Source organism: Crocuta crocuta, unplaced genomic scaffold (assembly GCF_008692635.1).
Source record: "Crocuta crocuta isolate KB4526 unplaced genomic scaffold, BGI_CrCroc_1.0 scaffold133, whole genome shotgun sequence".
In the NCBI taxonomy this organism is placed as follows: domain Eukaryota; kingdom Metazoa; phylum Chordata; class Mammalia; order Carnivora; family Hyaenidae; genus Crocuta; species Crocuta crocuta.
Window position 1 is genome coordinate 2,725,600 of NW_027529438.1, and position 71,845 is coordinate 2,797,444.

The 71,845-nt window shown below is 45.5% G+C and overlaps 2 protein-coding genes across 2 annotated transcripts in view; both read right to left on the reverse strand.

The window, feature by feature from the left end:
- Nucleotides 1-7,276: 7,276 nt before the first annotated feature.
- HSD17B7 (hydroxysteroid 17-beta dehydrogenase 7) lies at nt 7,277-33,919 on the reverse strand. Its single transcript, XM_077760048.1, has 9 exons — nt 33,850-33,919; nt 31,884-32,087; nt 28,814-28,906; nt 27,501-27,615; nt 23,273-23,467; nt 19,320-19,424; nt 18,532-18,588; nt 14,894-15,004; nt 7,277-12,300 (listed from the first exon to the last, which is right to left on the reverse strand). Exons 1-9 carry the CDS (start codon nt 33,882-33,884, stop codon nt 12,199-12,201), a joined length of 1,017 nt encoding a protein of 338 aa, XP_077616174.1. The 5' UTR covers nt 33,885-33,919; the 3' UTR covers nt 7,277-12,198.
- An 8,464-nt stretch (nt 33,920-42,383) lies between these two features.
- DDR2 (discoidin domain receptor tyrosine kinase 2) overlaps nt 42,384-71,845 on the reverse strand; it is a 128,748-nt gene continuing 99,286 nt past the window's right edge. Inside the window, exons 4-17 of the mRNA XM_077760008.1 lie at nt 71,372-71,603; nt 70,928-71,075; nt 70,451-70,556; nt 66,428-66,611; nt 61,698-61,941; nt 59,928-59,990; nt 58,953-59,083; nt 56,317-56,527; nt 54,480-54,703; nt 53,164-53,291; nt 50,538-50,729; nt 50,010-50,244; nt 47,136-47,294; nt 42,384-44,869 (exon numbers count right to left, since the gene is read on the reverse strand). Coding sequence (XP_077616134.1) covers nt 44,735-44,869; nt 47,136-47,294; nt 50,010-50,244; nt 50,538-50,729; nt 53,164-53,291; nt 54,480-54,703; nt 56,317-56,527; nt 58,953-59,083; nt 59,928-59,990; nt 61,698-61,941; nt 66,428-66,611; nt 70,451-70,556; nt 70,928-71,075; nt 71,372-71,603 — 2,392 coding nt within the window. The 3' untranslated portion in view covers nt 42,384-44,734. The remainder of the gene's footprint in view (nt 44,870-47,135; nt 47,295-50,009; nt 50,245-50,537; nt 50,730-53,163; nt 53,292-54,479; nt 54,704-56,316; nt 56,528-58,952; nt 59,084-59,927; nt 59,991-61,697; nt 61,942-66,427; nt 66,612-70,450; nt 70,557-70,927; nt 71,076-71,371; nt 71,604-71,845) is intronic.

The following is a 71,845-nucleotide window of genomic DNA, read 5'->3' on the forward strand; positions in this document are numbered from 1 at the left end:
CTCCTCCTTCCAATGGCTAAAACCACCTGGAAGCCAGATGGTGGTGAAACTGGTAGATCTTTTATAATGACAGCACGTCCAGCCACACAGCAGAGCGGATCAAGGTGCAGTGTGGGTCTGGAGGTGCATACAAAGAATGAGGACGAAGAACTGCACCCCAGAGAACCCCAACATTTAGACGTCAAGGGGAAGAGGAACTTGAGAAGGAATAAACAGCAAGATAGAAAGACCGTCAGGAAAACACCGCGTCCTGGAAGCTAAGTGGGAAAGTATTTCACGCGGGTGGAAGCGATCCACTGCGTCAAATGCTACAGATGGCTCCCGAACGCCAAGAAGCAGTGAAGGTCATCGATGAGGTGGTTAAGAGCTGTTTTGGTGGAGGGGTGAGAGAGCACGTCTGAAGTGGATTTAAGAGAGGAAGGGAGGAGAGGCATTGAAGACAGACCTTCAAGACAGGTCTTCTGAATTTGGCTACAGAGAAGGTCAAACACTGGAGTTGTAAGTCGCTTGGGGCAATGGAGTATAAAGAGTTTTTTGTTTGATTTTCATAAAGAAGGAAGACGCTGACACATTCATTCATTCATTCCAAGCATCCCTAAATGCCTGTTACATCCTGAAAAACAATCCAGTTTTTGTAGTGTTGCCAAGACTTTGAATCCTATTAAAACATCCGTGCCCAGACGCATTTCTCATCATAGAATGTTCCTCTCATAATACACAATACCCGTTCCTCCCTATCTGCCCAATTCCACATCCCTTCGTGCTTTGCCACCACTATTTCATACTTCAAGGACAACAGTAGGTAGAAAAGTGAAGACTTTCGCTCCAATGATACATCTAGAATATAGAAGTTACCTCGAAAAGAGGCCAGAGAAAAATGCTTTCCTGTTGGGCGGAGGATTAAGCAGGATTCCAGCATTTAGCTGTGCGTAGTGTAATCTCCGAGTTGTAAACGGAACACAAGCACGGTATTGTCGGCAGCCACGAATAAGACAAGACTATGCCCTTCCTCCCAAACGAGGGAAACACACTATTGTCTTAGAAGGAAGAGAAGATAGAGAGGGTGCTGTCCAGTACCCCAGGTTCAATGGTCCAGCTTCTATGCAGAAACATTTCCTGTATCTTGTGCAAGGGACCTCCGCTGAAGGGAAATTGCACCTAGTGCGCTGTCCTGAAAGAAGATTTAATGCAGAACTTGAAAGTACAGAATCCGGAACTGGCCAGGCTGTGTTCGAACCCTGACTCTATTTTTTACTAGCTCTGTACCTTGGGCAAATTACTCTTTGTCTCATGTGTCATATGTGAATAATGATGGTGCCTACCCCGTAGCATTAAAATCACCAGAAAAATGTGTATCACATACTTAGAGCAGTGCCCAGTACCTGGTTAGTGTTATTTAATTGTTTAACATAGATTTATCCAAGACTCTCTCTGAGCTTATGGGCACCATTTAGGGACCGCTGGGTGGAAGTTGGGGTGCCCAGAAGGGTAAGGATTCACTGGCCAAGGTGTTGCCAAGCACTAAAGAGCTGTTCCAGCTAATACAGAGTGTAGGTTAATACAGTCAGTGCTGTGCAATTTTTTTAAAAAAAATTCATGTTTGTTTTTAAGAGAGAGAGACAGAGCATGAGCGGGAGAAGGGCAGAGAAAGTGGGAGACAGAGAACCTGAAGAAGCAGGCTCCAGCCTCTGAGCTGTCAGCACAGACCCTGACGTGAACTCATGAACCCTGAGGCCTTGACCTGAGCCAAAGTCAGACTGTTCAATCGGCTAAGCCACCCAGGTAAGACCCCCCCAGTTAAGCCCGTTAAATCTAGCACCAGCATAGGCTGTAAGTGCCGGCTTCCAAAAGTAACAAAATGTATCGGTTAACGTCCAAAGCCACGGCTCTTCGCCACCTGCGCTGGAAAGGCAGGCGAGTGAAACATCCAGAAACGGAGTCAACAGGACGCGGCCCTGGAGTTCCGCAGGTCTTTGATCCTGTCCATATTCAAAAGGTAAATAATTCTTCCCTCCAGTCGTTAGAATTGACACCGAACGAGAACGGACAGATGCCAGTCGGGGCTGTGCATCAGCTCCCTGCCCCCAGTTGCCTAACCCGCTTGACTCTTCGATCTAAATGGAAGATCATCGCAGCTTCTCTCCGCGGAGACAGTCGTACACAGCACACAGCTGGGAAGCATCCCCCATCCCCGGGGTCAGGACCCCCGGCTCCCGCTCTGAGCGGCGTCAGAGAGGGTGACTGGTCGTGACCATCACGCCTGGATCGCTGCTTAGATCTGCGTGGCTGCGGGACTCCGATTGCTCCTGAATCGGGTTGATTGAACCACGCGCCCCCTGAGGCCCCGGCGGGGCGCCGTTGGAGGCCCAGCGGGTGGGGGGCGGGGGGAGTCGGGTCGCCACCGCCCGGGTGGAGCCTGGAGGTGCCTCCGGTGGGATCCGCCGGGGGGCGTTCACCGCTCGCCCCTTGAGCACGACCACCCTCCTCCTCCGCGCGGCGGACACGAAGAGCGAGCACGCGGCGGGGGGACCACAGAGCGCATTTTCCCAGAGTTGACTTCCACCCGCGAGGACTCCTGCGGCTCGGAACCCCGCGCAGCCCGGGGACCCCCGCATCTCGGGGTCCCCCGCACCCTTGCCCACAGCGCTCCGCGCCACTCCCGGCGGGAGGGCGCCCCCTGCTGGCCGAGACGCGCGGCGGGGCCCCTTCGGCCACCTGACGCCCGGGCTGCACCTGCGCGTCCCCGGAGCTGTTCCAGACCTTTTCCCCCCACGAGCTAACGTTTTGAATCATTGTTTCATTTGCTCTTTCGCTTCCTTTTGAATGTAAAAATCGAGCCAGTGTGTCGTTTTCGAGTTCACGTTCCAATCCGGCATCGCCTCTCCTTTCCCTCCATTGCCACGACACTCCTAACTGCAGTCACCTTCCAGAAAACTCTCCATTTGCCTTGATTTCTTTGTTTCCAGGCTGAAGGGACAAGTGTTCTGGGTTTTGGTAAAGAATCGTGTGTCCTCTGACAGGATCTGTAATTTCATGATGTAGAAGAGAAGATCCACGTCAACTGCCTGCAGTTAAAACTGAACCTATAAAATATTTCCATTTCTTCCTGTCACTTTTTTTCTCTGCTATTCAGGGCTGTCTTCCCAAATATCCACCCTCAGAGAGGTGGCAAGGTCCGTGCCAGATATCTGGAGACAGAGAGATCTGAGCCAAGCATTTAATATCGTAGAGAATTATTTTTCTTTTTGAGTAATACACGCTGGCAATTAAAAATAAAATAAAATATATCAGCTCCAAAGTCAGTGCAAGAGAAAAGCAGAGCAAAGCCCCTGCCTAGTTCATCTTCCCAGAATAGCCAGTCACTGTCACGAAACCTGGTTTCTTTTCGTCTTTCAGGATTCTGTATGTGTGTGTGTGTGTGTCTGTGTGTGTGTGCGCATGTACGTGCATGTGTGTGTAACACAAATGGAAGCAAAATATACACACTTCACAGCATCTTTGTATTCACTTAATAACACCAACCCATATATACCTCTTAATGGTCTTCTTTTTACCTAATGACTTTTAATACTTTTATTACTTTAAATATTTTTATTACAGTTTTATGGCTATGACATCACTCTGTGCCCAGTTCCCTCATGGCTAGATAAAGATGTTTAGGTTCTTTCTCCTATTTTGCTGTTACAGGACCCCCCCCCCCGCAAAAGAAAATATGCTGCAATGAATGTTCTTGTCTAAAACCCTTGTCTGCAATTCCAAAGCCCAAACAGCTTTAAAAAATGAAAGTCTTTTCAAAGTTTTGGCTCACTCATCAGGCAACTAAACTATAGCTTGAACCAATGGGAGGCTATTTATAGTCTTTATACTACTTAATGTGAATTCATATATCTTTTCGCTGACATGTTACAGGGTTTCATTACACGTTGTTATCCCAAATCCCATTGGAATTGTTGCAAAAAAAAAAAAAATACTGTGTTGTGTGCACAGACTTATCTTTCTAAAATGCAAGCAATTTTAAGTTCTAAAGTACATTCAGCACTAACAGCTTTAGAGCAGGGAAGGTAGCCCTGTATAGATCACTTTGTACATATTTATGAGTTTGTATCTTTAGGATGCATTTGCAAAAGTAGAGTTGCTAACGAATGCGCATTTGAAATTTTGACAGATACTGTCAAATGGTTCTTCAAAGGCGTAAACGATTTACATCACAAACAGGATTAAATTAACATGCCTCTTCATTCACTCCCCTCCCATACAAAAACTTTTTGATTTACCTTGATTGATGGACATTCTTTAAGTATTAGGTTAATTACACCATTGACTCTCAACATGTGTTCCAAATATTTTTTTCCCAGTTTGTTTGTGTTTTGTTTTGGTTTTATGATAATTTATACAGATATACATTCATTTTGTAATTCTATTTATTCTTTTGTAACTCTATTTATTCATCATTTCTCCGTCAGGAATTTAATTTAATGTAAGGAATTGTTTGCATGCATTAACAAATTGTCACAAAGCTAGCAGTTTAAAACAATACAAAATATGCCTTTCTCAATTGGGTAGACCAGAAGTTCAGCAGAGCCTGATTCCAATTGGCACAGAGCCTCACTGGGCTAAAATCAAGGCACTGGCCAGGCAGTATTCCAGTTCCTTCCAAGGGAGATCTGAAGTCCCTATTGTCTTGCTGTTCGTCAGGTAGGGGACGAACCTTGGCTTCTAGAGGATGTCTATCCTCTCTGGTCACATGGTCCTTTCCACAATATGGTGGTTTGTTTCTTGACAAGCACAGGATCCCATCTACTACAGCTTCAGTCTCTCTGATTTGAGCTCTATTTCTCTTCTGTGTATAAAGGCTCATGTGTTTACACTGGGCCTACTTCAAAACTCTGGGAAAATCTCCCTCTCTGAAGGTCAACTGTGTCCAAAGACAACACAACCATGAGCGTCACTCAGGGCGAAGATCATGGGGCACATTTTGAGTTCTGCCTGCCACAAACAATGACGAACTCCAAAAGAACTCCAACTTCTTTTGATTGTTAGGCAGCTGTCCCCAAATTATTTTGGATAAACCACTGATACCAATTTGTCTGGGTGTTTGAAATTCGCAGGTCTGGACAATTTGGGAATCCGATGATCTGAGTGGAGCTCAGCTCGTACCTTTCTGCCCCTTCACCTCCTCTAGGGATGAGAGATCAGTATTTGCTTAGTCTAAATCTCCCAGAAATCAGAAGAGTCCCATTCTGGGGCCAGTCCCATGGACTCCATCCAGATGAAAGGTCCAGGGCTCAGTGGTGCCATGTGAGGGAAGAACGAGTGGAAATTCAGGTGTGTGGCTGCCCCATGAAGAGCTCACCCCTGTAGAGACGAGAGAAGGGTCTGGATGTTATAGGTACAGTGCTCATGAGACTCTGGGAGTGACAGCCAGAGAAAACTTAAGCCTGGGGGCTCCATGGCACTGGAGCCCCTCCCTCCCAGCACTCTCCCACCCGCACCCTGCAGGAAAGACCTCTTTGCTTGTATTTCCAGAGACTTGGCTTCAACTTCAACTTGACTTCTGCTGAAGAAGTGGCCTTCAAGCAGGTGCAGACTTTGAACATCTGGCTCAAGGGTTAAACAGGACAGAGGAGCCAGGACAGAATTTGGGATGATCGCAATGTCATCTACTGAAGCCGTTAAATTGTTGTATTTTGTAAAGGCCGGTTGTCATCATGTCATCCTGTTGTCCACGTTTCTGTGGGTGCTTCCGAGAACTCCAGCATTCTATCTTGACTTTTGTTTTGTTGGTGTGGAGAGTTTCGTTTCTGGACACTCAGAAGAACAGCCTGGTTGTGATAACCCTATTCTGTATGATCTTTGATCCAGTCCCTTACTGATCATCTGACAGCCCTCTCTCTAGCTGCTTATTTGCTCTTCTCCCCCATCCATTTCTCCTCTGAACTTTAAAATCTAGCTCTGATACCCTTCGTGTGCCTGAACTGTCATGGCCAAGAATGAAATGACTTATCCTTAGCTCTTTGTAACAGATTTATCTGTAAATGTCTCTGGAATGAGCTTGCCTCCAATTGTAAGCAGGGGAAGAAAGAAGTGCTGTTTTGAAGTCAAATACTCCCTCCTTTCCTTTCCTTCCCTCTGACTCCTCGGGTCTATTCTTCTCAAATCCCCATGCGTCCAGCCTGGCTCAGAACTAATGCATGTGATAGGATTTTTTGTATTGTTTTTTTATTTATTGGTTTTTCAAAACTATTTTATAGTTTTACTCATAGGCCACAAATAAAAAACCATTTTTCCTTTCTAAAAGTCTCAGAAGTGAGAAAATACGTCCTTGTGAATATGCTTTCTTTTCCATCACAGAATGTAAATGTTAGTTATAAATGGAAATCACTTTGTAATCAAAGACATAGAATATAGCATCAATTCAGTTGTTACATAGAATGGGATAGAGTTACTTCCCAGCCTAAGGAAGAAAGAAATCTATGCATAGCCTATATCTAAAGTTGTACCTAGGATACCTCTCCACAGTTAAACTCATTTGTGAATCAATAACAACAACAAATGTGTTTCTTAAACATCAGGAGTCTCCGGGACTTTTCTTTCCCACCACAAACCCTCCATAACCCCCCCCCCCCCCCGCACCCCNGTGAGATGGGCCCTTTCTAATCCAGTATTTTACGTCCATCATCAACAGACCCTTGTCCATATTTCATAGCGATAAAAAAACATATGATTTATCAGATAATAGAAATAACTCATGTTTTCAGGTGCCAGATAAGAAACACGGATTTGTGTGTGTGTGTTTGTGTGTGGAGTTTCATTACCAGGAGTAAAGCTCATTGTGCACTCAGGTCATTCTTAGTACTTTTTAATTATTTTCCACAAGAAGAAATCGTATCCCATAAGGCGATTTTGAAGATGGCAGTAACAGCAGCTAGAACCTCAGTAAACTCTGGCTTCGTACTCCCCCACCATTCCACATTAAGAGAGTAAAACCGTGGGGCGCCTGGGTGGCTCACTCAGCTAAACGTCTGATTCTTGATTTTGACTCAGGTCATGATCTTGCAGTTGGTGGATTCAAGCCCATGCTGACAGCACTGGGCCCACTTGGGATTCTCTCCTCTCTCTGCCCCTCACCCACTTACACTCTTTCTCTCTCTCTCTCAAAATAAATAAAAAACATCTTAAAAATCTTTAAAGAAAGAAAGGTGTGAAATCATATAGTTGTTTTCTTTTTTAATATGGCTACAGTAAAACAGTTAATTAAGGCTATAAAACAGAAATATCAAGGAGCAGGATATTTTTATTGAAATACATGTTTAATCAATTGTTTATATATTTATTTATGCAACAAGTGTTTATCAAGAGCCTACTATGTGCCAGGCACTGATTTAGTGCTGGGGATACAACAATGAATAGGAACAAAAAGTCCCCCAATGTCCCAACCGTCCCGGAGCTTATACTTTGATGGGGTCAAAGGCACAAACAAGACAAATACATAAAATACGTAAGATCGATAGTACTGAGTGGTAAAGAAGAAAGAAAGGGAAGATGAGGAAACTTGACAGGCATGGTGAGATTTCAGATGAGGAGCTCCGAAAGAAGCCCACTGAGAACCAGGGCAGGAAACAAAATGAGAAGCGAAACACACGGACTAAGAACCCTAATTACCTCCTTCCCTCCCACAACCACAAGGAAACAACTGCAGGAGAGGAGCACACACAACACACAACCTTGAATTGTATACATGTGCACACAATGCAGCTTAGGAAACATACAGATACCTAGGAAACATACAGATACCGATGCAAAACCCATGCTGCTCATTCACTGTTTTCCCTTAAAAAGTAACAAGTATCCTTAACTGGGTGTAACTTTCACTTTCTACATATGAATGTATTCCTAAACTATGAGTGGAACCAAACCGTACACATCCTTCTGAAGTTTGTCTTTATTCAATATTACATACTTGTAGATGTATCCCTATTGTCACAGAGATCTCCAGGTCATTAGTTGTAAATTGCTCTCCAGAATTTTATCTAACTATCTACTCTTGTCTAACTATCTACTCTCTTGTTAAAGGTCACATAACTGTTTCTTTCTGACTGGCAGGAAACGGTTTCTTTCTGATTGGCGGGAATGCAAATGACTTTTTTAAAAAATTAATTTGTATCTCCCTTTTGTTGATCCTTTTGATTTCTAGGTCATCTGCAAAGAGTAGCTGTTGACTTCTTGCTTTCTGATCCTTACAGGTTATTTCTGTCTTGTTATTTATCCTCTGGCTCAAACTTCCAGTACGATGTTGAAAAGAAATGGGGAGAGTAGACATAGGTACTTTGCTCCTGTCTTTTAAAAAATGCTCTCAATTATTTCATTGAATGTGATATTATGGGTATTTGCTAGCTATGTCTGGCTATAGAAGTTCCCTTCTATTACTGACCACTTCAGATGTTTTTATTACACATCAGTGTTGAATTTTATTAAATCTATTTCTGCATCTGCTGAGAGAAGGGTATTACTTTTCCTCCTCATTCTTTTAACATCATGAATTATATCATTAACTCTTCTGGTGCTGAGCTATCCTGTGTTCCTAGTATAAATACAACTTGGTCATGTTTAGTTTTATTAATATATTCCTATATTCAATTACAACATCTTTGTATCTATATTAGATGAATTCAGCCTCCAATTCTCCTTTAAAGTATTATGCTTGTCTGGTTCTAGTAAAGGTGTCATGCTGGCTTTATAAGATGATCTTGGAAACAAGATCTAAAGTAAACCACAACCTCTTTCTTCTGAATGGTATCTTGAATATCTGTAATCAACTCTTTCAGCTTGCATCTTGCTTGCTTGCCTTCTTTCCTTCTGAAACTAGCCATTTTTATTATTGTTTGATAATGTCAGTGTTTAAGGTTTTATCTGCATGTTTGCAAATATCTTCACTCATTCTTCCTTTTTGCAGCTCACTTCTCCCTTGCGGGATTCAATTTTCTTCTTCAAATACAACCTTCTAGGAATCTTTTCCAAAAAAGGAATGGTAGAGGTAAAGGCTCTCATGAAGTGTCAGAGATAACTCACAACGTTCAACTCAAAATATTTCAGCTCACTCTGAAGTTATAGTTCAGATGGGTTTAACTTCACTCGGCGCTTACTATTTTCCTATCTTCTCAATGGTAACACTGGAAGAAATCTGCTGTCAGTCTCATGAACTCTCATTAGTAATCTTTTCTCTGATTGGCAAGTCCGCTTCTCAGGTTCTCTGCAGTTTCACTGTGTCTAAGTTTGTCTGGGTTTGAGACTTGTCATTTCTTCTCAATCTCCCCATGATCATGGCTGCCACCTATTCTGACAAATGCTGAGCTTTTCTCTCTTCAAATATTGCCTCTTTCTCATTTCTCAATTCCCTCCTTCTGCAACACCTGTTAAATGCATTTTGGAGTGCCCCATTCTATCACCCACATGCTCACTCAACATGCTCACAACCCAGCAAGACCTGGGACAGAGCCTGCGCCCGATACATACCTGTGCAATGAATGAATGACTCATACTGAACTCATCACGGAAATTGGAATAAATGCACCAGTCCAAAGAAACCTGATTGGCCATTTATAAGAGAAAACTGAGGCATCTCCTAGAGCCCAACTTCCTACTAGTTGAATCTTCAATCTAGTAGCCATGTTCAGATACAAAAGCAATGAAATCCAGAACAATTTAATGACAAGAACCAATTGCTGAGTATACATACTTGGGGCATGTACTTGGTGGGGGCAAGGGGAGCTGTGATTTGTTCTCCATTTCAAAGAAATTTGATAAAATGGCTCAGAAAATACATAGAGCACCAACCTCCCTGATGCGTCATAAATGGCACAATACCAGGATTTCATTCATGTTTCAAGTCTCCTTTGGGGCCCTTCCTGGAGAACAGAAATAAATAATAGTTTGTGCTGACTGTGCATCTACTAGGATATAGTTTCACAATCCTTAGAGGCCAGCACTGGTAGCAATATTTTTTATAATTAAATCAAGGTATAAATGGAAGTGATTGACCCTAAGTCATCCAGTTAGTTAATGACTGACCCTGAATTTGATCCAGTGTCCACCCAGCCCCAGAATCCTCGCTCATTCCCTGGCACCTTGTTGGTCCAGATGCTGCCTCTTGAGTGAAGGTCCAACATTCAGAAAACTGAACCAATTCTCAATCAGATGGGACATGGTCACTCTGCACCTTACACCACACCATTTTAACCAGAACGTTCTGGCCTGTCCATCTCTAATAACAACTGTATGGTTGGGGCGCCTGGGTGTCTCGGTTGAGCGTCCGACTTCAGCTCGGATCATGTTCTTGTGGTTTGTGGGTTTGAGCCCCACGTTGGTCTCTGTGGTGATAGCTCGGAGCCTGGAGCCTGCTTCAGATTCTGTGTCTCCCTCTCTCTCTGCCCCTCCGCTGCTCGTGCTCTGTCTCTGTCTCTCAATAATAAACGTTAAAAAAAATATTTTAAACTGTATGGTTGGGGTGCTGGGTGGCTCAGTCAGTTGAGTGCTCGACTCTTGATTTTAGCTCAGATCACGATCACAGTTTGTGAGTTTTGAGCCCCGTGTTGGGCTCCACACTGAACACAGAGCCTGCTTGGGATTCTCTCTCTGCTTCTCTCTGCTTGCATTCTCTCTCTCAAAATAAACATTTAAAAAAAAACTGTACTGGGGCACCTGGGTGGCTCAGTTGGTTAAGCGTCTGACTTTGGCTTGGGTCGTGATCTCGCGGTTTGTGAGTTCCAGCCACACATCAGATTCTGGGCTGACAGCTCAGAGCTTGGAGTCTGCTTCGGATTCTGTGTCTCCTTCTCTCTCTGCTCCTCTCCCACTTTCAATCTGTCTCTCTCTCTCTTAAAAATAAACATTAAAAAAAAACTTTAAAAAACCCTGCATTGTCATCATTCTCAAAAAAAAATACTCTTTATTCATTCAAATGTATCATTGCATTTAAGTTCCCTCCACACCCGTGAATAGAGGAAGCAGAAAGATAATTACTCCACTTTCCTGATGTGGAGCCTGAGACCCACAATAAAGTGCTTCTTGCAAACTTGCAGTGGGAGTGGCTGTGAGAGTTCAGCCTGGCCTGTCTCCACTCTCCAACCTCAAAGATGGTGGGGACGGTGCAGAACCAATCAGCCCTCATCTTCACGTACAGACTGTTGAACGTCATCAAAAATATCTCTCGCAACCACCTTAGAGAATCCATATCCAAAAGTCATACTTCAAATGTTTAGAAATGGCATTTCTATAAAATGTTTCGTTTTTATTAAGTGATTCAACACTTTGGTCGCTTTATTATAATCCAGGTACGGTGTTGGCTGTATTTAGGATAAGAACATCTAGGCATTTTATAGCATTTCTCTTCAGATCACGCAAACCTGAGTCTTAACCACCTCTGACCGCTGCTGCTGCCAGCAGAGAGCCCCCCAGCAACTATTCAGTTGGAAAATCTGCCTGAGACAATGTGAGTACATCCTGTTTTGCTGCAAGTCCGCATACATTAAAATATAATCGTGGACACAGGGTGGTCGGTACTGAGCAAATGTGCAAATGGTGTTAAAGGTCAGGCCCAGTATTGACCCAGGCCACCTCAACGTCATTAGGAACGCTTTCAATATAAGAAATAATTCAAGTGGCCCAAACACACATATACTTTGGTTCCTGTGATTAACTACAGGGGTATCTGGATGAGGACTGTTAGGATTCTAACAATGTCAGGGTTTTTAGAAGCAGCACGTAGAAATCAGAAATCAGGTACAAGACAGAAGGAAACCGTTCATAAGAAAAGGCAGAGAGCTCAGATTACCACTCAGAAGAGTGCGCAGCACTTCCTCCTGCTCAAGCGGGCGTACAGGAAGGCCAGTGAGTGCCTGAGCCATGGCTACTCGGGCCCACGCCTCACCCCACGGCGTGTCGGCAGAACCAACGAACACGCACTTGGTGGGGTGGCCCTGGCACAATTTTGCTGTGACACCATTCTGGAGAATACCTAACGGACATTTTACTTCTCCATCTTCTTCTCACATGTACGCACACGTGCACACACGCACAGTCTCAGAGAGAATCCTGAGAGGAAGGAAAAGAGCCACTTCTAGTTCATGGTTTCCCACAAATGCACACAACCCAACTCAACGGGAACCCGGAAGGCAGGCGGTGTTCCGGGGACGGTGGCCGTCAGCTCTGATGATTCCTTTGTTGAATGGTGGCCCTCACGTGCTTTTCCAGTTCCAGTAAGTTTTGGTAAAATTTTTCGGCAGTGTCTTCATCTAGGTCCATCTAGAAAACAAGCAAAGATAGGGATGACCAGAGAGGGGAAATGAAACCAATGGTGTGTGCGTAAAGGGAAGGCGCCCAACATACGTCAGAGAACCGGAAACAGAGGAACTGGGCAGGCAGGACCGGGCTGGGGTTTCCCGACCCCGAGATCCTGAGGACACGTCAAGACCAAACTCCAATGCTCAACAAACCTACCGGTGCTGCCCTGGCAGCTGAAAGATCTGGTTTTGCTCTCTCCCCTCACCCCTGTGTATCCAGTAACAGAAGACATCAACCTACTGCCATGTAAGGACAAAAGAGAAAGATCAAAAAGGTTTTGTTTTTTGAAATTAAACTGCCATCTACCTAATGTCCACCTTCTTTCATAAGGAGCCCCGGTTTTAGCTGGGGGCACTGCCTTCCAGGTAAAAGCCCACATTTCCAGGGTCCACTGACCATGTTGGGCGCCATGCGATCACGCTTTGGCCAATGAGATCTGAGCGGAAGCATGGGGTACTGCCCAGGGGTCTCCTTTAATGGCATGAGCCGCCCTTTCTTTCTCCCTGCTTCTGGGCTGCTCTCTTGAGCCAGAAGAGTGAGAGTCACACCCTAAGGATGACAGAGCAGTGACCGAAGGACCCTGGGGGCCTGACAATTTGGGGGGTGCCTTCCGGGCCCAACACTCTCTCTCTCCAAACCTGCTTCTACGGGCAAGAAATCTAAGCTTCCATCTTGTTTAACCCGCTGGTATTTCACATTCTTCCATTTTAACAGATATAAAAGCAAGCTTTCAGCCCCTATAAGATAACGTGGTATCTCTTTTCAAGTCAACACAGAGCCTAAACTTCATAAACAAACAAACAAAAAAGGCTCTTTTGTTCCTAAAGCTGAGGCTGAAAATCAAAAACAACTTTTTAACATTTTGGAAACAACATTTACATTCATTATAAATGTTGTCACGCATTTTCCCACATTGGAACAGGGAGAGGCATTTGCGATCTCATCCAACCCCACCTTTGAACAGAGGAGAAAGCTTACTCCTCTGAACTAATCAATGTTTAAAACACTTTCTTCAATGCATTTCAGTGATATGCCAATAAAATATTTTGGTTTACAGAATTAAACACGTTCTTCCTGTTGATAAACAAATCATCCCTCTATGGGCCTTTTTTAAAGGACGCTTATTGGAGCATCTAGACGGCTCGGTTGGTTAAGCATCCGACTTCAGCTCAGGTCATGACCTCACGGTTTGTGGGTTTGAGCCCCATGTGGGGCCCTGAGCCGAGAGCCCGGAGCCTGCTTTGGATTCTGTGTCTCCCTCTCTCTCTGATCCTCCCCCACTCACTCTCTATCTCTCAAAACTGAATACATGTTAAAGAAAAAAAATTTTTAAAACAGGGAAGTTCATTAATTTACAATAGAATTTCTAAGGATGCGTCCTTCAGGATACCATGAAGTGTTACATAAGATTTGAAGGGAAAAACAAGTCATAGAGTCAAGAAACAGAAACAGCAGGATGGACATACTCACACACACACACACACACACACACACACACACACACACACACACGAACTGCAGCAACTTCTCCTCCAAGCCTGCCCTGGGCAAGTGTGCATCATGGAAGCCTCAGAAAAGGGGGCATAAAATAGGAAGGATTTTTCAAATGTGGCTGATGGATTTTTCAAATGTGGATTTTTCAAACTGCTTTTTGCGAATCTTCTCAAGGAACTAGAATCCCACAGAACAAATTTTGGGAAGCACTGGCGGTTCACAGGTTCATTTTTAGTAAACAGACACCGTGGGAAGCAGGAGCCCAGCCCCGAGGCCTCGCGCTCCTCACACAGGCCAGGCCGCTGCCAAGCATGCGACATCGCTGAGGTAACTGCTTTGCCTCAATCTGATTTTATTTTATGCCAATGCCTCCCACACAAACGAGGCAGTGGAAGATGGGAGTCTGAAATAAGCCTTGCTTAGAGGGACAAAAATACAACAAAAATTGTTTTAGAAGTCCGGAATAAATTTTCCCATTTTCTTATATGAAACTCCATGTGTGACTTCTTTCTGGGAGACGACACGGAGTCTAAAAATACATAGTGTTATCAGGTTTTTTCCCACCGTTCATCCCCTGCCTCCTGATAATAGCAATTTATTGAAGCTAGTAATTATCTCAAGCTAAACACTCAAAGGGGAGTTAACTTCACTCAGACGCTTTATATTTCACCCCACTTGCGACACATGTATTGAGCACCTGTGGTGTGCGAGGCAACATGCTAAGAAAGGGGGTAAAATCCTCCTGCTCACAGACCTTATATTCGACAGAGAAGCCCGACGCTGAATGATTCCTACACAGAAGAGGCATGAGATGTCAAGAGAGCCCACGACGGAGGCATCGGGACTGGCCTACCGGGTCACAGGGGGCTGAGGTACAAGCCGGGGTCTCAAGCATAAGCAGAAACCAATCAGTTGAAAGAAGAGGGGTTTAAGAGGCATTCAGGTAGACAGAAGGGACATGCAAAGGCCCGGTGGCAGGAGGGAGCGGATGGAAATGAAAACAGGCCAGTGTGATGCCAGTGACCAGTGCAGAGAAAGCAGGGAAGGGAAGCTGGGGAGCGGGGGTGGGAGGGGANTGGTTCGTGACGTAATTGCTCCCAAAACCAGTGGTGGCGCTCAGGTATTTGGTCAGGGGGTTGAGAGACTCGGGCTTTTGGTGGAAAAGCCATACCTGGAAGGAAGAGGGTGTCAATGAGTCTCTTCTTCTGCCCGAGATGAGCGAGGCGGGTGGGGACGTGTAATCAGCCCTCTGCCAAGCTCCTAGCAAACTCTAAAATGTCTCTTGAATATCATCAGCTAACTGTAACGTCTTCAGGGACCACTGCTGTAATCTGACGGAAGCAAGTAGGGCAATCTTAATAGTACCTTTTGAAATTCATTTAAAGCAAAAAATCCCTTGTGTTTCAGCCATCTCTCTCCTTAATCGCAAATTAAAGTTAACAGCATGGAGACTAGCTTTTTTCAGAGTTGATTCTCAGCTCAGGCCACGGTAAGTACAGGTCCCTGATGTATTATTTCATGTTCTTACTAGGCATAAACATGCACACCATGCAGGGGATGTACCTGGCACAAAGTAAGTCTCCCTACCTTCACACTTGTCCAGCCACCTAGCTCTGGAAGCAAGCTAGTATCTTCTATATTCCTCCAAAGAAGATGTATTTGCCATTTGTATTAAGCAATCCTTTTCTCTTACTTAAACGGAAGCCAAATGTATATACTATTCCATACTTTGCCTTTTTCACTTGAACAATAGGCCCTTGAGAGATTTTCAAATCAGTAAATAGAGAGCTGTCTCATTCTTCTGGAAAGAAGCAGTGTTCTATTTCATGGATGGAAATTTCCACACTCAATCACAGATGTAATGTACACAACCAGTTCCCAAAGGATGGATACAAACGCGGTCTCCAGTCTTTGCTGGCACAAACCAGGCTGCGATGAATGATCTAAGTCTGAGCACGTCTGTAAGATAAATGTCAATGACGGAACTTCCGGGTCAAGGGGATGCGCATGTGTTATCTGGGACGATCCTGCCAAAGAGTCCTTGACCTAGGCTACGTCAGTCTGCTCTCCCCCTGGCTGGCTGGGAGGACGCTCACTCTTGACGACCCTACCAGGTCAGTGCAGTACCAAACTTTCTCATCTCTGCTAATCAGAGCTGCGGAACCATCTCATTGCAGTCTGAACGTGCATGACTCCTAGTGTGAGTAAAGTTGAGCACCTTTCCGTGTGATTAAAACAGTTTAAAAACCCTCTGTTCATACCCTTTGCCCACTGTTACAATAGGCTGTTGTTTCTCTGGATTTGTTGAAGCTCCTTAACTGGTAAGAAAATTAACCCGCTACTACCCGTTTCTTGCACCTTGTGTGGTTAGTCTTTGGGGTATATTTATGGTGAGGATTTGGGTCACACAAAATTGGGATTGATTCAGTAAATCAAAATGTTCCGTCAGTTCCTGGGAGTAAGGAAGCCCCCACACTCTTAGACTATTTAAAAATGTTCCCATATTTCCTTCCGGTCATTATATATTTTAACTTTCATGTGTAAATCTTTGAATTTATCTAGAGTTTTATTTAGGTGCGAGGTATGAAGATCCTAATCTATTTTTTGGCACAAATTCTGGAATAACCCCTCTCTGCCACTAATTTGGAAGGGCATCATGATCATACACTTAGATGTCTGTCGGCTGTGGGCCTGTCCGGAACTTTCTCTTCTACTCATTGACAGTGACCCGTCAATGCCCACGCCAGAACTACACTGTTTTCATTAAGATAGTTTCCTTTAAAATCAGTAATACTGAGACACACAAAATCCTTCACAGGAAGCCTCCTCTTGTTTATGCCTGTCATTCTTGTTTCACAGATAACGATGAAAGGCTTAGACAAATGAGAACATGTGCCCCGGGGTTCGCAGCCAGAAACTGGAGACTCGGGATCGGAGGAGAATCGCTAGAATCAGTAGAGTTCCAGAGCCCACACCCTCAACCACTGTGCTTCTGGCCACGCTGGCTCAGATCCACGTAAGGAGCTGAATCTCGTCGGAGACCCTTACTGCACGTGCGCTGTGCCCAAATCCTCATCCCTGCATATCCACCAGCATCTACACCCATCACTAGAAGGCAGTCAGGGGGATACTGACTCAGCCATCCACATTTTAGGAAAAAACAGCAGGGTCACGACAGATTTTTTTTTCAACTGCGACATGGGTCATGCTGTCCTATCCAGAGCCCACTTATCCTCAGAGCCCAGATCAAGCCCCTCTTGGTAAGTGAGCAAAGTCTGCCTCAACCAGCCCAGCTCCCACTGACCCTCTTCGATTACTCCGAGGACCTGCCACCTGATGACAGAGCAGCTCATCTACTTGCGTATTTTCTACATTCTGATTATTCTGAGGACTTAGCGCCTGATGACAGAATGCCTTCTTTTCTGGCCTATTTTCTACGCTCGTTTTTTTTTCTAAATATGACCCTAAGTGCCTTAGTAACTGGAGATTTTGCCTTCTAAGTGCCTCACACCACCGACACTCAGTATATACTTGACCTCCACACCCGGTTTTCAGTATCTGAGATGGGAATGAGTAATCACATTATTAATGCCTTGGTATATTAAGGACTAATTAGAACTGGCCTAAAAGCACTTGCTTCTGTGTCCCTATAATAAATACATTTAGTTCTGCAATGTTTACCAACGGGAGAGTGGCGACCAATTCCATTCGTGTTTTCCTTAGGTGACTTCAATTCAGCCAAGATTAAGAAGCTACTAAGTACACGCACTGCGGTGACCGAGGACAGATAAGCTTGGTCTTGTGTGACAATTCTGACCCATTAGCAGAGGGTGCCCTTGAGTCCCCGGGGCGACAAATCTTCAGAGGCATCACTTGCGTAGTGAGTAATGAGTAAAATCTGTAGTAGTGAGTAAAATCTGCCCATGGAATCCTGCTGCCACGTGTGATTTAAGGAGATGCACTGGCTTTCTCATATAGTAACAACTCGATTCCCTAATACTTAAACAGAGGAACAAGCATCTTCATAGAAGGAAATGGAGTTGGGCTGTGTCGCCTGCACTCTTGGCCTTCAAGATGACCTTCTCCGTGGAACTGCCGGCCCCGCCACCATCCTCTCTGTGTGCCTTGGTAGGCGTTCCACGGCTGTGGAAGATCCACAGCAGAGCAGCGGACCCCTGCAGGGCACACAGAGGGGATGGTGGCCGGGCCAGCAGTTCCACAGAGAAGGTCATCTTGAAGGCCAAGAGTGCAGGCGACACAGTCCCTACAACCACGGAATCCAGTGCTATGGCGGATACAAACTTAAACGTCACTCCTCGTACCCTGCACTCAGCCTTAGGGTCCCCTTAGTCCAAAGCAGTGCTGATTACTCACAGAGCTTATCTTTTCTGTAGAAATCGTTTCTACTACCAGTGAGCTAAAATTTATATCCGCTATGGGGCACCTGGGTGGCTCAGTTGGCTGAGCGTCCGACTTTGGCTCGGGCCACGATCTCATCACGGTGCGTGAGTTCGAGCCCGAGCCCCACCCCACATCGGGCTCTCTGCTGTCAGCACAGAATCTGCTTCGGGCCCTCTGTCCCCCTCTCTCTGCTCCTCCCCCGCTGGCACTCCTTCTCTCCTAAAGATAAGTAAACATTTAAAATAAGTAAATAAGTACACTTATGCCTGCTGAGCGACTGCAACGCTAGGCACCTACCAGGGCTTCTGTTCCGTTGTACGGCGTCATGGTGAAAGCGTTTGCAAAAAAGCGAAGCTGGGGAAAAGAAAAGAACAGTCATTCTGTGGTGGTTCAGAAGAGAGTCACCAAAGCATTATTCATTCACGTGTTGAAACAAGATAACCTGCATTTCATATCATGGAATATTTTTGTAAGTATCAAAAGTCTAAAAGAGAAATATCATATAATCTCCATCACTCCGAGCCAACCGCTTTTATTTACCACGGAGGCATACTTCCTTCTCGTCTTTTCCCAGGCCGGCTACAACAGAGGGATGCTTTTCCCCAGAGCCCTGCGAGAGAGAAACCTTTCCCGTGAGTCAGCATTTTCTAACGTGCACCGGGGGGCTCAGGTCCTACCAGAGGCTCAAAATGCAAAACAAAACCGAAAGGGCAAAAACGTGGCTCCGAGGACACACGAGGCACAGCCATTCCCTTGTTGAGCGAACGTTCAATGCACACGACACAGCTCCGAGAAACCCACTTTACCAACAGGTTTCCCCAAATTGTGCCATCCTTGACCTAGTAGTGGCAGCCACGGTGCGTGATCAAAGACTCATTCCCTTAAAGGGAAGGGGCCACTCGGGTGGGGAGCGCAGCGGGAAATGTAGAGGTTACTTAACCAAGGAGCTTTAAAAACCTCAGAGGAAGTGTAAGTCTGCCACCTTCTGGTTCAATTGCTTAAATCATTTCCCAGCCCTTAAAGGCACCTCTTTGGTCCCAAGTCCAAGAGAAAGAAAAGCAGGAAGGGGAGTGAACGGCACTCACCAGCCCTATGATTGGCATCAGCAGGGTCCACATGAAGGGAGGAAGGATTCTGCACGTCATGTTGGTCACCATTGTACCCGGGCACACCACACTGGAGTACAGACCCTGGGAACACAGAGAGGGCCGGTCGTAAGATTCAAAATCCGTGCGTACCAACTCAGCCCGTCTACACTCATGAACGCAGGAGACGCGCAGGTGAGCCAGGAGGCCAGGCCAGGGCACGAAAGGTTTGCGCTCCGAGCCACCCTCCCAGCTGGACGAGCCATTTCAGCGTAAGAATCCTGTGCAGACAACTCACTACAGAGAGGCACTCAGGATGCAAAAGTTGGCTAAGACAGGGTCTCTGTTCTCAAGAAAGCCACAGCACAAGAACCACGCTGGAGGCTGGAAGAGAAAAGCAGGATCTGGTTCTAGGAGGGCCACGTGTTGGCAGAATCGAAGACCAGCTTATCGATCGCAATAAATCCTGAAGATAAAGATGATGGATACAAGACAGTGTCTGCCTTCAAGATGTTTCGGATCTAGTACGTAACCTAAACACTTCTGTCTGTCCCCCGCAGGCACATACGAAGCACACCTGTCGCTTGAGGTAGGAGCGCCTCACGAGAGGGGAATGGAGGGTGGGTGGGGCTCCACAAAGATGTCGCTCCCACTGCCCCGCTCTCCGTCAGCTCCGCCGCCCAGTACCTGTCATTTGAGAAAGATCTGCCCTAGAAAGAGGACCCAGTTACCAGGAAGGGCCCTGTGTGGGCCTGACTGAGCCTTGGAGCACTGGGATTACTTTCACTAGTTTGTTTCGTTCAACTTTTACTACATTTTACCTTATGTAGCTACTGACCATTTTAACTCCTGTTTTTATTACTTTAATTGTATTTTTTTATTTTTTTAATGTTTATTTTTGAAAGAGAGAGAGAGAGAGAGCATGAGCGAAGGAGGGCAGAGAGAGAGAGGGAGACACAGAATCAGAAACAGGCTCCAGGCTCTGAGCTGGCTGTCAGCACAGAGCCTGACATGGGGCTCGAACCTACGAACCGTGAGATCATGACCTGAGCCAAAGTCGGACGCTTAACCGACTGGGCCACCCAGGCACCTTTTGTTTTTTAAAAGAAAACAGGAAGTGCCAGCGTACCACCAACTGGTCAGTGGACAGAAAGTGCCCCGAGTAACAGAAGCTAGAGGTTTCTCTTTCTCTATTCAGAGCTGCAGGGGCCTGGTGGCACCTGCCACACACAATCCGGCCCCCGGAGGTCCTGTGGTTCACCAAAGGTCGCCTGGAAAAAGTTAAGGGCCTGGACTTGTCAGAGACCCAAAGCTCTTCCCAAGAAAGTAACCTATTTCTCCCCCGAGAGAGCTAAGGAGGATTTCTTATTCTGGGAGCGAGCGAGGAAGTTAGGGACCATCAGCCCTCAGTGAAGAAGTCCGTGAACTGAAACCCAGGGTTGCAACAGAGGAGTCAGCCTCGTCCGAGAACACGGTCCCCCCACACGCCACAGGGAACGAGCCGGGATGACCTGAGTGGCTCTGTGAGACGTGTGTGAGCGGTGGCTAATGAATGACTGAACTCCACCAGGAAGCCCGCACGGACCGGCCGGCATTTCCAGGTGACGAGCCTCCAAAAGGATGGCATTGTGTCGGGGCGCCTGCGTGGCTAGGTCGGGTAAGTGGCCGACTCCTGCTTTCGGCTCAGGTCACAATCTTGTGGTTAGTGAGTTTGAGCCCCACATCAGGCTCCACGCTGACAGTACAGAGCCTGCTTGGGGTTCTCTCTCTCTCTCTCTCTGCCCGTCCCCTGCTCATGCTCTTTCCTTCTCAAAAATAAATAAGTAAACTTAAAAAATAAAATAAGGATGGAGTTCTTTCTTTATCAAAGCCAAGGAGGAAAAGCCATGGGCTGAAAACCAATCATACAGATCTTAATGGCAGCAGCATTAGCTAAATCTCCCTTCCTTGTAAAAGGTGAAATCCCAAAGCTTTTAAAACATATGTAAAATCCCAGAGTGTTTTATGAAAAGAGCAGCTAATCCACTCTAACCTTGTCCCCAGAAGGGAGCTGCCAGAGAATAAGCAGTTGTGACAACTTTTAAAACATCTAAGGAAACCTCAGAAGGAGCCTAACGACTGGACCGACACATTGAACTCAAACAGTAACAATACCAGAGACGACGATGGCCGATACAGACCCGTGCCGGCAGAGGTGCACATCCATGGACCACATGCCTTCCACACACACACAGGATGCCTACGCAGGTGCACACACCGCATATACCATCACATTCAGACACATCTGCACACGCCCCCAAGCCAGGCATGTGCGTGCGGGCAGGCACGCCCTCGTGCGCACACACACATTCTGAGACCGCTGCTGCGACGGCCTCGCACGAGCCCCCTCGTCAACCCTCCTAATAAATCTGTGAAGCAGGCACTGCTTTCATCCCTATTTTTCAGGGGAGGAAACTGAGGTGCGGGGAGATTCAACAGTTTGCCCAAGGATTCCAATCCTGTTCTAGGAGAACGTTCTCAGCTTCGACTCTTCGCTGAGAGGCATGGTTCCAGGACCCGGAGCACAGAAGAGAGAGTTCCATGTGATAAGCCGTCTATTCCAGAATAAACCCGGTCTAGACAATCACAGAAGGCCAAGTACATACGCCTCAGTCTCATGAGGTCGAGAAATAAACATTCTTCACATTCCTCCTCGTAATTGTGCTGGTGTCTTCATAGATCTGACAGGCCCGGATCTGTCTGTGCTTCTAACACCATTTTAGGACACTCTACCTCATATGACATGTAATGCGCTGCCACAAAATTGTGCATTTACAGGGGCGCCTGGGTGGCTCAGTCGGTGAAGCGGCCGACTTCGGCTCAGGTTGCCATCTCTCGGTTTGTGGGTTCGAGCCCCGCATCAGGCTCCGTGCTGACAGTGTGGAGCCTGCTTCGGATCCTGTCTCCCTCTTTCTCTCTCCGAAATAAATGAATGTTGAAAAAAAGTCTTCGACCGTGTCTGATGTATCATCAGAGAAGGTCCCTCAAGGGCACACAGCTTCCTGGTTACCTTTTTATCTCTGCTTTCTCCAAAACCCTAAGCCTGGCCCCGAGCCCTAAACATCGTACGGCTTTCGTAAATATCAGTGGAATTAAATTTCTCCACAGTCCCACACTCAAACAGCAGGGTCAAGGCCAACAAAGGAAACGGCCACGGGAAAGCCTGGAGATTTTCACTGAGGATTTTAGACCTGAGCAAGAGAGACATTCAGAGCAGTTAAGTTCCAGAACACGACGGCCACAAGGAGCCAGCATGACTTCTCCAAAGATACACCCGTAAACCCAGAGTCCGCATAAAGACAGAGCTCTGGAGTCTCACCAAAGGCCACCACGCAGAAGGCTTGGTCACTCCCGGCTATCCTGTAACATCTGATACAGGGACACAGCATGGTTCAGTGGGAAAATCCCAGCCCACGGTGACACAGCCCCAGGCTCAGCTCTGAGCTCTACCATTAGCTAGTCATGTGACCACTGCGACTGCTCCAAACTCTTGTGTTCTCATACGAAAATGGGGATTCCAGACCCACCTCCCTGGGGCAGAAAGGGCACTGAATGACGTACACAGGTAGAGGATACAGCACCTGAAACACAACAGGCACTGCACAGTAAGTACCGGCATTGTTCGTGGTGCCCTTCGGTTGTGCAAGTCCTAGGTGCCGAAGAGCTGCGGGGCGGTGAATGAATGCCCACGCACCTGAGGTCAGGAGCTGCTTATCTCTGCCCTAAAGCTTTGGCACACACCACCACATCAGTCTTCTTTGTGTCTTCTCTGGTCTTCACGGCAATCCTGCTCAAGAAACACTACCGCGTCTTCTCAACGACTATCGTTAACAGAAAGCCAACGTTACTGGGAAATCAACTGTAGCTCAGAAACGACCACCCTGCCATTTCCGCATCACGGAGACAGGCCTCACCTGCGAGTTGAAGTTCCTGTTCAGAGCCACGCTGAGCAGGTCAAGGGCGTATTTGGAAGAGCTGTAGGGCTCCAGGCCCCTGCGGTGCTGGATGTCCTCAAGGGAGAAGTTTGATTTCCTCGCATTACGAGACGAGGTCCAGATAAGCTGAGAAGGACGGTCACTGTGACAGAGGAGAGGGGCCAGCTCCTGAATCTGAATGAGATTTAAAAACAGAACAAAAAAGGAACAGAAAAATGGATCAAAATCTGCTGGAGGTGTACAGGGCAACAGCTGGGAAGCAACTATACACGGATGCTGGAACCGAACAGGTATGTCGTTGCTGGGGCAGCTCTTAGAGACACACACCAGAGGAGGCTAGAATGATCCGTGCGGAAATGAGTCCGAGACATTAGATTGTGGGAGCCCGACAGTGACCGCAAGAAAGCGTGGTTAGGGACGCGGGGATGTGCCTGCACACGGGGCTCCCCGCCTGGGCAAAGCATGCCTGCAAACAGGATGCTCTGCCAGGAGGCCTGCACACAATATCCAAGTTTCATGGTCCACTCGCAAACGAGGGAACATGCCCTCCTTAGAAATAAGGAGGAGGCTGGAATTGTGAGCAGGCCTCTTAGTAAACATGTTGTGGTCGCTTCCTCCCTTTGCTCCCCCCTGTCCTTGAAATGTATTTGGCTACTTGCCCTTAATTGGTAAAGGAATGCATCTTGTAGATTTCAGTTTGTATCCAGTTACCGGGTATAAAATAAACCGCAAGAGGGGCTTGCATAGAATTGTTCCTCCGGGGGAGGGGGGGATGGGCATGGAGGAGGACACTTGTGGGGATGAGCACTGAGTGTTATGTGGAAACTAATTTGACAATAAACTATTTGTAAAAAAAAAAAAAAAAACAGAATTGTTCCTCCGGCCGGAGTTGTGTCTCTGTCTTTTGTGTGTGTCTTGTCCTTTGTGTCATTTCGTCTGCAACATTAGATGAGCGGATGTTTAGCTATAGAGATACAGAGGGTTACATATAAAAATACTTATAAATACTTACAGAGATGTAGGCTACTACACACGGATTCTCCCCTGCTCTGCTCGCCTAGAAGCTATGATACGTCAATAGCAACGCGCACTTGAATCCTGGTTTCTAATACCACTGTCCAGTAAGAGGAACCAGACCTCCTTAGAGAAAAAGGCTGATTCTGGGGCTGGGGCAGGAAATCCACCTGATGAGCCCACAGCACCTTGTCGTGCCAGAAGGGACATGCTCAAAACATAAACGGGAAGCCATGACAATGAGGCTACATCAAAGACACGCAGGATCCAACAGAGAGAACTCCCGGTGGCCCAAACTGAATCATTTGAGCACATCTATTTTGTTCACAAAATACAGTATTTACAACTCAAAGTTGGAAAGAAATATTCACANAATAAATGATTTTTCAGCTTTTTTGAGATCAAAACAAAGAAATGATTGAATAAAGAATTGAATGGAAAACAGACAAATGTCTTTTGCAGAAAACTTCCAAATAACTTAGGTAGCTAATCGACCCTTCAGGGGGTCAACCACAACCTCTTAAGTGTGAGCTACACACAGCAACTCTCTTCCAAAGAGTACAATATGGAAAAGGAGAGAAAATAGAGAGGAACTTGACAATGTGAAACCTGACCAACGCTACTTTGAGCCAGGCGATCGAAGAGAGCATCAATGCTGATAAGTCATGGTGACAGTTCACACCCTTGAGATTACGTGATGACAATGGTACTTCACCTCTGTGGTCCTCCTCCCACAAACACATTCCTCAAGTCTAACCTGGAGAAAAACTTCAGACAAATTCCAGATGAGGGCAGCCTACAAAATACCTCAGCAGTGATCCTCAAAACTGTCAGGGTCATTAAAGTCAAGGGCAGTCTGAAAAACTGTCACAACCAAGGGGAGCCTAAGGACACAGCTACCGAATGGACTGTGGTGTCCAAGATGGCATCTTAGAGAACTGAAGAAATCTGAACAAAGTTTGGACTCCCACTAATAATAATGTATCAATATGAGTTCTCAGATCCCGACAAATGTACTACATCAAGGAAAGATGTTAATAAGAGAGAAAACGTGGGGGGTGGGGAGTGTCCAGAAACTCTCTGTACTGTATTTGCAAGAATTCTGTAAATCAAACTGTTCTAAAACAAAAAAAAAATTTATTGAAGAAAAACCTAGGGAAGCTTCCAGATGCACTCCAACCGTATTTGTGATGAACAAATAAATCAAAGGCCATCAGGAAAACTCAAAAACAGGAGATTAAATCAAGGTCACTGGTTCCTCGGCTGTAATATCACACTGTGCTTGGAACTTCACAGAAATTACCTCTATTCTTTATAACAGATCAAAAAGTTTAGTCGTGTTGCATATAATCAAACTTGGGATGGATCCATTTATAAAATGCATTTACACCTGGAACCTTGAATCAAAGTTTGTGCTGCAGAGAAAGTGGTAAGATTCTTAAACCTAATTTAAAGAGAGGGGGAAGCATTCTAAGCCTTCTGATTATTTTACTAAACAGCTCAGTCCCCAATCCCCAGCTGCCACGCCCACCTTGTAAGGATCCACAGGCTGGGCCACGTCACCGGGACACCTGTGCCCATGGCCACCACTCTCCTCTGCCAGTCCCCGAACCCAGATGACCCAAATACTTGATCTTCTAAACAAATTTTTAAAACTAGATTCATCAAAAAATTAACAGAGTAGTAATAGGAATAATTATATTCTATCATTATCAATTAATCTAATAATTCAAGAGGAGGGCAAAGAACGAGTATTATATAAAGATACAGGAGGGGGCGCCTGAGGGGCTCAGTCGGTTAAGCGTCCGACATCGGCTCAGGTCATGGTGTTGCGGTTCATGAGTTTGAGCCCCACGTGGGGTTCTGTGCTGACAGCTCAGAGCCTGGAGCCTGTTTTGGATTCTGTGTCTCCCTCTCTCTCTGACCCTCCCCTGCTTGTGCTGTCTCTCAATAATAAATATATGGTCAAAAAAATTTTTTTTAAGGTACAGGAAATACTAGATAATTGATCTATGGAAAGGTATAAAAAAAAGCAAAAATTCAATCCCATTCTGACTTTACATTTTAACGAACTTTTGCCATTGAAAGAGTAATACCGTACCGCGTTAAATAAACAGCACCGAAGGTTACAGAATGAAACATGAAGCTCTCCCTCCTTGCTGGTACCCGAGTTCAAAGCAACCAGAGCTCCCCGCTTCCTCTGTATCATTCTAGAAACATGAGACGCCTGTATCTACTCTCCGTGAGGATACTCCTCTACTGTTTCCTCATACACATGAGATCACACCTCACGTATCACAGCTTGCCATGCCTCCTGTGTAATAAAATGTTAGAAGCTTGTACCACCAAAGCACAAACCATGTATCTCACGTCTTTTAATGGGTCCATAACATCCCAACATCTGGCCACATCGTCGTGTATTGTAAATACAGGATGGTACTGAATGAGGTCCAGTTTGAAGGGACATTAGGCTCAAGGTGGAGAAAAGCGGTGGCGAGTAAAAAGGTGTCAAATGCACGTTCCGTGCCGGCCAAGCCAGCATCAGAAGGAGTCCCTCCAATTCCAACACCAAGGAATTACAGGCAACCTGCAACGTGGCCGGGCCTAACTTGACATAGGCGTTAAAGCTGTCCGGTGGGGTTACCCGAGGCAAGAGCCCTGCACAAGCCTGGCAAGCCGCACGTCTCTTGCTTGCTGTCACATGCGGGCCTGACACCGTAACGCCGTGCAGAGGCCGTAGGATCAGCGATCACGATCCTAGAGGCCTGGGTATGAATTACTGTTTTGCAACGGCTCGCCCACCACCCCATCCTGTCTGACGCCAAGCGCAGGGCCAAAGACCATTCAGAACAGGCCAGGCACGCTTTCTCATAGTTCTATGCACGCCTGCACGTGTGCGCGCACACATACACACATACACGCAAGCACACATGCACATGCACGCACACATGCGCGCGCACACACACACTCTGGGTACTGCTTTCACTCTCTCTCCATTCTCTAGAGCCGATGGCAGAAGAAAAAATGAATATATCACTACACTGGTTTAGGGAAGCACTGTCATCACAGAGTTCAGTGATCAGCCGATTTCAATCCTCAAGGATTTAATGGGAGCCAGGAATTCATGAGTGGAACTGAGAGGCTTCAGGATTACAACACTCGTGCGAGCCGGCTGAGCCGGAAGTCTCCTTACCAGGATGAAGTGGCCGAAGACGTTGGTTTCAAACACCTCCTGGAGCCCGTCGGCAGTGACTTTATCTTCCTGGGTCAGCAGCCCTTCAGCTGTGGAGAACATATGAATCACGTTTCTGGAATAGGAGAAAACAGTTGTGTGACTTTTACAAGCTTTAATGGAAGATCCTGAAAAGCACTCCCTGCGCCCTTTCCCCTGCCCGAAATCTACATTTTCCTTGATCCTGTGGCTTCGGAAATAAAAGTACCTGGGGCACCTGTGTGGCTCCATCAGTTGAGCAGCCAACTTGGCTCCAGTCATGAGCTCACGGTCCACGAGTTCAAGCCCTGCAGCATCGGGCTCTGTGCTGACAGCGTGGGGGCCTGCTTGGGATGCTCTCTCCCCCTCGTTCTCTGCCCCTCCCCCACTCTCTGTCTCTCACAAAATACGTAAACATTTTATAAAAAAAGAATAAAAATACCTATTTCTCAGACTGTGTCACTGGGAGTACATAAATAAGATACAAAAATGCTTCCTTTCTCCCAATGGAGAGAAGAATTTACGAACTTCTAGCTCCTACTACCAATAGGGACCTGACCCAAAAAAACCTGCTGCTAAAATTCTCTTCACCTTTTTGCACCTCAGGGTGCAGGTGCCCCTCTCTGGGGGAAATAGCAGCCACACCAAGGAGGAAAAAGTCTCCGCCCGCACAACTGATGTTTAACTGCGACACAGGTTGGTTTTTTACTGGGAATTCTTGAAGCAGTGAACATATTAACATGGTGATTAGCTGTGAGATCAATTTAGTAGGTCAAGACCAGTGTGTGGGGGGGAGGTGTGTGCACGCACGCGCGTGCATGTGTGATGGAAGAGAAGTAAAATAGAAGCAGCAATGCAGTAAGTAGCACGTAGGAAGGGTATGAGTATCTATTTATAAGTACACTGGGTCACACAATAAGGTGTAGTTCTTACTACAGGTCACAGAGCTGGGAGGTGCTTCCAAAGCCGACTTCGTGGGTCCTGTATCTCGCTGACAACTCTGCCTAATTCTGAAATGTCCTTGCTGCTAAACACACCCAGGCAGACTAGAAACGGACTTTCTGAAACATTTAGCCATTTGGAATGTTCTGGAGACCCAGAACACCCTGAGATCCATGACTTCCAGCCTTTCCCGCAAAAAATGGATACTCTTCCTTCATGATGTGGCCGCAACACCCCTCCTCTTGATTCTTCTCCACCGCCCCCCGGACCCCAACTTCACCTGCCCAGGGCAAAACCAGGCACAAAAGGGAACGGATTCCTTGCACTCAGTTCATCTAGAAACTGAACATTACCTTGAAAAGAGGCCAGAGAAAAGTGCTCTGAGGTTCAGCTGTGGGTTGGGCATGATCCCAGCATTCAGATAGACATAGTCTAATCTCTGAAGCCTGCAGGGAAAACACCAAAACTGTTCATTATCCCGAGAGCGACGGGAACAATGAAAGCCTGTGAAGGGCACAAAACACTTTCTGAGCCAAAAACGTGGCCACGGCAAGTTGAAGGGAGGGTATCACACATCACACCACTTCTTTCTCAACGGTGTCTCTTTAGCCACAGGAAATATTTGAGTCTTCTTCTTCTGACAGTGTTTTCNTCCCAGCTCCGTCCTACCAATTAGGATCTGCACGTGGCCGCCCTCTATTAAACCAGAAGGCGGCTCCTTCTGGTCTTAGGAAGGTGTTTGCCTTTTTTTTAAGATTCACATCTTCCCATCGATAGGTAAAATTTATATCGTATTGGTAATCGCCCAATCGGACCCATTAATGCTGGAACCTGAAAGCCAAGACACCTACTAATGCAAAAGAACCACGTGGAAAGCTGTCATTCTTTGTGGCCAGCTCCTCCGCATCACAGCATGACGAGAGCTCACAAGAATACAAGAGATTACAGGAGTTGAATGGGGGGAAGGCATGTGGAGAGAGAGCTCTCATATTTAAACCCCATGAAAGACTTAATGTAGTGTATTCCTCTTGAGCCTGCCCTCGTGATAGTGACAGACACCATGAATATTCAGAATATCTCGACTTCTGTGCATTACACGGTCTCCGTGTCCTCCTGTGAACAGCCCAAGACAACACGGGCCATAGCTGCTAAAGCTGGGAACTTACAATACATCCATGCTCACCAACACAGATCACACACAAACATTTCTTCATCAGTCTGCATGTAATTAACAGCCAAATGACTCTAATTACTAAATTTACTGTTTAAAACACTGGCTTGGAGGGGAACCTGGGTGGCTCAGTCGGTTGAGCGTCCGACTTTGGCTCAAGTCATGATCTTATGGTCTGTGAGTTCGAGCCCCGCATCAGGCTCTGTGTTGACAGCTCAGAGCCTGGAGCCTCTTCGGATTCTGTGTCTCCCTCTCTCTCTGCCCCTCCCCTCTCGCTCTCTGTGTCTCTCTCAAAAATAAACCAATTTTTTTAAATTATAAAAAAACAATTAAAAAAAGGCTGCCATGGATACTACTGGGCCGTCCACGTCAGCATCACAGTCACGTGGGCCCATCTACTGTTGGATGTTCCGTTATCTATTTTGTACACTTCCATCTAAGAAAATGAACGCATCTTGCTAGGAACTGAAAGGAAATGCTTCGCCAAGGGTGGAAACTGCACCAGAAAGCCAGATTCAGGTCTGGCTTCAGGAAAATGGCATACTTAACCGCTCTCGAAGATTCCCAGATGGAAGGCTAAGGGCTCTATTCCGGCTAAAACAGAACGGTGATTTCTCACTGGTTTTCCTCCACACGTAGCTCACAGAAGAGAGGCTCATGACCACAAAGCCCGGGTGTCAGGAATGGTGCTGTGTTAGTCAACGGGAGGAGCCGTCCCCAGCTCTCTTCTGCTCAAATTTACTTCAGGTCTACAATCATGGACAACCATTTGGGGCCATTAAGTGCAGGAGAGTCTTTTTTCATTTGTTTTTTAAAGTTTATTTATTTTGAGAGAGAGACAGACCCTGAGCAAGGAAGGGGCAGAGACAGAGACAGCGGGGCTCGAACTCCTGAATCCTGAGATCATGACCTGAGCTGAAACCAAGAGTCGGACACTTAACCGACTGAGCCGCCCAGGCACCCCAAGAGATTCCTGACATTGCAATAGGGATCTCTGGACAGCAGCACACATCCCCAAATTTGCGACTATTACTATAACTGTCATTTCCTAAGTTTGGGTGATACCACTCAGCTCAGCGAGAGCCATTCTGAGATTGAAATAAATACATCAAAGGCACCCAAAAATGCTGACGGCAGTCACGTATTGCCTCGTGCTGCTTCTACCTTACAGTTCAGCAGCCTCAGATTTCTGCTAAATCACTCCATCTCAAACTAAATACTAAGTTACTAAGCTTGTGATAACTAAATATCCCAAAGCTTTGAAGGCAATTGAGAAAAGTCAATACTATCAATGCCATAGCTTAAAAATCTCAAAAGTCGACTGTACTAGGATGGGCTCCTCTCAACTGAGGACGAAGGCTCTTATTCCGCATATCCCTAGGGCTCTGTATGGACTAGTGCAGGGCTCCTGACCTTTCTAGATCATAAATTCCCCCTAGAGTTTAAAAAAAAAAAAAAAAAAAAAGCAAGCATGCCCTCTTGCCCAGAAAAAAAAAAATGCTCTGTGTACCTATATACAATTTTGTGCACACTTTCTAGGGAGTTATATATCCAAGGACCCTATTCCTTCATACACCAAATATTTCTCAAATGCCTGCTATATGCCCATTGCTGTCCAGATGTGAACAAATCTGTGGGGAGGGGGGGGATCTGTGGGAGGGGGCATCTCCGAAGAAACAGAATGTAGACGTCGGTTCTGGGCCCCACCCAACCAATCTGAAGCCCTACAACCTCCTTAGTCACATTACTCTTATTTGTGTCTCGGGCTCTTTACTTGTTAAATGTCAACACCCGTCCAACCTACTTCGTGAAGGCGCTACACAGAGGGAAGACACAAAAACTGCATTCAGCAAGGAGTTAGCTTACTGTCCACGCAACCGACCACACGTCAGGGTGTCCTCGTAAGTTAATCCCCATGAAATCATTGTGATTATGACTGAGAATGAAGGTGTGCTGCAGAGATACCACGGGACACCCCCACGGATCACCCTGCATAACTACTTCTTACACTGCACCTGTTTCTTTCTAGGTCTCCCTACCCTTTCGTAGTCTTTTTTTTTTTTTTTTTTTTTTTTTTTTTTTTTTTTTTTTTNCCCGACGCGGGGCTGGAACTCACGAACTGTAAGATCATGACCTGAGCTGCAGTAGGACACTTAATCGACCGAGCCACCCAGGTGCCCCTATGTTTTGTTTTCTATTCGCTGCTGTGTCGTGCAATCGTGTGAGAGAAAACCCATCAACAGGAGGCATACCTTTGCTTGAGCTCCCCGGCGGCCCGGAGCACTGACCGCACGTCACTGACATCCACCTGCACGATGCTGACCTCAGCAAGGGGGTGAGAGGCCAGCAGGGCCGTGCGCACCGCTTCCGCTTTGCTCCTATTCCTGCACGCCAGGCACAGGTGCAGCTCATGATCTTCCTCCAGCAGCCGCTTGCAGAGGGCAAGGCCAACGCCGCTGGGGGGTCAAGTCAGATACAGAACACGCGTTAATTCCAATGGTGCCGCGGAGGCACTTTCCTCCGGCTCACAAAGCCGACCGTGTTAACGTGAGGTCCAGTGAGGGGCCCAGGCGGGGAGAAAAGACTCAAAAACTTTTAAAAGAAAGGAAACCTCCACCCCAGTTAGGGCCAGTCACTCTCTCCGGACGCCGTCCAGTTTGTTTCTCTCATTCTGCAGAAGCTGCAACCCGCAAATAGCTGTGCTGCAAATGTGAGCGGTCTTTGAACCCAGTGATTGACCTGTCAGCAGCTTTCATTCTGCAATTGTTACGACACTCATGAAGGTGATTCAGGACATCACCAGCAAGAGCTGAAAAGAGCATCATATTAGTGGTTTCCCGCGTGCATGTTTGTTTTTTGTTTTTTTTTATTTATTTCTAGGAGAGAGAGAGAGAGACAGCATGAGCAGGGGAGGGTCAGAGAGAGAGGGAGTCACAGACTGAAACAGGCTCCAGGCTCCGAGCTGGCAGTCAGCACAGAGCCCGACGCGGGGCCGAACCCAGGAACCGCGAGATCATGACCTAAGCGAAAGTCGGACACTTAGCCGACTAAGCCACCCAGGCGCCCCACCCGCGTGCATGTTTTACTTTGCTGTCTCGGTTTCTCAAGGGCAAGGGCTCTCCTCCCTGTTGGTCGGGTGGCCACTCTCGGGAGCAAGAGCAGTTCCCGATAACGTCTGGGTGGATCTTTCAGTGTCCCGGCAGGAGGCACGCCCCTCTCAACTACTACGAGTTCGAATTACCAATAGAGGAGAAAAAACTCAACGTGATCAAGTAGAAGATAGGAAGAGGAAATAGAAGATGGGCACCACGAAAGAGGGCCAGTCAAGGCCAGATACACTACTTAGAAAAGGCATTTGGAACTGCACAGTAGGTGGGAACCGTACTCAGTCCAGCCTGGCTGGGAGCGGCGGAAGCCTGGGCTTTGCCAACGGAGCATCAGATATATTTACACTTACACCCCCTCACTTGAGTACAGCAGGTCTTGCGGATAAATATCCAATTGCATCCACCGCAAGTATGCAAAAGAAGCAAACTCTGACTCGTTTAAAGGACAGCTTAGGAAGCCTGGTATCGGCTGGTCAGGGCACCCAGGAGAGGACCACGGCGCCTCACAGACACCTGACCTGCTGGCTTAGCTAATATGGGTGCGGCTAGGTAACCGCAAGTGGACCGGTTTTAGATGACACCTGGCATATCCTCTGCCTTCCTCCCTTCCGCCGCAACCGGCCGGAGGACGGCGGGCTTGGTTTCGGCCTCCAACACATCCGTAAGCGCAGATGAGAAAACAGAGGAGGCCAAGTCCACGCGGCAACCCCGGAATACCCAGGCACGGGCGGTGACGGTTGTGTGCGCTCCTCCCGGGACTCCAGGAAGAGGTGACTTTGCGAGAGTGTGTGCAGGCGTCCAGCTCTGTGCTGGATGGAAGGACACACGCCACCCCGTCCTCCTGCTCACGGCTGTTGAAACCTATCCCGGAACACAGGATGGACCAGGTCCAGGAGGCGGGGTTCGGCGTGGCGAAAGCCCCGGCCCCGGGCGTCAACAGCAGCCCCCGCGACGCCCCCGGCCGCTTTTCCGCCGTCACGTTGAATTCCGGCGCTGGCTGCTGAGCCCCGCGCGCGGCGGGGACCCGGGAACAGCGAGGCGGGTGCTCGCGCGAGGNTTCCAGCTGCCTGAGACCCCCGACCCGCCGCCGCGACCGCCGAGGACGCCTCACCTGCTCGCCCCGGTGACCAACACCGCTTTCCGCATGGTCTCCGAACTCGCTGCCCGGGCCCGAAGCCAACACCAGCNTGCGTCTGTATCCTGGCGCCTCCGCCTGGCCTCTATTGCAGGAAGGCCTCAGGATATTTGCACCAGAGCTTGTTTTAGAGAAAAGATTTGGGTCTAGGAGTTCAAGTTTGGGTCTTATCATCGACTTCGTTTTCCACTCCTTTTGGGATGTGTAGACCCAGGCGCTCTGCCACTTAACAGACAAGCTTCTCGTCCGAGACTTGATTTTTCTCTTTTTTTAAAAAAAAATCCCTTTTGGAAAAATGAACATTGATTTCATTAAAAAAAATTTTTTTTAATTGAATCATGTATGAATTAGCAGTTTTCAAAATTTGGAACATGCCATGAATCCGAGAACCCAAGAATTTCATAGGACATTATGAGTGGTGTACTGTAAGCTCCTACTTCCGAGCTTTTCAAATTCTGTGATAAACAACCGTTTTCGTTTTTCCAAGCCGTCCCAGAATGGGTACTTCTGGAAAATACGATAACAATGAGTTATGAGAAAAATGAAATAAAAAGCAAAGGATGAAAAATTCAAGCCCAGATTTTTTTATTATTAGATTCAACGCATAAAAGAGTCCTCTGCCCAAGTGCTATAAAAACTTCTAATGCTCACTCCAGGTTTCTGGATTTATCGTGCATTGGTAACAAGGTGACCATCCCTCGTCTGGCTTCACGCTAAGGAACTCCACACATCATGTGTCTCTCTCTAGGGAACACACTTTAATCGACTTCGTGGCCTCTTTAAAAGTTTCAATTATTTATGCACAGCAATGACCCCTGAGCAATATGAGACTGATACAATCTATACTGTCTTGAAATCGTAGAGGTCTTGGTTAATTTGATATTGTAACAGCACTCCCAACAGGTTTTAAGAGTTAACTTGCTTCAGGTTTATGTACTTCTGGCCTTAAGAAGTGAAGAACCAAATTTTCCCAGAAGACCTGACTACGTTAGAAAACAGGTACCATGGAGGCCAGCAAGTCTGTTCAGGGTCACGTTGACGTACAACTAACTGACTGGGCACCTGCCTCTCCTGCACACGGACCCCTCCCTTGTCCCATGCCTTCTCCTTTAAAACGCTCCACCTACGCCTGGGTGGGGAGATGGTCTTTGAGAAGATAGTCTGCCATCTTCCCAGGTCGCTGGCTTCCTTGATTAAAGCAACCTTGGCTTCCTACCATCATTTGTTTCTCAGGTGTCGATTTCCAGTGGCGAGCAGCTGAGTTCAGAACTGGATCTCAGTTCAGTAATAGTGTCAGCTAGTTTAGAAATCCCTTATCTTATACCAATAAAATTGAATTAAAAGAAATCCTATTATTTAAATATTAGATTCCTAAATAAACAAAGCTTCTTTTTTATTTTTATTTTAGAGAGAGAGAGAGCACGGGAGAGGGGCAGAGAGAGAGAAAGTGAGAGACAGAATCCCAAGCAGGCTCCATGCTCAGTGCAGAGCCCAACTCGGTGCTTGATCCCATGACCCTAAGATCCTGACCTGAGCCAACATCAAGAGTTGGTTGCTCAACTGACTGAGCCACCCAGGGCACCAAAATGTCTTTATTGTTCTCTGGGTGGAAGTCAGCTCTACCCTCACCCCACGTTCAACCATTCTAAAGAGACCACACTTGAGCGATACTGTCTGGGAGTCCTAAGACTAACATTACCCCTAATCTTTACAGTCTAGACCCAAAGCCTCCTTTTAAAGTGTCCTAGGGCTCAGAAGTGACATGTAAAGGGAATAAGAGGGGGCAGAGTTGTGTGTCTGCCCTATGACAAACTCATTCCTACAAGGAGGGCGGGGGGCAGGCTCTGGAGAGTCAGCATCGCCACAATCTCGGGACGACAATCAGTATAGGACTGACTGAGTTAAGTGAAGGCAGGAAAATCAGAGCGAGACAGGCAGTCTCCTACTAGGGTGATGTCCATCCAGTTCAAGGGAGGAAACCTTCTTTCATTTGAAGTTGGGGCTTTCAAGGTTCTTTAACCTTCACAGGTTGGGCTGAACCACCAGAAGTGCCAGAGAGAGTAAGAGAACAGAAATCTGTTGACAAGGCATGTCACTGAATTCTGTATATTAAAAAATATTTTATCACATGTTGGACACAACTCAGGAACAGTTATAATATATAGTTTACTGATAGGGGAGTAAGTATGACTTTCATCATCCCAAACTGGTCATCTTGAGTTTGTATCATTCATGGGCTGTTTTCCTGGGAACCAGAAGAGCCTGGTACATAATAATCCTGTTTATCCCTGGCAAACCTTGGTCCCTTGATCAGAATAATAAATTGACGATTCACTGCCTTATAAAATAAATTTTGCTCTACCTTAAACCCTGAAACCGATCTGTGGTTTCTTTTACGGTACCTGAAACAGTCGTTGGGTAGACAAAGATCAGTGAAGTTATCTTTAGCACCCTTGACAGAGCTCTATTCTGGGTCCTTAGAAACCTCTCCAGAACTCACTTGCCTCTGGTTTGCAAACAGGGTCAAAAGAAACAGATGCCATGGGGCCATGTGGCTTTTCCTGTGGGTGTCTTTTATCTGTCTCCTCTTCAAATCACTGTACATCCCGCCTGGACCAAACCTACTTTAAGAGCAGGACTTCGGGGCACCTGGGTGGCTCAGTCAGTTAAGCATCCTACTTTGGCCCAGATCATGAGCTCACGGTTCGTGGGTTCGAGCCCCGCGTTGGGCTCTGTGCTGACAGCTCAGAGCCTGGAGCCTGATTCCGATTCTGCATCTCCCTCTCTCTCTGACCCTCTCCTGCTCACGCTCTCTCTCTCTCTCTCTCTCAGAAATAAATAAAAAATTAAAAAAAAATTTTAAATAACAAAAGAGCAGGATTTTGGGGCGCCTGGGTGGCTCAGTCAGTTAAGTGTCTAACTTTGGCTCAGGTCACAATCTCGCGGTTCCTGAATTCAAGGCCCGCATCATACTCTTGGCTAACAGTGCGGGGCCTGGAGCCTGCTTCATTCATATTCTATGTGTGTGTCTCTCTCTCTCCGACCCTCCTTCGCTCCCCCTCTATCTCTCTCTCAAAAATAAACATTAAAATTTTCTTTAAAAAGAGCAGGATTATACCCATATCCTTAGATAGGAAGAGGTAGTATGTTCCTTATACGTAAGGAGTTATTGTTCGGTGTGACTCAAGGACCAGAAGATGAGTGTGTATACTTCTTTTTCAAATACAAAATTAATGTAAAATTATAAGTGGTGATAAATCAGTTTGTAGTGCTCAATACTAAACAAAAGAGAGTCCCCGAAGTTGTTAGTTAAAACATAAAAGAGCAGACTTAATCTCTGTCCTCAGTAACAAATTACATACTCAGATACAAACATAGCATATATCTATGTTATATCAGGTACAGATACAGGCCACTCATATCTACCTTTAAAGCTTGGCAACAGGTGTTGATATCGGAATTGTACCTCTTTGAACATCTCTGCTCTGCCTGTTCCTTTTTTTCTCCTTTGCCTCCAACCCACTCCTACCACACAGATATTTGCTTCTCCTGGCCTTTAGCCCTGGCATCAAACCAGATACTTTGGGGGTCAGAGTGTGCATTCATGAATTATTATCGTCCTCCGAGAATTTGTATCCATTCTCTTATCTATCTTTTTTTCTTTTTAATTTTTTGTGTCCTTATTTTATTTTGAGACACAGAGACAAAATGAGAGGGGAAGGGGCAGAGAGAGAAGGAGACACAGAGTCTGAAGCAGACTCCAGGCTCTGAGCTGTCAGCACAGAGCCGGACACGGGGCTTGAACCCACGGACTGTGAGATCATGACCTGAGCCAAAGTCGGCCGCTTAACGGACTGAGCAATCCAGGTGCCCCCATTCTCTTATCTATCATGGCCATCGCTGAAAAAAAAATAATTATTCGGAAAATTAAAAGTATAAATTGATTCTTCAGAGACCAAGAAACATGCGGTGGGGGTGTTTTGGGGGAGGGAGTTTCATCTTAATGTCTCCTATGAAGACTGGGTCTGTGTTCTGTTTGTTCATGGTTTTTGTTGCTTTTTGTGTGCATGGACGGTCTCGAGCCAGGCGATCTTTGGATTTGGGAGAGATTTCTCTGTATCGACCAAGACAACCTTGTAATAACAATAAAGCATCCTCAGTTAATTCTAGACTAATGAGACAACAAAAAAATTCCAGCTCTCTAGTACGTTTAGACGTGCCAGAGACCGAGATGCCTCCCTTCCAAAACACAGTCAAGGAATATGACACAGGCTGGTGCCAGGCACCCTCTGCTGGGTATCTCTCAACAGGCACTCGCCCCGTGTACAGCACGCACACCACACACACCACGCACAGCACGTGCTCCCCTTGGCTCCTCCCCCTTGTCCCCCTCTTCTCCAGAAAGACTGTAAAGAGTAAAGATCACAAAGGCCGGAGGTGGCGCCGTTAACACAGAAGAGGGCTCCGTCAGTAGCATATTTCTTTAATCGTTGTTATTTACAATTTATCATCTGACAGACTTACAGGGAATAAATAAAGAAAATATACAATTGGTATCTTGTTTCCTTTTCTAATACAGAGAACTTTTCCGTATCCTGTTTTGGGATGACTACGATAGTTTTAAGCAGAAACCAATCAGTTTGCTCTTTACCCCTTGACAACACGTCATCCTCCAAAGCCTCCAGAATGAGGCTCAGATATCCCTCCTCGTAGGAAGAGTGAGCCGTGTTGATTCAGAAACTCAACCCTCAGGAAAAGTTACCAGACAACAGGGTAGAAGAGACAGGATATCATGAGTAGTAAAGGGCATAAAATGAATAGGCTAGATTACAAACTCTTGGTGTCTTTGCAGGAATCCTCCCCAATTTCAACTATTTCCAGGCATCTTTGCAAGAAAACAGCTTTTCAGTCAAAGTAACTGCCTTATCTCACTGTGCTCTCCCGTGAGTCTGTTCGCAAACTCTCCCCTTAGTGCGGTAGTGAATGTGGGTAAGCAGAGGCTGGCTTGGGACACTGACGCTTCTCCTTTACAAGTTCCTCACCAGGTGTCTGTAGCAGAAACCAAAAAGCCTAGGCTGGGGTTGGGGTGCATCATAAAGGACTGCCTTGCACGGCTGTCTAAACACCTCAAAGAAGGAGGCACTTCCATTCCATTAATCGATGTCGTCATTAGAAAATATGCAAACGGAGAATGAACTTCGCCAGGTACCAGTCTGGGCATTTTTCTCTCTTTGAAAACAACCTGTCGACGATGTAGCAAAGCAATTCTCCCTAAATTCACCCCAGCTATTCTGGATGACAAGTTTCGGTCTCTATCTCTTATTCATTCAAAAAACAACACTCAGCAGATATTTACTGAGTGCTCGCTCTGTGCTTGGGACTTTACAGGACATGGGGTAGGCAGTGTGAACCCAGTTATAACCTGTGACCCTTAAATAGGGCACGTTAAAGATGCCCCCACGAAACTCACAGCTGTGATCCACAGCTCCAGAGTTTCAACTCCTCCCAAGGTTGCTTCTGTGGTCACATTTAATTTGGTCCAATGTATCTTCCATTCCATTTAAGAATTGGTATTTAGGCAACTGAAGTGCCGGTACTACTCTGAAAATTGCGTTTCATCACACATTAGAGGGTTCTATGCTACTGTGTTCCTTCCACAAGCCAGCCCTGCCATCAGCTAAGTCCCCCTCAAAAGACCGGTTTACCCTACGTCCCCTGCTTGCCACCATTACAAATCTTACTCACTGGTAGGAACTGCAGGAACAATCTAGAATGTCCTACACCTCATTCTCTAGCCAGCAAGCTATGTGTAGGTCTTCCTGTCTTTTGTGTTTCCAGATCCTTCTGAGTTGTTCTCGGATTGTTCCAGACGCTAAACAGCCAAACTAGTCAGAAAATGTGGAAGTGGTCTAGGCAGACCATTTCTCATGGATAAATTCTCTCTAGAATTTGGTAGAGTTGCATCCAGATTGTGTGTTTTCTGCCACCTCCAAGCAAGGCCAGGTTACAAATCAGAAAGGGATAAAGTATCCAGAAACTACATAAATACATATAAAAATCTGGTGAAATGTGAGTAAGGCCCGCAGCTTAATGAATTGTAGTGTTACAAAGGTCAAGTTCCGGTTTTGAAAATAGACTATGGTTATGTAAGACGTTACCAATGAGGAAAGCCTGGTGTCAGGGTAAGGCCGCTCTACTATTTTTATAACTTCTTGTGAGTCTTAAAGTATTTCAAAATTACAAGTTTTTAAATAAAAGAAACAGCAAGTAAATGATTACCCACCACTTGTCTGCCATCAAGCAATGCAGCTAATGGTGCCAGAGAACTCGAAATGCCAAAAATCCAATCACCGTTGACCATTCTGGTCTCTTTCCATCTCGACTCAGCATTCCTTTTCTCGATTTTGAAAAGGCATTCATCTGTTTCTACAGAAATGTTAAGTTTCAATTCAAGAAGGGCTTCCCAGCATAGATCAGAATCTGCAATCAATATTCCAGAAATATTTAGGGACCTACCATACACACTGCCAGATGTCAGAGGTCTTACTGAGAAGGCCAAGATGGCAGGTGTACAAATCCCAGTTAAGATCGAAGACTTGATGACCATATATTGTAAGTAATCTAAGCCCTAACTGTAATTTTCTTCATTTTATTTTCAGTTTTGGGCAAAACAGATGCTGTTCTGTTTTAGAAAATCTTTCCTTGGAACCTTTTCATCTCTTGGCCTGGTAGACAACTCCCCTTCTTCTGTTCCCCTTTCCTCAAAACACATGGCTTAGCCCCACATTGTGGCTTTCTTGTGGGAAGTCTGGACAGGACTAGAGAAACACATGGTTCCAACGTGGCACATACCTCTCTGTATAGATATCAAACAAGGTTTGGTCTTGTCTAACATCGGCCGATTATTTCAATGTTCCCCTGTGGCTTTTCTGGGCACAACAGTGACGGGCGTTATTCTAAATGGATTTGACTCACAGAAGGAGGGGAACAAAGCCCCGTGAACCTCCATAAATCATTTCCAAAACGGCGCTTGGGAAACACAGTCTCGTTCAGGCAAAGAAATGACTTCTTCCCGCCACCGTTGTCCCGAGCACTTGTGGGGTCCAGGATATACTTCAACGGGGGCCCCCCCTCACTCGTCTCCTCTGAAATTAGATCACTTCCTGATAATTGCCTCCATGTTTTTATAAGGACTTTCCCTTTCCAAAAACTCTGGAAAGCTCCCTTCCTTTCCATCCACTGTGCCTGACTTTTCATCTTTTAATAAATACTTTTATCATCTCTATCATCCGGAACTTCTTTCTCTACACATATTTATCTTTTATCTTCAAGACACGTACTTTTTCTGCCCGGTCTCAGATCTCTCTTCCGAGATCTGCTTTCATGCTTCAGCCTAGATTCTCACCTGCACCACCTGTTTGTCCCTTGTCGCCCCGCCCCGCCGGGGTCTTCCCCCTGCACCCTCCCTTACCTTTTTCTAAGTAGCCTTCTTTCTAGTCCCCACCTGCCTCCCCGCTCAGGCACATGCACATTCATTCATCTTTTTGTTTTTCTTACTCCACTCCCATACAATGCTCTTCGTTATACTGTCTTGTGCGCTCGTAAGTCATCTTTCCACAACATCAAAACCACGTTTCCCCCTCGGTGGCTCCTTCCATTCCAGATCTCTTCTGATCACACATGTATCTAGACAGCACGTCAAGACTTGGACCTAGTGATCAGCACAATTACCAGCAGAAGTGTCACTTTAAATCTGAGGAGCCCCAAACTCAATCTGGATACAAAGGAGTTCATACCTATCACGAAGGGGACAACTCACTACTAAGGTTAACAAGGCCTCCATGGATGGCTGTCCCTTTTCCTATCTCCTCTCTGAAAGTTCCCAGCTACATTCTTCTCAGGGAAGTTTGCACTACCTTTAAATTCTACGTACGAAGCCTTCACCATGTCCTGCTATTGGGTCTCTTCCGTCCGTGCAGCGAGGCTCTGCGGGCATTGGCCAGGCTAGAACCTAGCCCGGGGTCTCTAACGTAAGAATCTCAGTGCCGGAGAATAAACTTCCTCCTCCCAGGAAAGGATAATGGTACGTGACAGTGCATGCTTGCCAGCCACTTGAAACAGATTACTCTGTGGCTCAAGGCCAGGAAAATCCAGACACATTCAGTTCATCTCCAATATAATTTTCTTTTTATGTAGGGGATCATGGAATGCGTGCAGTGGTCTGAGGTGGAAGTGTGGAAAGAAAGAAGCAGAGAGATTAGGCACAGATGGGGAAGTGATGTTATTCTCTCTCGCCACATCTGAAGTCATGGGCACGGTCTACATGTGGCCCTCCCGGAGGCAGGTGGATACAGGAGGACAGGCCGGGATTTCACCTGCAGGGAGGTGATTAAATGTTCGTGTCGATGTGCCCAGATGAGACAGGGGCTCTAGGGGCCTGTGAGGGTATTTCCAGAAGACTTTAGCATTAGAAATGGTGCACTGAGTGAAACAGACTGGCTAANCTTGACTGCTGAACTTGAATGTCAGTCTTCTCCTGCCCTGTTTCTCTAGAGAGCTCTCGAATACATGCAGTTAACACTGGTCTGGAAAGCAGTGTGATGGGCCCCGGGGCATAGGAGACATGTCCGGCCCTGCACATATCAGATGAGATCATGTTTCTGGAAATGCCTGATAAACTTGAAAGCCCTGTACAAGTGGCCACTCTGACCGTGACTATTATAGTGCGTTCCCTGCAACATTGCTTTTGCTGATGGCGATTTTCAGAGCAGGAGATGACCAGATGACAGAATCTGCATCAACTGTAGACGCGATTATCCAGCCAGCACTGAACCTATCAGAGCTGGGAGAGGCTTTCAAGGCCATCTAATCCCATCCCCTCATTTTATGGCCAGGGAAAATAAAGTCCAGAAGGGTGAAGTGCCTCGTCCAAAGTGACACGCTTGGCTTGAGGCAGAAGTAGGATCAGAGCTCCCAAGCCAACGCTCTGGGCAGAGTTAGCCCTGGCAGAGACTGGAGCCCAGAGTCCAAGGGCAGCTATGAGAGAAGGCGTCTGCTAGGGTCACAAGACCGTCTGGGGGATTGGGCACTTCCTTCTGCGGTAGCCTGGAGCGATGCTGAAGGCTGAACCAGGGAGAAAAGTCAAGGCCCTGAGCCACTGCGCACAGGGGAAACAGGTCAGGGCTACAGAAGCAGACTCAAGGTCTCAAGACTATTGGGAACTTGACAACAAGAACTTGGGAAGCTTGTTTTGTAATCTTTTCTTGTTGTTCCTCAAAGAGAATGGAGGGGTCCCTTTTCCCACTTCTCGTTAGATCTGAGGCCTCACCATCTGCTCCAAAGGGACTCTTACTTGACAGTGTATCTGGTTCTGTGGCTTCTGAACTCAGAGCCCCATGATTTCTGTCCTGTTGGCCATACCATCCCTGGGGCAAGGCTGTCTACACCCAGCAGGAGCAGTGAAGGACGTCTCTCTCACGCTCTCTGCAATCAAGGACTCATAGGGTCAAAAGGACATTAAACTTCATCTCATACAACCATTTGCCTTGTGTTTGAAGGCCTATCTCTTTCTTGCCTAGTTCGTCAGCCTGCACCTGAAGCTCTTCAGCGACAAAGGACCCCCCCTGTGCCCCCCAACCTCTGGAGGTGACCCGTTCATCCTTTTGTGTTCTGCTGCTGGTTATGATCTCCCTAATAAGGAGTGGAAACCTATCTCCTTGCAACTTTCCCTCGTTGGCCCTAGGTCAGCATTTTGGAAACACTCAGAACAGATCTACTCTCCACACTACATGGCCTTCAGGTATTTGTCCCAGACAAGGTCACCCCCCAGCCCATGGGTGCCCTAGGGGATGCACCTAATAAAAGAGCTGAAAGACTTGGAGAAGATGAGCCAAAAGGGCCCACGGTCCAGATATCAAAACACCAGTCTTTACTGATTCAGTACCAGGCTCTCACTGAAACACACACCTGAAAATATCTAAGCAAGTGGGAGACCCTCTGCAGAAATCACAGGGGAAGAGCACACCTGTCACCTGTCCTCCATGGACCTCTTTTCCTACGTCTATTCTCTGTTCAAGAACCCTTTCATGCACGAGGTACTTTTTTGGCAAACGACAATTCCCCTTTGTACAGCCTTGCAGTAGACAGTCTCTCTACACACACCCTCTGTATTTCCTATGCGTATAGACGTCACCCTTGACCCCACCCTCAAAAGGAACAAAATGCCCATTCCGAGAACCTGGAGGTCTTCAAGCATGTATCACCTACTTGGACAGGAGAGGAAAAGGCAGAAGGTAGGACGTGTCCAGAGGCCAAATTAGGAAACAAAGAAATCTCTGATCAGCTACTGAATACCAACCCTCCCATCTGATTCTCCGCACGTACTGAGTGTCTTCCCCAAGCCTAACCCCACGTTCCCTAAGACATCGGTGTTCTTCAAGTTTTTTCTTTCTGAAGATACATTTTGAAAGGTGACGTGGAAAAAATATGGTAGAATCTGCACATTTATAAACATAGCATATTTAACCTTTATAAATTATCTAAGTTGTCTAGCTTGCTATCCAACACTTTGGTATATTAAGTAAGATTTCTTTACTAGATTTTATCTGCCCTAGGCTTTTTTTTCTTTTTGAGTTCTTTAATGTAAAAAAAAAAAAGAAAGAAAGAAAGAAAGTATATATGGGTCAGGAGTAGAGAGTGGGGGAGTGGAGTGAAGGCAGGCTGGGGACAGAGACAGAGAAGTAAATAAGCCTCTGTCTCCCGGGCCCGTTCAACGTCCAGATGGAGTGGCTTAGGCGTGGATGAGTGGTAGGTCTCGTGAGAAAGACCTGGGCCATCGGAATGTCGCCAGGCAGTGACAGCGTCACTCGTCCCCTTGCTGAAGGAGCAGAAGGTGGATCTCCTGGAACGAAGGACGATGCTTGGTGTCTCTTCTCCAGCAGCTGAGCATCAGCTTATACACAGAGTCAGGGCAAATGGCAGGCTGGGGCAGGTAAGTCTTTGAAAACAAAGGTGAACAAAAAACAAGGATGTTAAGAAGGTGGGGGTGGGGGTGGGGGAAGGAAGTGTGACTGCATTATCGTTTTGTCTGCCTCCCTCCCTCTTGAACTTGAAAACTGAGACAGGTGTGGTGTCTGTTCTTCCCACTCACCTCCCGGCCCCGGTTGCTTTGCTTGTCTTGCCTAGTCGTCTGGTGCAGGATTTCCTGATAAGCCCTTCTGAGGTCCCTACTGTCACACCAAAGACAAAACTCTAGCCAAAAAGAGGTCTCATACTGAGAAGCAAGTGGTTAGAACACTTGATCCTCCATTTACGGCCCAAGTGTTGAGGTTGATCTTGGCCGAGCCCATCACGGCAGGGGAAGAGAGTGAGTTCGGCTGTGTCAGCTCCTCTACCTGAACAGGAGCCCAGCCAGATGCAGACACGGGAATGCTGGATTTATCCATGTCACTCCTACCAGAATGTTCTCTGTGACCCCCTCCCCGGGACTGGGCCACACAGGGGAGTCTGCTGACTGAAGAGTCTACCTCACAGCTGACAGTACAGAGCACTTGCTGTTCTTACGCTCTGATGTAAAACTTCTCAAATTTGAACACATAAATTTGAGGAATAAAATTGAAAGTAATAACCTTTGGCAGAATATAATAAAGTTTAACTTTGACAAATCATGTTTAGTGATTAATGTGCTAACTGTAATAAATTTTTATCAAAAATTGCAACTTTTAGCTTATAGGTGAGAAGTTTACTGAGCATATAATGGTTATATCTGAGTTTGACCTTAGTTTCATTCACATCCTTAACTTTACCATTTGACCACTTGGTAGTTGGCGAAAATATATTTGGCTTACTACTAGTAGTGAGTGAAGATGAAATGGTGGACCCTTTTAAGCTGAGTATTTAAAAATAAATAAGAAAAACAAAAGCCTGGGGATTGTTAGAAATTAAGACTAAAATAGGTCAACCTGGTGTCATGATGTATCAGTCCAGTGGATAAACCACTTTTTTTCCTCGGTCCGCTCACTTGGCCTTGGTCCACTGCACACAGGAGTAAATTTGCCCTTTGTCATGGGCAATTATTTTAGAGCCAAGCAATGATTTTATAACCAAGACAGGTAATGTGGATCCCCTGCTGTCAAAAGATCTACAGAGTAGCAAGATAAAATGAAATTCCAGGCCCTCTCCCTCTTATTTTCAACCTGTAAGTTATGTTATCTCTTCTCATTCCCTTATCTTCTGCTTACTTCAATGTATTTAAGGATTTAAGTTCTTCTTTTCTGTTCTTTTTTTTCCCTCCCCCAATGTGGGGCTCGAACTCACAAACTCTGAGATCATGACCTGAGCTGTAGTTGAATGCTTAACGGACTGAGCCACCCAGGCGCCCCTAAGTGCTCATGTTCTGCAGGAGCCTTCTCTTGCTCCCTGGCTGGCTTGAGCTGCCACGCGCCAGAGTGCTGTGGCCAGGCCACCTTGGGGAGGTCAGTGCTCCAGCCACATCAGCAAGCTCTGAATCCGACATCTCACGGGGACTTTACAAACTGACTCAACTAAAAAAATGTTAGAGGGGGCGCCTGAGGCTCAGTGGGTTAAGTGTCCGACTTCGGCTTAGGTCATGATATCACGGTTCGTGAGTTTGAGCCCCGCGTTGGGCTCTCTGCTGACAGCACATTCTGTCTCTGTCTCTCAAAAATAAATAAATGTTGGAGAGGAGAGGAGAGGAGAGGAGAGGAGAGGAGAGGAAGTGCAGAGTGTCCTGACTGAAAATTGGGATCCTTGTCAGTGCGAGACTCCAGCTTTTCCTGAGTTCTGAGAGACCAGGGTCCAGGATGCATCTGCTCATCTCCAGACGTATCCGTCTAGAAACACTGCTAAATATTTAGTCCAAACCAGATTTTTAGCTATTTTTAGCTACTGCCAATAAATCCTTCACTCACTTTTTAAACTTCTATTTTTGTTCTTACGTGTTTCAACCAGGAAGATGAACTGCACGGTCTACATCAAGAAATAGGCCAAACACGAGAGAGCAGGTGTTATTTCCTGCTGTCTTTGAGTCGGGGAGGAGCGTGATGTAACTGTCCCCTCGTGTCCTCTGATGATCATGGGCTGCCGTGTGGATAAGGCAGAGCGTATGGTTGGCAGGGGCGGTGGGTGGCGGCGGCCCTCAGTCTTTCACGTTCTCTGGATAATTAGTGACCAAAGACTGTCATCCACGTAGCTCCCCTTCCAGCTCGGGCTATCCTGCTAAGTCAGGCCTTTCTTCTTCTCACCTTGTGGGGCACCCAGGTCCCCACCCTCCCACCCTCAGGGNTATTCTCGATGACCTGCTCATCAGACAGCTGGGAATAGGGCTGCTCCTGGCAAAAGGTGAAGGTCTCCCACAGAGTCACCCCAAACGCCCACACGTCACTCGCTGTAGTGAATTTGCCCTGTTCGCGTAAGGAAAAGAAGAGGAAACCAGAATGGCCGGTCTGTGACGAGGGCAGGTGAGATCTGCATGATCTGGTTACCCCCAGATCATGGGACTGATCTGGAACTGCCAAGATGTGCATGGAGAATCTAAAATGACAAAATGGGGGCACCTGGGGGGCTTGGTTGGTTGAGCGTCCAACTCTTGATTTTGGCTCAGGTCATGATCTCACGGTTTAGGAGATGGAGCCCCGTGATGGGCTCTGCACTGATAGCGTGGAGCCTGTTTGGGATTCTCTCTCTCCCTCCCTCTCTCTGTCCCTCCCCGACTCATGCACTTGCACACTCTCTCTCTCTCTCTTTCTCTCTCAAAATAAATAAATAAACTTAAAAAAATAAAACAACAAACTGAAGTGGCTTTGGCCTCAAAGTTGCAGGTCATTGTCTTTGTCCCTCATGGGCTCAGCTTAAAACATGCTTCTCTTGGAAATGAGATCACAGGGCCGCAAGAGGTGTCTGAGCTCTGCCTGACTCTCCCACCAAGTGTCAGAAGCTCAAACTTCAGGCTCTAGGGTAACCTTGGGAAAATACCCATGGGATTTTCTATTAGAATGGAAAGTCAATCGCTTTTACGTTAGAAATAGAGGAATCTAGTTTAAGTGCCCAAAGTCCCTGGGAGAATCCAGAACTCTTGCTTCCCAGGTCAGTAAGAATTACAGTCCTGAAGGGTAGACTAACACTGACAGCAATGGGATTCAGATGTGCTCAGCATGCATTAAATACATGCACATTTTCGATTCTGTAAATACAGCCTTCAAGTAGATGATGTTCTTTATCCTTATTTATTTGGATCAGAAAAGTGAGACAAGAGAGGTTTTCTAAAACTCTCCTAGATAGCAAGACCATTAGTAATGGAAAAACTGAGATTTGGAACAAGATCCTTTGAATCTCAGACTAATAATCTTTTACAACATATATAATACCTTGAAAAGGAACACTGCTCAATAATCACATCAGAAATGGGGAAAATGTGGGGCGCCTGGGTGACTCAGTCGGTTAAGCACCTGACTTCAGATCAGGTCATTACCTCGTGGTTTGTGAGTTTGAGCCCCACATCGGGCTCTGTGCTCAGAGCCTGGAGCCTGCTTCAGATTCTATGTCTCCCTCTCTCTCTGCCTCTCTCCCACTCATGCTGTCTCTCTCTCTCTCAAAAATAAACATTAAAAAAAAAGAAAAGAAATGGGAAAAATGTGTGAGTCACGTGTAGATAATAAAGATCCTTGTAGGACTTATGTAAACTGGTGTATACCAGCATTCATAATAGCAGGAAACAGGAAAGTGCTCACTTCTCAAATTATAGAGATATTATTAAATTATCGGATAGACACACACAATGGAATATCATGCAGCCATTAAAATCACGTGTCTGAAGAACATTTAATGACCTAGGAAATGCTAACGTTGTAGAATTATGTCTGCGTAGCATCATCCCATCTATGGAATGTAATGATCTGCACACAGGAGTCCCCTTATCGGCAGTTACACTTGCCACAATTTCAGCTGCCCATGATCAATCGCGATCCAGATGCTGAGAATGCTCTGCCCTTGCTACCGTACGTAGTAGCCTAATGCCACCTCACGACACCTACGTGATTCACCTACTTCCATCTCCTCACATAGACACTTTATCATTTTACCCCATCACAAAAGGAAGGGTGAGCAGAGTACGACATTTTGGAGAGAAAGAGAGAGAGAGAGAGAGAGACCATGTTTGCATAACTTTTATGACAGTATCTTGTTATAATTGTTCTATTGTAATATTATTGTTTTTAATCTCTTACTGTGCCTAATTTATCCATTAAGCTTTATCATAGGTATGTATGTATGGGGGAAAAGCATAGTATATATAGGGTTCAGTACTGTCTGTGATTTCAGGCATCCACCGGGGGGTCTTGGAACGTCTCCCTCATAAATAAAGGGGGGCTACTTTATGTATATATATACACGTGTACACACACACAACTACATATACAGAAATGTGTGTACAGAAAACAACCCTTGAAGGGAATATGCCGAACTATTATTAATGGTTATCTTGGGGAGAGAAAGGGGATAACTATATATATTTTTTCATTTCAAATTTAATTAATGAATCCTTTAAGAATATGAAAGAGGGATAAACAGATGAACTATAAACAAAGAAAGCTAGATTACTCCCAGGCTTTTCTCAGCGATATTAACTGGCAGAAGACAAACTTAGCCATATGCAGCATTGCAGGAAGTAACTGTTTAAAGTCTAATAATCCCACCAATCATCCAAGTGGTATAAAACCAACAATAAAACATCTCAAATATACACGGTCAGAAAATACACCTCCAAGAGAGGCGTATGCAAAAATGTTTTCACTCATGGTCCAGAATACCCAGCGTCGGATAAAAATTACAAAGTGGGGACACCTGGCTGGCTCAGTCGTTGGGGCGTCTGACTCTTGGTTTTGGCTCAGGGCATGATCTCGCGGTTCATGAGTTCAAGCCCTGACACTGGCTCTGTGCTGACAGTGTGAAGCCTGCTTGAGATTCTCTCTCTGTCTCCCCAGCCCCCTCTCTCTGCCCCTCTCCTGCTCATGCTCTCTATCAAAATCAATAAACAAACTGAAACGTGGGTCCCTATGTGCTCCATGCTCCGTGCCCCGTGCCAGCTGCTAAGGCAGGGCTGATGGATGTGAGGAACTCACCAGCAAGATGCTCTCCCAGGACATCCAGCGGATAGGCAGCACTGCCCGGCCCTGGATCCGGTAGTAGTCGCCGCTGTACAGGTTTCTGCTCATTCCGAAGTCGGCTATCTTGATGGTGTAGTTCTTCCCCACTAAGCAGTTTCGTGTGGCCAGATCTCGGTGGACAAAATTAAGAGAGGAGAGGTACTTCATACCAGAGGCAATCTGGGTCGCCATAAACTTCAGGTTGGCATAACTGAGGGGATAAAAGGGAAGAGAGAAAGTAGCCTGTGGCCAGAGGGAGCCGTGAAAGGCATGCATCCCACGGGTAGTACCAACAAACGGGAGTTTCGACCTCAGCATCTCTTTTCTGCTCTCAGTGAATCTGCTGGCTTTCCCCACCAGAGCAGCTGCTCCCCTGCTCCCTGCATACTAACCTCCCCACCATCCCAGAGCGCTGACGTGCTCTCAAGTTCACCGCTCCTGTCTTCAGAGCCAAGGTGTGTCTCGGGGAACACGGAGAAGGGATGGAAGACCCGGCTGACTTACCTGACAGTGGGTACATTGCTGGAGGCAGAACTGGGGGGCTCGTGGCGGGAGAGAAACTGATTGAGGTCTCCATTCTCCATGTACTCAGTGATCATGCACAGGGGGTCCTCGGTGATACACACGGCTAAGAGGCGGATGATGTTTGGGTCCTTAAGCCGGGACATGATCTTTATCTCCTTAAGGAAATCGTTCCTTTGGAGGACACAGACATGGGCGAACCCAGGGGTTGCCAGGGTTAGACACAAAATGGGGAGGAAGACACAGTAAAGCCCAGTCCCGCCCCTTATTCCAAGTCTTGTCTCCCTTTGGATAACCTTTGAAAGGGCAGAGAAGTTGGTACCTGGACACTGTCTCATTCTATTCACCCTGATCTGATGCACCCTCCTCAACTCTAATCTTTTTGGAAACATGAACGATGACTTGCTCACATTTGCATCCCTAGAACCCGACAGAAGGCCCACCACACAGAAAGTGATGACTATTTGCCGAGTCAAATACACATGGCTTAAAAACTAGTCTGCAAAATGAAACTTTTTACTGGAAATCATATCTGCAGTGCCCTGGGGCATTTATCTTTTTAAAAAGTCATGGAGTCACTCTACTAATAAAGCAAAGAAGTCTTTTATAAAGTGAATAATCATCCTCTGGTTTATCTGATCATTCTTTTTTTTCTTCTCTTCATGCTGGCTTTTCTTGATACAGGGCACCCCAGCTGTCAGTCACAGCACACATTGAGGAAGCCTGTTCAAAACAGAGCTGTTCAGGGGTGCCTGGGTGGCTCAGTCGGTTAAGCGTCCGACTTCAGCTCAGGTCATGATCTTGTGGTTCGTGAGTTCGAGCCCCGCATCAGACTCTGTGCTGACAGCTCAGAGCCTGGAGCCTGTTTCCAATTCTGTGTCTCCCTCTCTCTCTCTGCCCCTCCCCCACTCATGTTCTGTCTCTGTCTCAAAACTAAATAAACTATTAAAAAAAATTAAAAAAACAAACAGCACTCACTTGGCCAAGACCATAACTGCCTGAGTACTCAGTGACAACCACCCCTGAGTCACAAAGTGGGCTATCACCTTCCCAGTAGCAATAGCTGGGTTAGTGAGACCACTGGCCCACATTCTTAAAACTATTGGAGCAGATCAGTTATGTGTCTCCTGTGAGTTTTCTAGGAATGTGGACTGGCAGTCATATTGTGTTAATATAAAACCCTGGAAATGTGACCCCTCCCCTCCTGCATTCCTCTCCATTCCAAACCAGCGGTTTCCATGGCTTGGGGCAGGGGGTGGTGCCCAGAGTCTAGGTCACCCATTGCTGCTAGCGTGTAGTGGGCACAGGTGAAGGAACACCAAACATTGCCAACCAAAACAATGGGCAAAGGCTTTGTCACATCTTATGATTTTTCCTTCTTGCCACTCTCTCCCATTGTGTGCTAAGGTCAACATTAAGAATATTCCATCTCTCTAAAGGATGCAGAGGAAGTCATTTTTCATGTACTGATGTCCTTAAGATTGAAATTCTCAGGGGTGCCTGAGTGGCTCAGTCAGGTGAGCGTCCGACTTTGGCTCACATCATGATCTCACGGTTCTTGAGTTCAAGCCCCGTGTGGGACCCTATGCTGGCAGCTGAGAGCCTGGAGCCTGCTTCGGATTCTGTGTTTTCCTGTCTCTCTCTGTCCCTCCCCCGCCCCTCAAAAATAAACATTAAAAAAAAAGATTGAAATTCTCACAGTTAAAATTCCAGTTCTGTTCCCTTGCCTTTCTTCATTCCACATTCTGGCTGTTGCAAGGCTTTTCGTGAAACTCTACCATCACTCTTGGACTTGACGATAATTTGGGGAATAGGGGTAATAAGCTTTCTCTCACTGTGAGTATCAGCGAGACTGATTGAGTCAACACAAATGGGAAAATACGTACGTTACCCAGATGTGCAGACTTCTCTGAGACACAACCAGCTTTCAACCAGCACGCCTCCCTGGGTGAGGATTAACTCACCATTACTGTAATGGAAAGGCTGTCAGACAACGGAGTATGGCTGGAAACTGCAATTTATGTAGCAAAGGATCCGAGAGACTATTGGCCAGTTTGGGAAACAGCTAAAAGGACTGTGGATCCTTTTGCTTTGAGGTCCATGGATACTTTTCCAAGTAGAGGTAGCTTCTCATTTGGGGGGTTGCTGAACATAGAAGAAGAGGAGCATAAAAGAGAAAAAAAAGGGAATGAGAAAGTAAGTAGAGATGCGAAAAGAGGAGAACGGAAGGGACGCAGCAAGAAAGGTGTGTGAACATGGAAGTCTGCCAAGACGCGGTAATGACATTAAGGAGTACATCTGTGCATAACCATGGAAGGAGCAAATATCCAGGCTGTTGTGCGTGTTGGGAAGTACGACTCGGTGCAGAAGGCATTACGAGGTAAACAGGTAGCTAATTCAATGGATAGTGGGCATTTGTGTCCACGAGGGATGGAGAAGAGAGATGAGGGCTATGGCCAATTGGAAAAATAAAGCATAACAGTGAAAGGTGAGGAAGCTCACAGACCTTCCCATCTCGAAAGAAAAAACTGCTCAAAGGTTTCCAGGGGGTGTTCCTGATCCTGAAGGCGAAATACATAAAGGAGAATTCAAAATGCAGACCACAGACCTGGCATTCTTGTTGGCATCTGCCCGGAGCATTTTCACGGCCACCAGGACAGGCTGGTTGGCACTGACATCTAGGGCAAAATCTTTGTCTTTGAATTTTTCCATCCCCTCCACTTCACAGAGATGAACCTAGACAAAAGTCATCTACTTTCAGCATCATCATTTCTCCTGAAGGCGGCTCCGTACTCTTGCTGGGCATTTCCTGGAGATAAGCTAACTCATAACAACTCCACCAAATCGTCAGGAGACTGTTAAGATACGTGTAACATACCTTTCATTCAAATGTTGACACAAACAACAACGGTCGAGAACCCAGCTCATATGATACGCTACTGCTTTGTGAAAGAAACATACATTGATTGGAACATTAAATATGTAAACTAATTTACAACATGGTATTTTATTACAGCACAGTCCATGCTCCAACTTTGATTCAAGGAAGTTTAGTTACTGGATCATACAAAACATACGGCGACCTCCTCTCTAAGGTCACCCTTTGGTATGGCATTAGCACTGTAAGTAACCCCGATGTATTATCAACAGTGTAACGAGCCTGTGTTTTCAACCGAGGGGGCAGAACGAGTACCTACAACATCACAAACAGATGCCACGGACCCTCTTACCCCCACCAACGCCAGCCTACCCAGGGGTAGAGCCTGCCACCCACCCTAAAAACCAATAACATATTCTTATATTTCATTTGGAGTTCAGACGGCACTGTCGAAGGACTCCTATTGCCACTTAAATCATGGCTTGGAAGTCTCAGAAGTTCATGTGACTGATGGAAAGAGTGCAAAGTCACTATTACGTGCATCACTCGGAGGGCAACTGGGAAGAGGACTCCTCCTTATCTCAACTGGCACTTCGTTCCCTGGTGGCTGATTCTGGGACTAGAGTCAGGGGCGAGGTTGTTTTTGACCACTTTACACAGAACTCCCATTGAAAGGAAGAAAACAAAGTGGCTATCGAGCAGCAGGGTGTTCTTGGACAGCTTATAAAAGATGATCACATCTCATGGGTCCCCACCCTCTGTAACCTATTGTAAAAGCTGTTGAAAACATTGAATGTTTTTCAGCATATCTGAAGGCCAGTGACTTGCTGGCTTTAAAACCTCCTGTACAGAAATCAGAAGGCCCAGGACCTCTGTTATTCCGTGGAGATCAGGTTGACCCAATACCTGCCTTCTAGAAGACAAGACGAGGAGAGATAAGTGAAGGAGACATTCCAGTATGAATCCACTTTGGAAGGGGTACTTTGCTCTCCTGGACATTTTTACTCAACCACTATGTGGAGACCCCAATGAAGGGCTCAACTCACCTCCCCGAACTGGCCTTCTCCCAGCTTCTCCTTGAACGTTAGAAGCTTCCTAGGGAACTCTTCCACAGCCACGTCTTTTCCGGAAAGCAGGTCCATGGTAACAGCAGGCACTGAGTAGGTGTTGCCTCCGGTTACCCCCTGCAGGTTCACAATGTCAGCCTCGGCGTAGTGGGGCGCCCCATCAGGCCCGCTGGGCTGGGCTGGCTTCACAACGCCGCTGCAGCCTGGGAAGACATGGGGATGGGTCTTACCCCAAGGGACATCTTGACAGGAAGACTGGGACATGCCCTTAAGACTGCCTACCCTACCCCGTGCCACTGTCATGTGGAGAATGGTGCCTCTAGGGACTCTTTCTTGTGGCCTTTGGAATGTAGACCATCGTTTTCTCTCATATTCTTCTCAAGCTACATGATCATTAACAACCTCCTTGGCTTATCTTATGGGACTGTGGTGAAGCTATAGTACAGTTCAGTTCATGCTATATAAGGGCAGGAGTATTAAAGTTTGAAGATTTAATCACATTTCTTTAATTTTAAGACACCATCATTGATTTAATAACCTATATTAGGGATTAAAAAAAACCTTTCTGATTCTGTGATCTAATTTAAGATACATCCATCCTTTAAAAAATATACATTATGGGACACCTGGGTGGCTCAGTGGGTTGAGCGTCTGACTCTTGAGTTTGGCTCAGACCATGATCTCATGGTTCATGAGATTGAGCCTGTCAGGCTCCACACTGCTTGGAATTCTCTCTCTTTTCCTCTCTCTCTGTTAGCTCTCCTTCTCACATGCTAGCTCTCTCTCTCTCTCAAAATAAATAAACTTTAAAAAATTTAAAATAAATATTAAAATATGAGGGGGGAGATGTAAATTACTTTGTAAATTACTAGGTAAATTACTTTGGTTCTACCTAGGAAATAAATTTGTTTATATCCTTTATTCTTGGTATCTCTGTAAAATTCCCTGAGCTCAATGTGCTCCTTCATTGTTTGCTGTCCATGAAATGATAAATACATGCTAGTTTCCTTCCTTTGAAAAGAACCTTTGAAAAGCCTATGTGCGCCTGGTAAGTCCTGTCTAATTCTCTGTCCAGCTCTCTCCTGAGCCCAAGTTCTTCTACTGACTTGGATCACTCTTCAGTTATGGAGAAGCTGCTCTGAGTCCCAGTAATGACCCCAGAATCCCTTCTGATGTCACTCTGAAACACTTTAAAAAAAAACTGGATGTAAATCAATTGGCACAGCTTTACCAAAGCAACACTTTTACTGAAGAAAGGCAAGAAATATTTGCTGTTGTAAAAAAAAAATCATGTATTCTTCTAATAAACTTTCACCAAAGATAAATCAACAAAAATTGGATAAACTCTATTATCTAGACGGCCAAAAAAACTCAGAATTCTAGGATGTCTTTAGCTTCATAGATTTGTTTTCTCCAGAGAAATGCTAGCCCTAAACTTCCCGCTAATGATGTTTGATAGCGGGTGAGTGCCCTATCCGGGCCTCCCCATCTTCCTATGGAAAACGAGGAGTCAGACTAGTTGAACTGCTTTGATTCTTCTGGTGTTAACACTTTGGGGACACTTTTTTATTTATTTTCTTCCTCTTCTGACCTGAGGGTCCCTTCAAACACCTGTTATGTGCAGGAGTGAAAGCGAGGTGCTCAGATTAGGGTACAAGTAGCAGCAGATCAATCTAGAAAGAGGGTGTGAACTTCTCAGGAGAAGGTGGACTTCTCTCCATCAAAACCAGATTTGGTTGAATAGGAGCAAGGTGTCACACCTTCATACTGCCTGTCAAGATGTCTCCCTCCTTCTCTGCCACAGTGTCATCCTCACCTGACTCTTCCTCCCCCGGCGCAAATTCTGGGAGTTTTCGTATCAGCCTCGACGGCTCCTGGTAGTCAGGGCGAAGGGGAAAGATGCGATCATAAGTGGAACTGGACTCCTGCTCACTTGGCGATGAGGAGCGGTTGTGGTTGAACATGCTGGACTCACTGGGCAGGGACAGGCTGACTGTCATTTCATCATCCAGCATCCTTCTGGAAGCCTGAACGAGAAGGGGGGGAAGGCAAGTTGGCACAAGGGGGATCATCACTTCCTCCTCCCCTGAAACCCAGCTCTTTCACTCAGGTGAGATTCCTCTCTATTATTCTTAAACTCTGTCAGCACCTCAAGGATGGGACGCAGTCTGGTTCCACGAATGCTTGTGTCACAGAAACTTAGAATAACCCTTCATTGCATCAAGGCAGATTTTGACATCCCACTTTCCGTGCTGGCAACATTCACTAACTTTCACCGACGCACTTAGAAGCATTATTTACATGACACTCTAAGAACCCATCAGTAGCCAATTAAAGATCTTATCAGTCTTGGAGAGTGTTTGGTATTCTGTTAAGTGATAGATTTTTGCAGACTTATCCTTCAACTGGTTTGACTTTGCATAGACATATATTAAAATGCTCAATCAGTCAACAGAGATGCTTCCACATGCTGGATCCACAGTCCACCTGATCGCTGTGACACTGTAGGTTAGGATCATAGGCCCTCAATCCCACATTTTCACTAGCACAAAAATAAAATGGCTACAAAATGGGAAAGAAAAGTCCCGAGGGTACTGAGGTGAATTACACCTGATAAAGAAAGAGGAAGACGAAAATAACAAATTGTTTTGGCATCCTATCCAATGCAACCTACCTGCTGCTTCCAAAGGAAAATGCAAGAATCTGAATATATGCGACCATGTGGATTTGAACATGTAAAATGTTCCACTCCAACAAACACACTTTGGGTCGTCAGGAGAAACTTAGAGTCCCCAATACTGACTATGGAATTGAACACATAGTAGGTACTCAATAAATACAGGTTAACTCTCTCAAAGAAAAAATGACACTACCAAAAGTATCCGACAAGTAATGCTTAGTCTAAAGCTATTTTGAGTAATGCTTCTTGGAATATATGTGCATGCTTCAGGGTTTTACACACACACACACAAATTCTGTCCTCAGGAAGAAATCTTGTGTCATTCCAGAGATATACAAGGTCAGAAAGGATTTCTTGAAGGACCAAGTGAAATATTCCAAGGCAAAATTTTTGCTCTCCTTTTTACTTAAAGAGTCTCCACTCCAACAGTCCTCTTCCAGTCCATGAACATATTCCAATCAGATTCAGAAGAAAGACCCAGAGAAGTATGGTAAACGCTGGTTCCAAAAAAGAGGAAAATAGCTCACAGACTCCCTCTTCCCAAATAAAACGCAGTCATAACAAACTACTCAAGAAGGACTCCCAAATAAAACGCAGTCATAACAAACTACTCAAGAAGGACACACAATAGCTTCAAGCTGTCCCATGAACCTCTAGTGCACCAGCTTCTACTGGCATCAGCATTATTTGCTGCCCCTCATCCTGAATCTAGACACCCAGTATGTTCCAGCATTCTAGAAGAAAGAAGGTTTTAACAATGCCTCATCATGCCCACTCATTGATCAACTGAAGATGTCCATGGCCAAATGTAGAACTACTTAACCATCGGTAGACCCCAAGAGCATCAGATACTTAGCAGAAGTGCCCAGAGAGTTGCTATCTGGCCTCAGGAGGCCAAAGAAAGGCCTAGATATTCCATCTTTGGTGCAATGGATATATTTTGGAAGAAAAAAAAGTCAACAAATTTCAAGATGGGAATGAACACAGAAAATAGGATATCAGTTGTATGACCTCGAATACGTCACATTTTCTCAACAGAAAAACAGTTCAATAAAACTACTCTGCCCAGCTCACCAGTATTCGATGAGGTTCGAGTAAAATAGTACACGTGAAAAAAGTCCTTGCAGACTGTCAAATATTAGACAAATGTATAAAAATTATTCAGATAATTTAGACTGGACAACACAAATCTGAGGAGAGACTCAGAAGAATGCATCATCCTAACTTCCAGGTACATAAAGAAGTATAAATAAGATTGTAAGAAACTTGGCTTGGATATGAATGAGGCTGAATGTTCTCCTGCACGTACACACATGAACGCACATGTGCATGCGCCCGCACGCACACACACACACAGACATGTGAACTGTAACAGAAGAGAAGGAAGAGCATTATCAGAAGTTTTAGCTAGTTTTTTTAATTAAAAATTTTTAAAAATATATAGATTCCTGCACTCCCCACCTCCCAAACCCAAAGAATCAAAACCTTCAAGGGAGATGCTTGACTTGAGATTCAATGTCTTAGGAAAAGTTTTCTGAGTTTTCTAGGGAGGTTCCAGGATCTCCATCCCAAACATGAGAAAATGGACTTAGCTTATTCTTTTCTGACTCCTTTCAGCAACAAGCTTCGCCACTCCCAGGCTTCTCAGTAGCCCCAGTTAATGCTCTAAGCATTTATAAGTTTTTACAGCGTGCCACTTTCTCCTAGAGAAGCAGTGGCTTAGGCAAGGGTGGGGCAGTTTCCTATCCCATGACTGTTCTGCCCTTCCTCACCTTCTCCAGCATCTTCTGCCAGAACTGCCTCCAGAGGATGATGACAATGATGGCCAGGAGGATGAAGATGATGGCCACCAAGCAGCCGATCAGGATCCGCGTGTTGCTGTCATCAACTTTAAGCATCGGATCTGTGGCCAGGAAAAGAAAGACAGAGAACACCATCATCTCATGGGGCAAGGCAAAGCATGAGGGATTGGACTAGAGACAGGGAGGTAGAACCTCTTCCTTCGGGATAATTCTGCAAGATGCCACCTCAATGCTTCTGCTTAGTTTTGGTCTTGCTGCTCGTGGATTACTTCACTTCTACACTGTACAGGCCTCCTCCTTGGGACAGTAGCCTCCTCCTCCTCACGTATCAGGCTGGATAATGGAGAGGCTTTCCATTCGTCCCCAAATTTTGCTCCTTTATTATCACAGCCTGGATCTACTGGCCCCAATCACACTTCATGAAAAACAGGTGAAGAACCAGTTTCGCCCTTTGCATTCTGTGAGGCATGCCAAGGTAGCAGAGAGTCCTCTTTGGAGACACTCGATCACCTGTATTTCCTAGATTGCTATTCATATGACCGGTGACCATCTGAAGCACCGAACACACTTTGCATGTATCTCCAATTAGTAAGACTGGCATTTTGTTTAATGGGCTTCCATCCATTCATGGAGATCCCCGCTAGGGGTCTTACCCAGAAATGTCCCTTCCCTTGTTTCTGTTCCAAGCAACATGAACTTTCATGACACAGTTGGAACAGTTCCAGGCCCTCCTTTAGCTGAAGAGCTGCGTGGGCCAGCAGTGAGAAGAGTGAGTTGGGGTCCTTTACTTTGGAGGTGGACTGGCCTACCTTTCCAGAACTACTCTTCATCCAAAGCCACCTGGTACAAAGCCTCCTACACAGTCAGGCCCTTGCAAATCTCCACCCTTCTCTGTCCTCTGGAAGACCCCTCACCTGACCTCTTATAACTAGAAATCACACATACCATAGGTTGTGGGCACCTCGGGTGAGGTGGGCGGGGCTCCAGAGTTGTTGTACATGGCGGCGTCTGTTAAGAAACAAAGGTGCGTCAGAACAGGGGAGAAGATAGCAAAGTAGTGGTTTTTCTGGAGGTAGACTGTGATCTTGCACGTGGTGAAATCAATTTAGTGGGTTGCCAGCAGACTGTCTTAAAAATGAAATCACATAATATTCTAAATTATAATCACATAAATATTCTAAATGCAATAGTAAGGGCAGCTCTCATTTTGTAAAATGTTTGTTTAAATGACACTGGCTGTCATGGGACAAAAAAGGTTAAGAAACAGTGGTTCGGAGGGCTGTGGCCACACGTGATCATAAAGCATATGCACAGCAAGTCAGACCCAAATTCTGCAAAATATGGAGAGAATACAGCGGGTAAGTGGGCATAAGGCAGATAGTGCCAAGAGGCTCTTTCCTTCAAGGAAACTAAGTTGTCTGCAATTGATTAAACATATTGAATTTATAAAACTGCAATGCAATAAGTGTATAATGATACTAAAAAAAAGAACAATTATGAAAAACAAAACTCATTAGACATTATTGGAAGTTGCTATGGCATCAATTCTGAAAAGAGAAAAAAATTAATCACGTATCCCGTCCTTTCCATGTAAACTGTATCTCAGGGTAGGTGAGTGCATGAGGAACAGTTCTACTAGTCCGAAGAAATGCAGCTAATAAATGCAGAAGGAATGCAAGGATTAGAAATCCTAATGAAATAAATAATTCAAGCAGTGGTCATGAGTTCATGGGGATAACCTGAGCCCAGAAATTAATCTTAGCATCACTAGAGGTGAGAGAATCTAAGATTACATCCCCATGATGAGGTTCAATGTAAAGGACACAGCACTATCTATGACAAATTCTTGACAAAAAGAAATATTGAACTTGAATCAACTTAGCCTGTAGATATAACCTCCAGTCTACAGAAATGACTGGAGATTCAAAATAGAAGCTCTAGAAAATGACATCACAGAAAGCAACCAGTCAAGCCTGAATGGATGTTTTTAAAAGGACTGTTTTATATTAAAAGAGACACTTAGAAATATAATAAAGTCCCCCAAAAGGGCCTTATTTGGATCCTAACTCAATCAAGCCAACTGCAGTTGTCAACAACATTAGACATATCTCTGATTGTCCATTAGATAATATTAACAAATTAGATAATATTAAATCTTATTAAGGAATTACATATTAAGAAATGCTGTTGGATGTTATAATGCTCTAAGCTTACAAGGCATGATGCTTATAAAGATGTTATTTTCTTTGATGTATTCTCAAATTTTTAGTAATGAAATCAAATAATGTCTCAGATTTCCTTAAAATAGGACAGCGACAAGGGAGAGACAGATAAAACAAGCATGGAAAACATGAGTGGTAGGCATGGCTCAGTGATTGACTGGTGGGGTTCATTGTTCTCTTTAGTTTTGTGTATATTTAGAAATTCTTATATAAATGTTTTTGTAGTGTGCGCCCCCTTAAGTGGCTTGATTGATAGAGCTTTAACCCATTGGACTCTCATGTTTTAATGCTTTATTTTACATGCCTTTTAGACAACATGAGAGAGCCCAGTAAATATTCTAGTCGCCCAGGCGATTCTTCTATCCATCAATGAGGAGCCGCCGTGCAACCCTCTTCCTCAGAGACCTGCCAATGAGCAGCTCCAGTGCGTACCCTCCTCCTTCACCACCACTTGGCCCACCCCCCCACGGCCGAAGAGCCCCCAGCTCCCAACCTGATTGGAAGGTGATCTCACTGAACATCATCCAGGTGTCAGCAAAATGGTACTGGCACTTGATGGCGCTGGCCATGCGGTGGTGGAGGGGCACCGTGACAAAGCGAGCACTGGGGTTGACGTCGTCCAGGACAAGGGGGAAGGACACGGCGTTAGGTTCCCACTCGTTGGCTTCAGAGCGGAAGTAGCACTGCACCTCCTTAAAAATCTTCACTCCTTTAGCAAACATGTTGTTGCAGTGGACCTGGCAGGGAAAGGGGTGTTTGAGTGACAGGCTGACACCAATGAGTGGCAGAGGGACAGGGACAACCTAACCCAGCAAAATCCTAGCCCCGGCGGTTTCTCCGAGCACCACCCTCGGGTGGATAGTTGGTGCTCTGCTGTCTTTTGGACCTGTCCCTCCAGGAACTTCACAGTGGCGTGATGCATTGGTCTGATCCTCCAAAACAGGGGTGTTTTCCCCAGTCACCTCTCTGCACCTGTGTGCCCCTGGCCACCTCATTTCCTGTTGCCTCATCTGCTAAATGAGGGCTGGACCAGCGTCCTCTTGGGTCCTTCCTTCCCCTTAACACTCCCAAGTCTCTAATCCTCTCCAGCCCATTTGCTTTCCACCCAGAATCAAGCTATTCTGACTGAGGTAAGGGGAGCCCGCCCTCCTCCTTCCTCCCAGGTACATGCTGAAGCCAGTCCACCCCTTCTAACAGGAAGTTGAGAAACCGGAAATAATACACAGTGTGAAAACAAATTCAGCTTTCTCTTTAGAAACCTTGCGTCAAGTGCTGCGTATTAGCAGTTTTCAGCCAGGGACACAAGACTGAAGTATCTATTGTAATTAAATTCAGTTTAGGTAAAGTCATTCTGATAAGGGCATGGAACCTTCCTCACAGATATTTTCTAAGATAAGAAGGTCTTTTGGAAAGTAGCTTGTATCTTCTTGCCTGCTGCCGCGGCTCTTTTGCCAGGCTATTTGTATGGCTTTTAAAAGGTCATAAAAACAAAGATCCCACAGCCGTTCCTCTGGAACACCGTCGTGTGTTTAACATCCCTCAACAACGGAACATGCATGTTTGTAACTAGGTCAGGTCCCTCGTGACCATTCAGGGACATTTCCTCCGGCTCAGTCATACATGGAAAGTGGGGCTTTGCTGGTCACTATCCCCTGAATTAAAAGAGTTCACAGGTCAGGGGCGCCTGGGTGGCTCAGTTGATTAAGCGTCCAGCTTCAGCTCAAGTCATGATCTCATGGCTTGTGAGTTCGAGCCCTGCATGGGGCTCTGTGCTGACAGCTCAGAGCCTGGAGCCTGCTTCAGATTCTGTGTCTCCCTCTCTCTCTGCCCGTCTTCTGTTCTCTCTCTCTCTCAAAAATAAATAAACATTATAAAGAATAAAAATTAAAATAAAAGACTTCATAGGGTTGGAAAAGCATCATTGCCATTCTGGGAATATATTTGCTATTTGCATTTTAATGTCTTGCTCAGGCCCTAAACTGTAACCCTTCAACTGTCTTTGATACCCTTCTCTGCTTTCTGGATGATAAACACAGGACTCCCGTTCAGAGTTTATTTTCAGCTGAAGAAGCAGCAGCAATGATGATAAAAATTTTATGATCAAAGAAATGAGCAGAGATGTTCTGAAAAAAAAAATAAAAACAGAATAAAATCACCTACTTGGACTTATTTCCTAATGAGCTAGTGCTCAGATAAGTTTGATCTGCCAGTGGCCAGTCAACAACAGAACAGTCTAGAACCCTATATGCCTAGTCCAATGATCCTGCCAATACCATGCCACACAGAAATGGAACAAGTCGCCCTAACTTTTCCATTTGGATTTTCCTGTAAAGGTTTTAATGATGAAAACATCTGTTAGTACCTTCCTTGGGATGGATTAGCCATTCCAGTTTATTGAGCACAAGTCAATGGAGCAAGACTAAGAAACAAAATACCAACTACAGCTTCAATAGATTTTTCAGATTTTTTTTTTAAATCTGCAAAATGTTAGAGGCGCCTGGGTGGCTCAGTCAGTGTAGCGTCCAGCTTCAGCTCAGGTCATGATCTCACGGTTGGTGGGTTTGAGCCCCATGTCAAGCTCTGTGCTGACAGGTCAGAGCCTGGAGCCTGCTTCAGACTCTGTGGTTCCTTCTCTCTCTGCCTCTCTCTCTCAAAAATAAATAAACATTGAAATCTGCAACCTGTTGTATAAGTAGCCTGTAGGGGAGGTAATGATATATCCTACAGATGTTTGGGGAATTCTCCTGGAATGCAAATAAATAGTATATAATTTCATTCCCCTATGGACTTACATATTTACTTAATAAATACAATACATTTTAAAAATAAATTAACATATGTCAATGGTATATTTTGACTATACTTCAGGAGTGGGGAGAAGGAGTATAATTTGCCTAGAAAGCAATAACTACTCTCTGGAAGATGTTAGTGACCTGAAAGTCATCTTTTACATTTTATTTGTCTCAGGAGAATTAAAATACGCTAGAGACCTGTTTGGCCTCAACAAGACTGACCCTGAGTTAGCTCCTTAGAAGTTTCTTCAACCTGCGTAGTGCAGAATATGCTTTTGAGTCATTTTGACGTGTGACGAATTAGTTAAAAAGGAGATTGGGGGGGGGGGGNCTTCATGGAGAGTTTAAAATACATATTAATTGTGAGACTACAAATTATCCCAATGGCATATTTTTGTGAATTGATATGCATATTCATAAGTGCATGTGGGTATATCATTATTCAGTGATATAAATAAATTTTCCCTTGAAGTATATTTTTGTTACTATNCAATACACAGGCAGATGCACACGTGTTCATGCTCTATTCTCATCTTAAATGTCTGTCCATTTAATTAATGGCTATTATTCCAGCTAGGAAATATTATCACATTTACATGTGAGAGTTATAGTAGTATAATAGAGAGTAATATAATTATAACATTATACTTATATAATAGTAATATAATATATTGTATTAGAATAGAATAGAGAGTATATAATAGGGTAATATAATAGTCATATAATGGATTTTCTTTTTGACTCCAAGTTGTGCCAAGAATAGCAAATTTTGATCTACTAAGAGCCTTTAATGATGACACAGAGGAGTGCCCGGATGGCTCAGTGGGTAGAGCATCCGACCTTGGCTCAGGTCATGATCTCATGGTCTGTGGGTTCAAGCCTCCCATTGGGCTCTGTGCTGACAGTTCAGAGCCTGGAGCCTACTTTTGATTCTGTGTCTCCCTCTCTCTCTCTGCCCCTCCCTTGCTCATGCTCTGTCTCTGTCTGTCTCTGTCTCTGTCTCTCTCAAAAATAAACATTTAAAAAAATAAAATAAAAAATAAAATAAAATGATGACACAGACTTCCTTCTTCGGGGCCCCATGTCATCCTACATGCCCCCTTTTGCAAATAAATAGCACCTTGTCCCACTGAACTGCAAGTCATCCCAAGGCAGGGACGAGTTCTTACTCATCCGTTTACCCCCAGAACTTAGTCTAGCGCTATGTATACTCCAAATACTGGAGCTAAATTTAGAGCAAAGATAGAGGAATGAATTTAGGACACATATATTTGAAGCAGAAGACTGGGTGTAAATGAAGGCAAAGTCACCAATTGGTTGGCCGTTAATATTCTGTCCCCAACTATTAACAGGCGAAATAACAGATAGATAGGAGCCATGTATGAGGTCAAATTTACTTGCCCTCTCTCTTTCCTGGGCCTCAAATTGGAATTCCTCTAAGGCCCCTTCACAGACCAGTAAGAGTATATGTGACCCATGAAAATTTCAGGGGTCTCTGTTACATTCAACAAAAGGACTTTCTACTGCTAAGCCCCAGTTTTCCTCAAGCTTAGAGTTCAGGTCGGAGGAGCTTGAAATCTAGTAAGGCGACCAGACAGATGTGTTGTTGCCATAGATAAAGAAACAAATAACTCTGGAGACAGAAGAGAATGGAGGCTTCTATCATGATTTCTCCTGAGAAATTATGCATGGGTAGAAGAAACAGGGTAGGGGTGGGAAATGATTCCAAAGCCAAAATACAAAATTCTCAATTCTTCCAGTGAGAATCAGAGCTGCAATGAGCCAGCTTTACTGATAAAAGGATGTCTTGTCCCTGGGGAGCGCTGGGCAGAGCCATAAAATGATTGCCATGGACTCTAGTTACTTTTGTTTTTGTGGGTCCCTCCCTCCAGAAAAAAAATTAAAATTGTATTTTTAAACCATGTTGTTCAACAGACGAAAATAATAATTTTTGACCCTAAAAGATCCTTTTTATCCGATGTTAAAAGAAGTTAAAACATTTCCATAGGCCTTAAAAGTATGGTGGGCTCCTCTCCACAATAGCTAAAACATGGAAAGAGCCTAAGTGTCCATCAACAGATGAATGGATCAAGAAGATGTGGTTTATCTATACCATGGAATACTACATGGCAATGAGAAACAATGAAATCTGGCCATGTGTAGCAACATGGATGGACCTTGAGGGTGTTATGCTGAGNGATGCCGGAACAACGACAAAATACATTGAGAAACAGCGACCTAGACCAAGCCCCTTTTTCACAAGTGAAGCAAGAAGCGCACAGGGACTTGTGAAGCACAGGTAGCTAGTAGCAGAACACCTATCTGAATCCAGCTCTGCTGGCAACACCCAGCGTTCTTTCTAGCAAGCCTTTTCTCTTCACCATTATTTTGGCTTCCTTGGAAACCTTCCACCACACCTAACTCCACTGACCTTCATGGTGGTGAAATTCCGGATGCGGTCAAATTCAAACATGATCTCGATGTAACCACCGGGGGCACTCTCGTTCCTCCAGCCCACATAGTCATAGCCCGGCCACACGTGGTATTCATGGGTCTGAGTGAAATCGTCCAGGCCTGACACCCCATCTGTCAGCTGGCCCAACCCTTCGGTCATGCTGCTCAGGCCAGAGGAAGAGAAGGGAAAGGGAGAAAGGAACCTGGAGTTAATTACACATTTATGGAAGCGCTTTTACCCAGCTTCTTTACCCCGGGGTTTTGTAAGAGTTGATTATCTTGAAGCTTGAAGGATTATGAAAAAAAAAAATCCATTATATTTTATAGTATTGACTCATTTATCCTGCATCAATGGAGAACAAATAATTCATACCAATGAATTTTACGAAGTACTTAACGCTTACTCTTTTAGTAGGAAAGCTTTTAAAAATATTTTACCATTTTATAAGAAAAGCTTTCTATAATCTATTGTATCCTTACCTATCCTTGCATACTGAATACAGTCAGCTTTTATTCGACATTATCAAACGCATTTGATTAATGAATCCATTAACGAGTAAATGAGGGAATGGATGGATCAATGCATAGAATGAACACTACAGTAGATGGTAGCATTTGACCATCACTAAACAGTCTCAGAGCTTGTTGGAAATGTTTCTGTATGACAACTGTATGTTGTCATTTTTCAGTGAATCAATTCCAGAAAAGCTAGTCATGTCCGATTCCACCCCACATCCAGCAACCCAACTTGAGGGCAAACTAAAGGGGAAAAAAAAAGTAATCAATGCCAAATTCAAGTACTAATTTAGATGTAATTTTAATTAAAGTGGTAGAATGCTAGGCTCATGGAATAAAATGCATTATTTACGTGAGGGTCTCAGAAATTGGATTTAGTCTTGTTTTCTAGCTTGGCAGTCTTTCCACTTCCGATTGTAAGGCTTTGCTTGATTGGTATACGGGATGATTGGGTGTTTATGTCAGATTGACTATCTGAGGAACATAGAGATCTTCTTGCTTCTTTATGGAGAGACAGAGCAAGGAATTCCTGGAAGTTCTCTCTCCTCAAGCTCTGCCTTTCAAGCTCTAAACAATGAATCAGGAGTCTCCCAAATGAAGAAATTGGGATACTCACCCTCAAGCAATAATGCAAGTGCCCCTTGAGGTTAGACAAAAGTTATGAATTTACAAAAAAATAATAATAATGATTGGTGATTATGCCAGCCTTACAGATACACTTTTGTTTGTTCATTGAAAAATGTTTGGCAAATTATAAAATTTGACTGGCCTTATCCACAGTGACCAGAGCTTGGGTGTCCCTTCCAAGGATTTGCCATCTTTTTCTTCTCTCTACAGATCAGAAGGCTGGGAGAACATAAGTTTACTTGCAATAAATATATTTCCCATTGTCCCCAGAATAATAAATCCCCATGAAACTCTTATGAAAAGCAACACAAATTAAAAATTAATTTCTCATAGTCAAAATTAAATCGAATGGGGATAGGATAAGCAAAGAAACTTTCCCTGTTTACTTCATATCCTTTAGAATCATTAGGATTACTACAACGAGAACATACTACTTCTATAATTTTTTTAGTTAAAAAAAGGAACTTTTGCTACTAAAACTATCTATTCCTGAGACTCTGAATTAGGTGACTTATACCTCATCACTCAGACACACGTCAAAGGGATATATATCTCACTACCACAGTTATCAAGTGCAGGGAGTCTGTATCTAAATCTCTGTATTCTTGATCTTTCCTTCTGTTACCAGTTACCTGCCTTACTTATCTATTTGAACGTCTTGACAGTCCCTTAAACTTATATCCCAAACTAACCCCATCATCGCCCCTTTCTAAACGAAATCCTTCACCTAAGGTTTCCATTTCTGCCCAACGTCCTTCCCCAGCTTTAAAAATCTTCAGTGATGTGTTCTGTCAATGATTATGTTGACGAAGAGAAAATCAACTCCCCCTCCTCTTCCTCCTAGCCCTGACATTCAAGTTCCTCCAAAATCCGATGGAACCTGTCCTATAGTGCAGAATCATCCACTATTTTGCTACAGAAGTATGGCTGGGGGGTTCGCTAAACTGTTGGCCTTTACCAGGCACTCCCCTAAACTTCACAGGGTCGTCCTTCTGTCCCTATGCTATTGACTCTGCCTAAAACGCCATTTCAAGATTCTTTACCTGCGAAAGTTCCACCCATCCTTTGGTGCCTCCTTCAGATTTCATTTAATTCCATCATGTCTGCTGGTTTTCCAATCAGATAAAACCTTATATGTATTTAGCACTTTACCTTTACAGAATGCTTCTCGTACACATTTTTATCACTTTAGCAAACAGAAGTGACTTTTATTATGTGAAAACACCCGGTGTTTTCACTCCCGGTGCTGTGCTTTATCCTACCGTGGCTTTCCCCTACCGTGGCTTCCTCTTTCCCTTGATCCCCAGAGCACTCTTACGATCTCTTACTCCAATGCTTATATCACAGCAATTTATATCCTGATTTAGTCCCCATTCCTAACTGTGAGCTTCTTAAAGGTAAGATCAAGGGCTTCCTTGTGTTTGAATACCTACCAAGTCTGGCCAAATTCCTCGCAGGTAGTAACAGTGGATTAGCAAAGATTTATTAGACTAAACTGAATTCAATTGATCTCTGATTTCCTCTAGCCTCAAGCATATGCCAGTTTGGGGTGTGGCTGAGGGAAATGATGCCCAGTGTAGGCTACGGGGAAGAACGGTGACTAAGCACACGGAAAGGAAGAAGCTGGAAATTGAATACTGGATGAGTCAGGTCTTCCTTCAGGGGACGGCAGTTGGTGGGGCAAGAGTTTATTCTTCACACCTAAGACAGTGGAAGCGTTGTAATCCCTCATTCCCCTGCCTGAGACTAACCTCTCCCTCTCTTAACCACTAGAAACCTCCATCATCTAGACCGGATTTAACCTCTCTCCCAGGCTCAATCTTTGTAGACAAAGACCAAGTTAAGAGAGAGAAAGGTGGACTAGAAGAAAAACGGCAAGGCTCAGAGTGACATGAGTTAGATAGGAAAACCTCTCATCCAATCCTAAATTTCCACTGTGTACATGCTCCTCTGCCGTGGCCCTCCCTAGGTCCACCTCAGGACTACGCACTGGTCCCTCCTGCTGTCCCCAGTCGAGCTGCTGCTGCAGTCAAGCCTGCTTTCTTTCCTCTGCTCCCTGCTACCTGCCTCCCCTGCTCTAATTATCATCTCATCATGGAAACTCTCCTTGTCTGTTATAAGCCTTACAGGTGTCCTTTTCATAACTGCTAAACATTTATATTTATGGGGTTCATTCTTCCTGAACTTCTTGACCTGTCCAATTTATTATACTTATAACTTCAATCCTTCTGGCCCTTTGTCTCCATAAGTAGGCCATTATTAGTGTCCTGTTTTTTACTAGTTATTAGTGTCCATATGTCCTGTTGTAAAGGACAGGTCAAAAAATATTAAAAAATTAAAGGTCAAAAAAATATAGGGGCGCCTGGGTGGCTCAGTCGGCTAAGCATCCGACTTCGGCTCAGGTCATGATCTCATGGTTCCTGGGTTCAAGCCCCACATTGGATTCTGTGCTGCCTGCTCAGAGCCTGGAGCCTGTTTCAGATTCTGTGTCTCCCTCTCTCTCTCTCTGCCCCTCCCTTGTTCACACTCTGTCTCTCTCTGTCTCAAAAATAAATAAACATTAAAAAAAAATGTTTTTAAATGGCTACCATACCTGGAGCCATAACTACTATTTCAGCTCTTGTTTTGTGTAATTTATTGTTTCCTTTGTCTTCCCAAACTAGGCTCTAAGTTTCTTGCAGATAAGGACTCCATACTTTACTTCATCTAAGTTATTTCACAATGCCTCGTACGGGGCTTAAACAAACACTAGTTGGTTGACCAGTTGATTGGTTATCGATCCCAAACCATAATAAAATAGTACTTTCTTCTAGTGGCCCCTTTCCCATTCTGATGACCCTAGTTTCCCAGGACTTACCTGTACCCAACGGCTCCATCATAGACAGAATCATTCAGATAAATGACAGAGCCTCCGGGGAGTACAAATTGCTGTCCAGCTGGAGCATTATAAGACACCAAGCCATCTGTCAAAGGAAACACACATGTGTTAGCGCCTTTGGGAAGGAAGTGTACCTACAGCTCAGACTGACTTTCCCAGGAGCTACGTGAGACTCCAAAGGTATGGTGTGTCCACACAGGACTCACGCTGGGTCCAAAGGGAGCACTGCTGAGGAGCACTCCTCAGGAGCAGTCAGTGAAGTGACTCGGGATGGATTATTCCAGGAGTGGAGTAAAGCCTTAGGGGGAGGAACAATGTCCTTTCTTGAGCCTAACCTACAGGGAACCACTTCACTCCAGAGATTATGAATCCCACACCTTTCTGACTCGATTGCCCTTATATTCTAGGAGCTGGGGATTATAGAAAGGTCCAGAAGCTCTGCCTCTAGAGACCTACCTAGCCAGACACAGCCATAAAGCTCCACCCGCATGCACACGTTCATGGAGTGGTCAGTGACTGGAATGAAGCGGACAAATCTGGCCACGATGGGCGGCTCCAAGTCCTTTAGGAAAATGTCATAGGGGTTACTATTCCCATCCAGCACCTGAGGAGAGACAAGAGAAAGAGTGGGGAGATGCTGGGAGGTTATGCTGACTCTTCTTCACCCCGTTCGTGGACCCTCTCATTTTCATAGAAGGAGCAGCTCTCCCAGCAACCTTGACATTCCTCCGCGTAGCCCCTCCCCACCCTCCCACATCCTCATCCTCAGTCACACATTGACAAGGGCATGCCAGGTCTACGGATGCACATACCTACAGGACAGCCTGTGTACTTCCTCTTCTAGCCTAAGTCAAAATATGGTCCTGGACATCTCAGGGTCTGGATGTCTCTTCTTCCTACCTGTTTCCCATGCCGGTTCCGCCAAGAGATCCAGCGAGTGCCATCCCGACTGTAATTGATCTTGTACATGGGGGCAAACTCAATGCCATGGCCCCCAGCATGGCGCCCTTGGGTCCCCACCAGAGTGATAAAGTGCAGGGTGTGCAAGTCAATCTGTAGGAACTCCTTCAGGTCATCAGGCTCCACTGGAATCTCAGGGCACCAGGCTCCATCCCCTTCTTCTGAGTCCAGCCTTTTGACACAAGGGGTGGGGAGACACAGAGGAACCATGGGACTAGAGTTGTTTCCCAATAGAGAGCAAGCAGCTGCCCTGTCCTGAGGGGAGAAAGTATATCCAACCCAAGACTCATCTAAAAAGTTGGGACTCCAGTCTAAAAAGACTCTTTGGGTCTCCCCTCAAGCCTGACAGTCCTCTGTCCCTGGGGCACTGTGAAGCCCAGATAGACAGACTGCGCTGGGGCTAGAGGCCTTTGT